The 60948-nt window shown below is 40.3% G+C and overlaps 1 protein-coding gene across 4 annotated transcripts; it reads left to right on the top strand.

The window, feature by feature from the left end:
* Positions 1-12998: 12998 nt before the first annotated feature.
* On the top strand, positions 12999-28357 carry HMGB1 (high mobility group box 1). Of its 4 annotated transcripts, none has more exons than XM_060770871.2 (6): positions 12999-13166; positions 23260-23340; positions 25544-25724; positions 25862-26007; positions 26207-26381; positions 27708-28357. In XM_060770871.2, exons 3-6 carry the CDS (start codon positions 25575-25577, stop codon positions 27876-27878), a joined length of 642 nt encoding a protein of 213 aa, XP_060626854.1. In that variant the 5' UTR covers positions 12999-13166; positions 23260-23340; positions 25544-25574; the 3' UTR covers positions 27879-28357. The 4 variants fall into 4 exon arrangements, with proteins under 4 accessions (XP_060626854.1, XP_060626853.1, XP_067322692.1 ...); XM_060770870.2 differs by having other exon boundaries at positions 13000-13166; positions 25564-25724; XM_067466591.1 differs by having other exon boundaries at positions 13000-13175; positions 25564-25724.
* Positions 28358-60948: the final 32591 nt, after the last annotated feature.

Below are 60948 nucleotides of genomic sequence, written 5' to 3'. Positions count from 1 at the left end.
GCACGAGTGGAGGGTGAAAGAGTGAAACATGCCAGGAGGAAGGCGCGTCAAGCCAACCCCGACCGGGACCACCTTCCACCTGGAAACCATGCCCTCACTGCGGAAGAAGATGCAGAGCAAGAATAGGGCTCCACAGCCACATACGGACCCACAAGGAAATCCATAATGGAAGACCATCTTACTCGTCCAACGAGGGATCGCCTAAGTAAGTAAGTAAAATCACATTCAAAGTGCCCCCAGCAGATGGCCATCCATCCTCTGTTTAAAAGCCTCCAAAGAAAGAGCCTCCACCACACTCCAGGGCAGAGAGTTCCACTGCTGAACAGCTCTCACAGTTAGGAAGTTCTTCCTTATGTTCAAGTGGAATCTCCTTTCCTGTAGATTGAAGCCATTGTTCTATTGCGTCCTAGTCTCCAGGGCACCAGAAAACAAGCTTGCTCCCTCCTCCCTATGACTTTCCCTCCCATATTTATACATGGATATAATGTCTCCTCTCAGCCTTCTCTTCTGCAGGCTAAACATGCCCAGCTTTTGAAGCCGCTCCTCATAGGGCTTGTTCTTCAGATCCTTGATCATTTTAGTTGCCCGCCTCTGGACACATTCCAGCTTGACAACATCTCCCTTAAATTGTGGTGCTCAGAACTGGGCACAGTATTCCAAGTGTGGTCTGACCAAGGTAGAAAACAGGGGTAGCATGACTTCCCTGGATCTAGACACTATACTCCTATTGATGCAGGCCAAAATCCCATTGGCTTTTTAAGCTGCCGCATGAGATTGTTGGTTGTCCACAAGGACTTCAAGATCTTTTTTACATGTACTGCTGTTGAGCCAGGCGTCCCTCATTTTGTATCTTTGCATTTCATTTTTTTTCTGCCTAAGTGTAGTATCTTGCATTTGTCCCCGTGGAACTTAATTTTGTTAGTTTTGGCCCATCTCTCTAATCTGTTAAGATCACTTTGAATTCTGCTCTGGTCTTCTGGAATATTGGCTATCTCTCCTAATTTGATGTTGTCTGCAAACTTGATGACCATGCCTTCTAACCCTTCATCTAAGTCATTAATGGTGTGTGATTCTCCCTATTTCACTTCCAATGGTTTACTGGAATACTTTTCCAGTAACATGCTAAATTAGAATAAATTGCACAATGTGCAAATTAGATGCCTGGATTTAAGGAACTAGAATGCAGCAACCCAATTCCAAATAGTTGTAATTGAACACAAGATAGTGTTAGAATAAAGAAAAATATGCAGGCATAAAATACAAATCTTATTGTTGCTTCGTTTCAAAATTTTTCTCCTAATCATGGATATTATTGATTGACCTGCCTGTACCTCTGAAATAACAAACACAAACTTCAAAATGTTAAGGTTGGAAAGCTACTTTTAAGAAGAATGAGTAGAATAACACGGTGAAACCATTAGTTAACTGATCAAATATAAGAGACTCAAAGCATCATCCCATCCTTGACCAGTTATGCATGGCTTCAGTATATTGTTTTATTCATTCCTCTTCAAAGAAATCTTCCAAACTATGCTTCCACAATAGATCTTGAAAAAGTTACTTTTTTAAAAAATACGTACAAACCCATACCCCTAGCTAGTGTAGCTTCCAGCTGAAGTATTCTGGATATAGTCCAAATAAGTAACATTTCAAACTTTTGCTGTACATTTGCCCTAGCAGTGGAAGGAAAGGATCAATCATTGTGGTCATGATTGCAGTTGATTGCAGGGAAGAAGCATGTCCTTATGTATTACCGTCTTTATGTTTCAGTTTTGAGGACGAAAGGCCGGCTTTTAGATCTATAACCTCCCTCTTTCATTTGATTTCTATGCCACTTCTTCATTATTCATAGTATATAGATTCACAGAACAGCCACAACTATAAACACATCAAGCAAATAAAACATCAAAAATTCTTGGCCATAAATATTACCATGTTTTATTTGCTTTATGTGATTATTTTAAATACGTTGATTCAGATAAATGGAGTAAAAAAAATGGTAATATAAAAGCCTAAAAACATGGAACCAGGTACCGCTTTCTAGCCCAGGTCTTAGGAAAAAGTATTTCTTCAGCCCTAGAAGTGTTTCCCTGCTCCACAATTGGATTGATGTTTAAAAGATGCTATTAGTTGGGGACCAGATTTAAATTATGTATTTACTAGTACAAAAAGTGTGGTCAGATTTGAGACTAACAAAAAAATGAATATTTCGGTTTACCCTACCGAACTACTTACACAACTGTCATAGAAATGTAAGCATTTTCATCTGTCAAATCATCTTTCTTTCTGGCCCCTCCTACACTGACTATTTAATGCAGCTTCAAAGCGGTATTGAAGAAAGTGGTTTCGCTGTGCAGATGATTACACAGGAAATCCTGGTACTGGTTTGAGGTCTGGATGGTGACTACACAAACCACAGAGCAATGATGCATATCAAAGACTTTTATTCATAGGAGTTTGTTGCCTGGTTACCACAGTTTGAAGCTAGATTCGAACTGCACTAAATGGTCAGTGTAGATGGTGCCTCTCTCTCATCCCTACTTTTTATTGCTGTCAGCACTGGGCTGCATGGGGCTCATAAACAGAAGCTGAGCCCAGCTTTAAAAGGATGCTCTCAACCTATGGTTTATTGGATTGTGGAAGTAGTATTTGGTTTGAACTGGATGGGGTTACATTATACAGACAAACCTGTGTTCTGAAAAAGTAGCTCTTTTTTACTCAGCCTTGCTCCATTTACCTCCTCATCCTCTAATCAGCTGGATTTTTAAAATAGCATTAGAAGAATGGTGAAGAAAGACTGGGAAGACAGGTAATATTAGTGTTTGTTTGCAGCAGCATGTCTGCAATATGTAGTCAAACTTGGTCTGGGAGAAAACATCATTTTAATTTAGCAATTTGACTGTAGATGTTTGTGCCCCACTAGCATAGGTAAGGTCAGTAGCAGCTGCCCCGAGAATCCCTGAGTGAGTAACCTGCAGTTTCTCAAGTAGCTCCTGACACACACACACAAAAAGAAAAAGTATGAATGAACAGCAAAAAAGTGAGAAAACAGAAAACCTGCCTCTCCAGATTTATGAGCTTGGCCACCAAAATTAAAATCATAAGAAAGGTGAAGTCTAATGGGGAAAAATCATTTTAATGTATTTTGGAAGAAGCTTCCAAACAGTCTCCAGAAGGCTTGTAATGTTTTTGTGTAGTTATGCAAGGCTTACCAGACTTGGCTGTTTCATTTCCCATGTGCAGATTTCTAGTTTTGGATTTTAAAAATTGTTGGAACACATTGAACTGCTGTTCTTTTTAAAGGCATAGGAACCGATCCCTATGGTTCTTGTTATTTCTGCCTCCAGTACCAATATTTCTGTTAAAGAAGTAATAATGCCCCTGAACATATTTACCCCATTAACTGAGGCAGACCTGCAATTGAAACTTGGCTGTATTAAGTTGGTGGAGAGGAACAACTTTCACCCCGCACAATCTGGAAAACAACTAAAAATTAATGGTTTCATTTCTGGAATTTTTTTGTAGAGTTAAGAATGTTTGACGGCTATCCATTACTTAGGTTGACAAACCTGGGGTAACATCTTCCTCTTAAACTTGGGGTATATAATGTGGAGGATGGGGGTCATTATGATGAAAGAGGGAATAAGGAGGGGGGGGGGGAAGGCCCAATGACTACAAATCCCCTCATTCTGATCCAAAATAAAGCTTTCCCTATAGCAAGTAGTGACTCTGGTGCATGGACACCTATGCTGTTTGGGAAGATGTTGTCTTGCCACAGTTCCCACTGTTTTCACAAATCTAATGATGAGTTTCTCAACCAACCTCTGAGGATGCTTGCCAGCTTAAAAAGGATGCTCTCGACCTATGGCGAAACGTCAGGAGAGAATGCTTCTAGAACATGGCCATATAGCCCGAAAAACCTACAACAACCCGGTTTCTCAACCTTATGTTCTCAGATTCCATTAGACTGCAACTTCTTTCTTTTCAGCCTTTGGATGTGATGGCAGGGAATAGTGAGAGTTATATAGTGACTCTGCCACATTCCCTGAGGTTACAGGCATAGGATCCTCACAAATGCAGAAAAGTCACAAAATCAAAACAAAACAAAACAAAAAACACTTTTAGTATCAATTTGAGTTTGGTTCCAGGGCCCTCACGGATACCAAAATCTGTGGATGCTAAAGCTCCATTATATCCCATGGTGTTAAAAATGTCCCTTATATAAGATGGCAAAATTAAGGTTTGCTTTTAGGAATTTATTTGGGAGGGAGGTTGAATCTATGGATACAGAATCTGTGGATAAAGAGGGTTGGGTGTGTGCACTTCTATAAAATGAGGGTACATATCTAAATCAAAATTCTGACTAATTCTGGCACATTGTTCCTATTTGAGGTATACATCAGTTGCAAATATTAATTTATGCAGGTTGTATAGTCAGATCGTGTGTAGAAATAATTGTCTTTGTTCTGTTCATAAAGTCTGGTATAATTAAATACAGACCTAGTATGAATGGAAGGTCTTTCCTAATCTTGATTCTGATTTAATGAGAAAGCTCAACTTGGAAATGTTGATGTTAGATGTTTCTTAAACATAACTGATAAATTCTAGGAGTTACTCAGTATTAACATGCTAAGAGAACTTTAGATGCTTCTACGCTGCAGAATTAATGCAGTTTGACACCATCTTAGCTGCTATGGCTTATTGCCAAGGAATCATGGGAATTATAGTTTTATAAGACCTTTAGCCTCCTCTGCCAAGGAGTGCCAGTGTCTCACCAAACTTCAAACCCCAAATTTCAAAGCATTGCACCATGACAGCCACAGTGGTGTCAAACTGTATTAATTTTACAGTGTAGATGCACCCTTTGAAGACTTTGAAGCACTTAGAAATAACCTAATTCAATCTGAGGTTGCTGAAAATCATTTTGAAAGATCCAGCTGTTACTTTCAGTATGTGTTGACTAAAAAGATTGAAGCTCAGAGCAAAATGGTAGATAAGTTTCCCAGGTTTTGCTGCAAATCTCATCCTTTGCAGAGATGCAAAGATTATGGCATAATTCAAAATATATTACTATTACTAACATGCCATTTTGTGAAACAGTGGCATGTTTCATGAAATATAACATGCAAAGAATCTTGTAGCACCTTTGAGATTGAGAGAAAGACCTTGGTAGCATCAGCTTGTATAAATTTAAGTCTCCTACACAGATACATGGAAAGAAATGTCTACGAATGGTCTATGAATGAGCATGTGTATTCAAAATACAAAACTTGTGGGTATGTTGATGATGTGACCAGTTTTAACTATGGTCATTGGGGGACAACGGCAGGAGAGAAAAAATTGCATTAAGCACAATATGAATGTTGGTGGGAGGTATTGCAATGTAGTGTGATGCTGGCTGGGAACCAAAAAGGAGATGTATTAAACCAGGACTTCTTAAACTTTTTCCACTCACAACCCCTTTTGACCCAGGTATATAAAATAGGTATAAAAACCAACATTTAGTGATAATATGTAAATCTGCATATGTATGGTTTGCTAAACAAGCTAATTTTCCTTTTTGTGGAGTACAGCTGAAGTTTTTCTACACATTTTTGCTAACAGACTCGTGCAAATGACTTAAACAGTCACTAGGTGGCATTCAGAAACCTTTTACTGTTTCCTAATTTTTCATGGAAGGAAGAGGGGCCGACCAAGGGCAAGATGGATGGATAGCATCCTTGAAGTGACTGGACTGACCTTGAAGGAGTTGGGGGTGGTGACGGCTGACAGGGAGCTCTGGCGTGGGCTGGTCCATGAGGTCACGAAGAGTCGGAGACAACTGAACGAATGAACAACAACAATTTTTCATGATTCCAACATTGAGCTAAGGTACCCCCCCCCTCCCAGTTTGAAGAAACAGTGTGTTAAACGAATAACACTATGTAACAAAAAATTTGAAAAGTTTATTTTCCCGGTTTGAAAGTGCTATTTCCTGTTTAATTGTGCGGTACTTGAAAGTAGTTGTTCTATTCCTGAAACTTTGTTTTTGTGGCTGCCACAAACTATGTTGAATTGGTTGAGATGCTATTAGATAGTCATTGAAAAACTGTAGCAAAATGTGCTGCAGGAAGTCCTGGAAAAAAACAGTTTCTTTACAGTTTAATAAACTTTTTCCATGTTTTTATGATAGAACCAATTAGGAAATGATATTAATAACTAGAGACAAAAATCATGTTACATAGTGTAACATATTTTCTATTGTGGAAATTTGGGATTGGTGTCCAAGATGACACCAACCTCGGGCAACAGTTGACTAACATGTTAGATTTGATGGCTGGCATCCAGTTAGTAAGTTGAAATGTGTAAATCTGCAGCATGACACCACAACGTACTTTTTTGGCTATTGCATAGCTCAGAATTCTATTCTGACTACACAACATCCTAAAGCCCTCTCTGGTCCACCTTATAAGCGGCAGACCCCCTCTGTAACACAGGTTGCCGTAGAGTAGACACATCCAGCGATTTTTCTTTGGCTACATGTGCTGCAAGAACATAATGTACAGACATGTCCCAATGATCCCAGAGAGCCTGCTGGGTGTGCTTGTCATAGTGCATAAAGCAAAGGAATGTGTTGAATGTGTTCCCTCTGAACGCCCCACTCTTCAACAACATGGAAATCACTGTGTTGGGTAGACTTCATAGTTTAGAGGGCAGCAGGTTTATTATTTTTGTTTTTGAAAGATGACATAGTTACTTGAAATACACCTCTCCTGATAAAGAATCTCAGCCACTGCTTTGTAAATATTATATAGCTTGGATCAGAAGTGGTTTGGACTTTGGATTATAAGATTTTAGAACATTTGTACAATATTTGCCTAAACATATGGGATGAGATATCTTGGAGATGGGACCCAAATCTAAACACCCCAGTGATTCATGCTGTGAAAGCCTTTGACAATGTTGTGCCTGAAACAACATTGATGTACGCTGAACCACCAAGAAAGCCAATATATCACTATCTCAGCAACGCCAAATTTGGGAATTAGGAGCATTTTGGATTTCAGAATTCTGAATGAGGTGTACTCAACCTGTAAACAACAGGGGAATTTGAAACAGTAGTATTGTACTAATGTACAGTACTAGAACTGGGATTTTGCTTTAGTTCCAGTGAATATTATATTCATACTTCAGAAGAAAGGAAGAAACAGCATGGTAAAGGAGGTTTATGGTAATGCTTAAGTATTTCAGTCATTAGGGGACAAAACCAGAATTGTGTGGCTCTTAATTCCTCTTAATGTAAAATGTACATTTTCACTTTGCTTGGTGCCTGCCCTCATGCTGCCGCCACTTGTGTTGGGGACTGACACAAAGATGATGGTGACTGAATTATAAACAGAGATTTATTCTGAAAAACTGTATTGAGTTTTGCTGAGAAGCATGAATAAGCTGAAGTGGAAATAGTTAAGGACTTAAAAGTGTTTGTGCTGGATATTCAGTATTGACATGAGCACAGCCCACCCACCCCCCTGCCTTGCAATCTTAAGAGGATACATCATAAAGGTATGTTAGGGGGGGATGCTAAAGAACATGGTATGAATGGTCCCGTATGTTTTAACTTGTTTGTGTATTAACATTAATTAAAATAAATTGAAATTGCTCATTATACTTTGAGTCTATTTTTTAAACACCTTATAACTTCTTTGCATTTTGACAGCCCTAGAAGACAGAAGAAATTTTGCTACTCATTCAGTAATTGGATCAGATGCTATATGTGAAGTTTCACTTTAAATGATATGTAGGTTTGTGCTATTTTGAGAAAGAAGGCTGAAAGTTCAACAAGCAAAGCAGGGATAGTCTGTGCTTACAGCAATAAAACAACATGTTTATGGGTTGCTGTGAGTTTTCCGAGCTGTATGGCCATGTTCCAGAAGCATTCTTTCCTGACATTTCACCCACATATATGGCAGTCATCCTCAGAAGTTGTGAGGTCTGTTGGAAACTCGGCAAGTGGGGTTTATATATCTGTGGAATGTCCAGGTTGGGAGAAAGAACTCTTGCCTTTTTGAGGCAAATATTAATGTTGCAATTGGCCACCTTGATTAGCATTTAATGGCCTTGTAGCTTGACTGGTTGGTGCCTGGGGATCCTTTGTGTTAGCTGGCCCTAATTTATTCTTGTCTGGATTTCCCCTGTTTTTTTAACCAATCGGCCAGCTAACACCTCCCAACAAAGGATTCAACCAGGAAGCAATCAGCCAGGCTTTGAAGCTGCAGGGCCATTCAATGCTAATCAAGGTGGCCAATTGCAACATCCACACTTTCCTCAGACAAGAATTCTTTCTCCCACCTTGGACTTTTCACAGATATATAAACCTCACTTGACTAGTTTCCAACAGACCTCACAACCTTCGAGGATGCCTTTCACAGATTTTATTTATTTAGTATATTTATATACTACCTTTCTCACCCCTGGGGGAACTCAAAGTGGTTTATAACATTAATGCCAAGAATTCAATGCCAACATACATATAACAAAATAAAATCACAATAACAACACTTACATAAATTAAAACCATTAAACATGGGCATATACAACATGTAAACACTAAGACAAAGTATTAAAAACATCCAAATATAAATGTTAAAATCACATTCAAAAAATCGAACACTGTGGCCATTCTGATTGTCATAGCGTGTATTTCCTGATTATTCTTTGCATTGCATTACTGGCCAAAAGCCTGGTCCCATAACCATTTCTTTGTTTTCTTTCTAAAGGTCAGGAGGGAGTGTGCTGATCTAATTTCACTGGGGAGAGAGTTCCATAGCTGAGGAGCAGCCACAGAGAAAGCCCTGTCTCCTGTCCCCACTACATGCAGCTGCAGGCGGGACCGAGAGCAGGGCCTCTTAGGTGGAGATGTGGGTGAAACATCAGGAGAGAATACTTCTGGAATATGGCCATACAGGCCGGAAAACCTACAGCATCCCGGTGATTCTGCCATGAAAGCTTTCGACAACACATTCAACATGTTAATGTTATTTAAAAAACAATGGTCTATGCTATATTTAAATAGAAGCTCTATCCTCACACTCCAAATAACATCAGTTTCAGAAAAACATACCAGACCTGCAGGCAAGAGGGCAGATTCCCAAACCCCTAAAATGTAGATAATATATTAAAAGAGAACACAGGAATGCTGGACCACTCTAACAACCACCATGTCAGACTACACAGAGAAGTCATTGAAATCCACAAGCATGTGGACAATTTCAACAGAAAGGAAGACACCATGAAAATGAACAAAATCTGGCTGCTATTTTTTTTTAAAAAAATCCTCTAAAATCCTAACAGTAAATAAAGAACAACACTCAAAATCAGGGGAATTCCAGACAAGAAATGATCAGGGCCAGCTAATTACCTCCCAACAAAAGATTCCCCCAGGCAGTAAGAAGCCAGACCTTGAAACTGCTAGGCCATTAAATACTAATCAAGGTGGTCAATTGCTACAGTCACACTTGCCTCAAACAGACAAGAGTTCTTTCTCCCACCCTAGACATTCTACAGATATATAAATCCAATTTTTCTTAATTTCCAAAAGACCCCTCAACTTCTGAGGATGCCTGCCATAGATGCAGGTGAAATGTCAGGAGAGGATGCTTCTGGAACATGGCCATACAGTCCAGAAAACTCACAACAACCCAGTGATTCCGACCATGAAAGCTTTTATAATAATAATAATAATAATAATAATAATAATAATAATGTGGCCCATATGATTCACTGGAACTTATGTCACAAGTACCACCTGCCAGCAGTAAAGAATTGGTGGGATCATAAACCCGCAAACGTTGTGAAAAATGAACATGCAAAAATACTGTGGGACTTTCGAATCCAGACTGACAAAGTTTTGAAACACAATACACCAGACATCACGATTGTGGAAAAGAAAAAAGTCTGGATTATTGATGTCGCCATACTAGGTGACAGTTGCATTGAGGAAAAACAACAGGAAAACTCAGCCGCTATCAAGACCTCAAAATCAAACTGCAAAGGCTCTAGCGTAAACCAGTACAGGTGGTCCCAGTGGTCATTGGCGCACTGGGTGCAATGCCAAAAGATCTCAGCCGGCATTTGGAAACAATAAACATCAACAAAATCACGATCTTTTAACTGCGAAAGGCAACCTTACTTGGGTCTGTGCGCATCATTCGAAAATACATCACACAGTCCTAGATGCTTGGGAAGTGTTTGACTTGTGATTTTGTGCTACAAAATCCAGCAAAATCCAGTTGTGACACACTGTGCTTTTGTGTCAATAATAATAAACATTATTTATAACCTGCCAGCATCTCCCCAAAGGGGATTTGGGGCGGCTAACATGAGGCCAAGCCCAAAAATAATATAGCATAATTAGACACAAAACAACAGAGAAATACATCATAACAAAATATATAAAATAACAAATAAACAGTATAAAATAGGATAGTAAAATCAAACACAAAGGTTGGGCCAAATGTATGAGATAAAATGTTAAAAAGGCGCGTTTGGTGGGGACGCGAGACAGGGCCTTTTCTGTGGTGGCTCCCCGACTCTGGAACACCCTCCCAAAAGATCTTAGACAGGCCCCTACATTGGCAGTCTTTAGAAAGAACTTGAAGACCTGGTTGTTCCAATGTGCCTTTCCAGAGTAGGAATCTCCAATAACAAGTCCCATAAGCACTTTATTAAAACTAAGACTGCCGCACACTGCACACTGCACTTGCCCTATAATCCTTACATATCACCTGTCACATCAGCACTTTTAATCCTGTACCCATTACTCTGGCCCGGCCCAGTTTTATAGTGTCTTGATGTATTGTTTATTGCTTGTTGTTTAATATTGCTTTAATTGTTTTTAATTTGCTTTAGGTGTTGTACTGTTATGTTGTGTTTTGAGGCCTTGGCCTTTGTAAGCCACATCGAGTCCTTCGGGAGATGCCAGCGGGGTACAAATAAAGATAATAATAATAATAATAATAATAATAATAATACCATTATTTTGTACCCCGCTACCACACCTAGCCCAACTTACAAAAGCCCTTTGTCTCACCCTGGTCATTCCACAGATATATAAACCCCTTTTTTCCCAGTTCCAGCAGACCTCACCTCTGAGGATGCTTGCCATAGATGCAGGCGAAATGTCAGGAGAAATGCCTCTAGAACATGGCCATATAGCCCGAAAAAACCCCACAAGAACTGAATAATAATAATAATAATAATAATAATAATAATAATAAGTTAAAACCCTGGGTGAGATAGGAATAAAAAAGTGTATTTGTGAGAGAGGAGCCCAAAAAGGAGGGGCAGTGGGCAGGCCCGTAGCCATGATTTCGTTTTGGAGGGGGGGGGGGGGCTGAATTTTTTTCAGGGGGGGTTCGGGGGGGCTGAGTTTTGGGGGGGGGCTGAGTCTGAGTGAAAGAGGGTGTAGCCTAGCAAACCTTTTGTATCATTACCCCAATACCCCCATGCATATGGGATATATTGAGTATGGTGATCAGATCACGATATGAATAAACATAACAGTTTAAATAATGCACCAGTAAGGCCTTTTCGCGAACCACCATGAGAATTTCGGGGGGGGGGGGGCTGAAGCCCCTCAAGCCCCCCCCCCCCCCGCTACATGCCTTGTAGTGCGGTTTGGCCTTTATAAAGGACAGGGGAAGGTGTTTTATCATAAGGACAACTGCTGGTGGAAATAAACAAATAGGTTAACAATATATTAAAAGAGCTGGGTTGTTGTAGGTTTTTCCGGGCTACATGGCCATGTTCTGGAGGCAATTTTTCTCCTGACGTTTCGCCTGCATCTATGGCAAGCATCCTCAGAGGTAGTGAGGTCTGTTTGAAGTAGGAAAAATGGGTTTATATATCTGTGGAATGACCAGGGTGAGACAAAGGACTTTTGTCTGCTGGGGCTAATGTGAATGTTTCAGCTGATCACCTTGATTAGCATTCAATGGCTTGGAAGTGCCCGGGGGAATCCCTTGTTGAGAGTGATTTTATGTGCCTGTTTGTTTCCCCCTCTGTTGTTTTGCTGTTGTGATTTTTGAGTCCTTTAATACTGGTAGCCAGATTTTGTTCATTTTCATGGTTTCTTCCTTTCTGTTGAAATTGTCCAAATTGTCCACAAATGCATTTTTTATTCCTATCTCACCCAGGGTTTTAACTTTTTAACATGTGGACAGGGGAAGGCGCTTTATCATGAGGACAACTGTAGGTGGAAACAAACAAATAGGTCGACAAGAGTGTTTCTGCCTATAAATCCCATTAGGAATATAGCTTACTTCATTGTAAGAGCTTGCTGTGGGAGATTCTTGTTAAAATAGTGTGCAAAGGAGCATTACAGCAAGGGGTTGTTAGCAACGAAATGTATTTTGTGTATAGAAACTTCCTAACCGACGAGTGTATAATTGGACCTCAGTTTATCCATATAGGAAATGGGACTAGGACTTGTATGACTGTCCCGTTACTTCTGGAGGCAAATTATCTAACGCAGTGAAGTGGGATATGGTTATGTATTTCACAGACTAAGATGGTTTAATGAAAAATGGGGTCGAAGGGAGTGGGGTTTTTAAAACCCTAATTAATTTTTTCTGCCTGCAGCAAGAGCGTCGGGACTTGCTGTGGTGTGGCTTTAGGGCCTCTGCTACAGCCTCCAAGGAGGCCTATTCCACAGCGGGGCCGGCCGCTTAGCCAAGGCGGCGCGCCTGGTTTGGCCCCTATTGAGATCCGCGCCTTTGCCTAGGAGCCGCTCTCTTCATACATTGCATTGCAGCGGCACTTCCAGCCTCATAGAGCTGTGCATCCCGCTTCAGCCATCTCCCTCTCAGGCAGTTTTATATTTGCGCGCCTTTTCCATCCCCGGTGACGTGTCTCCCTCCGCGGCCAATCGGCGCGCCGCTCTGGTCAGGACAATGGGAGGCGTTCCTCCAATCGGCGCGGCGCCTGCCTCGGAGCCGGCCAATCGGAGCGCCCCTGTGTTGAGAGTAATGTTACCAGCGCTGGAGAGAGTGAGCAGGCTGCGTATCGATCCCGTTCTCAGCCATTGCAGTGCATTGGTCTTACATACGAGATCCAGCGGCCGGCGGCGTGACTTGCGTGGAGTGTGGAGTGGAAGGGAACTGAGTGAGGTTCTGGTGCTGGGAAGAGCGGTGAGTACGGTGAGAAAAGGCTCCAGAAGGAGGGAGAGAAGGAAGGAAGAAGAGAAGAGAAGGAGAAGAAGAAGAAGGGCGGGAAGGAGAAAGAGGAGGAGGAGGGAGGCCACGCAGAAGGGGCCAAATCCACACTCTTTGGAGGCACACAAAGCGGGGAAAGGGTGACAGAGAGGAAGGAGAGGCAATCCAATTTCCACACACATATATCTATATTGCAATATCCATCTTGGATATATTTTCAGCTTGGGAGGATTGTGGGCATGGAAAGCGCCGCTTGGATGGGGCGCCTGATAGAGAAGCCACACGGAAAGGGAGCCCACGGAAGGACCCCCACTTGGCCTCTTTGCTGCTCCCCTCCGGGGCGTTGTTGGCCTCCCGGCGATAAATCACCTCGGGAGCTGCGCTTGCCGTAACATGGCTGACTAGAGCCGTGTGGAGAGAAGAGGGAAAAGGAGGGAGGAGGAGGAGGAGGGAGGGAGGAAAACAAGGCGAGAGGAGGCCGGCTTTCAGGCGGAGAAGAGGAGCGACAGCCACCAGCCAACGGAAGGGGGCGCCTCTTGCTCTCCCTCCCTGTCTACACAACCCTCTGATACGGTTCAGTCCCGCTACACTGCGTTCTAGGACTAGAAGCCACGTCAAAAGCCGTTTCAGATGCATCATGTGGCAGATCCAGCCTTTTAACTGCGAAAGAGAGGGCTTCAAAGCCTCACTGGTCGGGGTTTTAAACATCTATCACAAATATGATATGTGATAGAATAGGTTCTTGTGGGTTTTTTCGGGCTATAGGGCCATGTTCTAGAGGCATTTCTCCTGACGTTTCGCCTGCATTTATTTATTTATTTATTTACTGTGCTTATAGACCGCTGTTCTCAGCCCAGGGGCGACTCACAGCGGTGTACAACATGGAGAGAATAAGGTGCAAATTACAGAACATAATCCAACAACAACCTAGCAATATCAAAACAACATCAACAAGCTATGCATCTATGGCAAGCATCCTCATGGCCCTATAGCCCGAAAAAACGCACAAGAACCTAGTGATTCCAGCCATCAAAGCCTTCAACAATACATTGTGATATAATATATTGTGTATACATATAATATTTAGAACATTATAATGTAATACAATATAATAATATGTGATATAATGCGTATACATATAATTATAATATTATAACGTAATACAATATAATAATATGAAATTATATATTTTATATTCCATGTAATATTACTAATAATATTACAATATAATGGTATAGTAGAATATAGTAATATAATATATTATTATAATATATATTATATATATTAATATAAGTGCGGGGTATAAATATAGGAAATAAAAAATAATATAATGTACATGATATATACAGGGTTAGTCAAAATGCATATGACTAACCCTGTATATTGTGTAAGCTGCTCTGAGTCCCCTTCAGGGTGAGAAGGGTGGCATATAAATGTTGTAAATAATAATACATTATAATTATAATATATATATTATAATATATAAATATAATATAAGGACGGGGTATAAATATAGGAAATAAAAAATAATCTAATGTACACAATATATATCGTGTAAGCCACTCTGAGTCCCCTTCGGGGTGAGAAAGGCAGCATATAAATGTCATAAATAATAATTTATAATTATAATATATATTAATATAAGGGCGGGGTATAAATATAGGAAATAAAAAAATAGTAAAATGTGCAAGATATATATATTGTGTAAGCTGCTCTGAGTCCCCTTCGCGGTGAGAAGAGCGGCATATAAATGTCGTAAATAATAATACATTATTATAATTATAATATATATATTAATATAAGGTCGGGGTATAAATATAGGAAATAAAAAAATAATATAATGTACACAATATATATATTGTGTAAGCCACTCTGAGTCCCCTTCGGGGTGAGAAGGGCAGCATATAAATTTCGTAAATAATAATATTTTGTTATAATATATATAAAAATAATATAAGGGTGGGGTATAATTATAGAAAATAATAATAATATAATGTACACTATATATATATATTGTGTAAGCCGCTCTGAGTCCCCTTCGGGGTGAGAAGGGCGGCATATAAATGCCGTAAATAATAATGTATTATTATTATTATTATTATTATATATATATTATAATATATATAAATATAATATTAGGGCGGGGTATAAATGTAGGAAATAATAATAATATAATGTACACAATATATATATCGTGTAAGCCGCTCTGAGTCCCCTTCGGGATGAGAAGGGTGGCATATAAATGTCATAAATAAATAAATAAATATGAGCCAACTTGGGGCCCTTTAAGTATTTTGGACTGCAGTTGCCACCATTCCTGACAGCCTCGGGCCCCTTCCTTTCCCCCCTCAGCCGCTTAAATAGGGCTGAGGCTGTTAGGAATGGTGGGAGTTGGAGTCTTTGGGTCCTTCCACACAGCCCTATATCCCAGAATATCAAGGCAGAAAATCTCACAATATCTGCCTTATCTGAGTCCACACAGCCATATATTCCAGTTCAAAGCAGATAATGTGGGATTTTATTCAGCTGTGTGGAAGGGGGCTTAGTCCACACAGCCCTATGTCCCAGAATATCAAGGCAAAAAATCCCATGATATCTCTTTTGAACTGGGTTATCTGAGTCCACAATCAGATGATGTGGGATTTTCTGCCTTGATATTCTGGGATATAGGGCTGTGTGGACAAGGACTCCAACTCCCACCATTCCTAACAGCCTCAGTCCCCTTCTTAAGCGGCTGAGAGGGGAAAGGAAGGGGCCCGAGGCTGTCAGGAATGGTGGGAATTGGGGCTGTGTGGACTAAACCCCCTTCCGCACAGCTGAATAAAATCCCACATTATCGGCTTTGAACTGGAATATATGGAAGTGTGGACTCAGATAATAACCCAGTTCAAAGCAGATATTGTGGGATTTTCTGCCTTGATATTCTAGGATATAGGGCTGTGTGGAAGGGCCCCAAAATACCTGGAGAGAGGGTCCAAGTTGGCCATGTCTGATCTATTGGAGTTTAAAACATACACATACATAGATAAATCTCTTATCTATAGATCCACACAGCCATATACCCCAGAATATTAAGGAAGAAAATCATATCTGCTTTGGACTGGGTTATCTTGAGTCCACACTGCCATTTAATCCACTTCAGTGTGGATTTTAATACAGCTGTGTGGAAGTGGCCTCAGACAACCCAGTTCAAAGCAGATATGGTGGGTTAATCTACCTTGATAATTCTGGGTTATATATATGGCTGTGTGGAAGGGCTCTGATATGAGAACCCTTCCACACAGCTAAATAAAATCCCACATCTGATTTCAACTGGAATATATGGCGGTGTGGACTCCGATAACTCAGGGCCCTTCCACACAGACCTATATCCTAGAATTATCAAGGCACAAAAGTCCCACAATATCTGCTTTGAACTGTGTTACTTGCGTCCACACTGCCATATAGTCCAGTTCAAAGCAGATAATGTATTTTATTCAGCTGTGTGGAAGGGAGCTTAGTCCACACTCAGATAATGTGGTATTTCCTGCCTTGATATTATGGGTTATATGGCTCTGTGGAAGGGCTCTGGGTGATCTGAGATCCCCTCTAGACAGGCCCCACGTATATATCCCAGGATCTGATTCCAGATTTGCTGCTTTAAACTGGATTATATATGAGTCCACACTGTCAGATAATCTGGGATAAACAGAAAACTCAGGCTACATCGTCCTGTCTGGGGGACCCTTCAACACAGACATTTAACCCAGAATATCAAGGCAGAAAATCCCACATTATCAGAGGGTGGTCTCAGATAACCCAGTTCAAACCAGATATTGTGGGATTTTCTGCCTTGACATTCTGGGATATAGGGCTATGTGAAAGGGCCCTGTATCTGCTTTGAACTGGGATATCTGAAGCTCCTTCCATACAGCTAAATACAATCCCACATTATCTTTGAAGAGAATATATGGCAGTGTGGATCCAGGGACGTTCCACACGTAACCCAGAATATCATGGCAAAAAATCCCACAATATCTGCTTTGAACTGGGTTATTTGAGTCCACACTGTCATATATCCTAATTCAGAGCAGATAATGTGGGATTTATTCAGCTATGTGGAAGGGGCCCCAGGGCCCTTCCACACAACCCTATATTCCAGAATACCAAGGCAGAAAATCCCACAATATCTGTTGAACTGTGTTATCTGAGTCCACACTCAGATAATGTGGGATTTTCTGCCTTGATATTCTGGGATACAGGGCTGTGTGGAAGGGCCCTGGGTTATATGGCTGTGTTGAAGGGCCCTAAAAGAAATAGAAAACCTGGGTTTATAGGGCCTCCTTCCACACAGCCATATAATCCAGAATATCAAGGCATAAAATCCCACATCTGCTTTGAACTGGGATATATAGCAGTGTGGACTCAACCCAGTTCAAAGGAGATATTGTGGGATTTTCTGCCTTGATATTCTGGGTTATATGGCGGCATTGAAGGGGCCCTTCCACACAGCCCTAGATACCAGAAAATCCCACAGTATCTCCTTTGAACTGGGTTACCTGAGTACATGCTCAGATAATGTGGGATTTTATGCCTTGATATTCTGGGATATAGGGCTGTGTGGAGGGGCCCTGAGATATTTGAGGCCCCTTCCACACAGCTCAACAAAATCCCACATTTTCTACATTGAACTGGGTTATATGGCAGTGTTGACTTTGGACCCTTCCACACAGCCCTATATCCCAGAATATCAAGGCAGAAAATCCCACATCTGCTTTGAACTGGAATATCTGGTAGTGTGGACTCTGATATCCCACTTCAAAGGAGATATTGTGGGATTTTTCTGCCTTGATATTCTGGGATATAGGGCTGTGTGGAAGACCATGAGAACCCTGTATCTCAGAATACCAAGGCCGAAAATCCCACATTATCTGCTTTGAACTGGGATATATGGCAGTGTGGACTCTGATATCCCACTTCAAAGGAGATATTGTGGGATTTTCAAAGTAGATAATGTGGGATTTTCTGCCTTGATATTCTGGGATACAGGGCTGTGTGGAATGGCCCTAGGTTATATGGCTGTGGAAGGGCCCTAAAATAAACATTATCTGCTTTGAACTGGGATATATGCAGTGTGGACTCTGATATCCCAGTTCAAAGTAGGTATTGTGGGATTTTCTGCCTTGATATTCTGAGTTATATGGTTGTGGTAGGGCTTTCAGTCCACACCGCCATATATTCCAGTTCAAAGGAGATGTTTTTTTTCCATCTGTGTGGAAGGGGCGTGAGTCCACACACTGCCTTATAACGCAGTTCAATGCGGGTTTTATACCCCTATGTGGAAGGGAGCTTTAGTATGTATCTATCTGGAACAATGAGAGGCTGTAATGGCTTTTATTTCCAAGTCCCAACCAACCCTGACTGACTAACTGAGGGGGGCACCATTGATAACCCAGTTCAATGCGGGTTTTATACAGCTGTGTGGAAGGGAGCTTTAGTATGTATCTATCTGGAACAATGAGAGGTTGTAATGGCTTTTATTTCTAAGTCCCAACCAAACCTGACTGACTGAGGGGGGCGCCATTGAGGGGACTTTTTCTCCCTCAGAAAAAGCGACGGTTTAAAAAGCCTCTCTCTCTATATATGTATTAAACATTAGGAAACAATAAAGACTTTGGTGGCTTGGATTCAAGAGAAACCACTTTCCCTTCATTCTTCTTCTCCTATTTCTCCTCAGCGCCTCCTGTCATGGCTGAGGGAGGGAGGGAAAAAAGAGGAGGGAGGCAGGCGCGCGCTCCCCTCCCTCTCTCCCTCCACACAAAGGGAAGGCAGCCAGGAGCCATATTCTCCTCCTCCTCCCTCTCCCTTCCTCCTCCTCCTCCTTGTCGTCTCTTCTCAAGAGGAGCGGCCATTCCGAGAAGGCAGCTTGTTTCTCAAGACAGTAATAACATTAAAAAAGGGGGGAAAGCGGGTGCCACAGCCTAGGCTACAGTCGCAATGGAGAAAGAAGAAGAAAAAAGGAACACGCAGGCTGGGGAGCCGCGCCTTCCCCGCCCGAAGAGGAGGGGAGTTTCCTTCTCTCAGCAGCAAAGGCGCCTCTCCCTCTGTCTCTCTTCACACAAAATGGAAGGAGGAGGAGGAGGAAGGGAGGTTGTTTTTGCCCGCGGTGACCTCCTTAGGCAGAACTCCGTCGCCATTGTAGCACCAAATAAAACAAGAAACCTCTGGAATCACTATTCTCTCCAAGGCTTCTCCACCCATAACGTCTACACAGGCAGAAAGAAGCCACAAGCTGCACCACTCATTCTATTTATTGTCGACCTTGCCTTTGCAAGGCAGGATTGCCATAAGGAGCTTAGGCAGAATGGGATTTTCCCCCCACCCTCAGCCAGCTAGCTCTAGGGATTTCTTGTTTCAGGATACAGATTTCAGCATTGCAAGCTGCTATTTTGCTGTTATTTGTATTTTATTTATTATTTATTTTAAAAAATGATATTTTACTCTTTACTCACCAAAACAAAACTTTTCTCCTGAGAAGTGTCCATGATTAAATATTGACAATATTCAAAATATATTGGGTATTTGGCCCTTAGGGTATCTCACAAAAATAAAAACTTTAATCCTCAAAGTGCCACTGATTATTTAAAAATGACATTTTACTCCTTAGATATTTTTTTAAAAATATATATTTTATTCTTTAGAATCCTTCACCAAAACAAAACAAAAAATGTTTCTTCTGAGTAGTGTCCATGATTAATATTAACAATATATTGAGTATTTGGTCCTTTTGGTATCTCACAAAAATAAAAAAAAAACCTTTAAATCCTGAAAGAACCACTGATTATCTAAAAATGTTATTTTACTCTTTAGATTCCCTCACCAAAACAAACTTTTCTCCTGAGAAGTGTCCATGATTAATTAATATTGATAAAATTCAAAATGTATTGGGTATTTGGCACTTTTGGTATCTCACAAAAATAAAAACTTTAATTCTGAAAGTGCCACTGATTATCTTTTAAAAAGTGATATTTTACTCTAGATTTCCTCACCAAAACAAAACAAACTTTTCTCCTGAGAAGTGTCCATGATAAATATTGATAAAATTCAAAATATATTGGCTATTTGGCCCTTAGATTTATTTTTTTTATTAAAAAATGATATTTTACTCTTGAGATTCCCTCACCAAAACAAAACAAACTTTTCTCCTGAGAAGTGTCCATGATTAATTAATATTGATAAAATTCAAAATGTATTGGGTATTTGGCGCTTTTGGTATCTCACAAAAATAAAAACTTTAATCCTGAAAGTGCCACTGAAATGATACTTTACTCTTTAGATTCCCTTTCTCCTGAGAAGTGTCTATGATTAATATAGACAAAATTCAAAATATATTGGGTATTTGGCCCTTTTGGTATCTCATAAAAATAAAAACTTTAAATCCTGAAAGTGCCACTGATTATCTAAAAATGATATTTTACTCTTTAGATTCCCTCACCAAAACAAAACAAAAAAATCATTTCTTCTGAGAAGTGTCCATGATTAATATTGACAAAATTCAAAATATATTGGGTATCTGGCCTTTTTGGTATCTCACAAAAATAAAAACTTAAGTGCCACTGATTATCTAAAAAATGATATTTTACTCCTTAGATTCCCTCACCAAAACAAAAAATAAAACTTTTCTCCTGAGAAGTGTCCATGATAAATATTGACAAAATTCAAAATATATTGGGTATTTGGCCCTTTTGGTATCTCACAAAAATAAAAACTTTAAATCCTGAAAGTGCCACTGATAATTTTTTTAAAAAATGATTTTTTTTAAGATTCCCTCACCAAAAACATAAAAAAAACTTCTCCTGACAGTGTCCATGATTAATTAATATTGACAAAATTCACAATATATTGGATATTCTGCTCTTTTGGTACCTCAGAAGAAGAAGAAAATTTTAACCCTGAAAGTGCCACTGATTAATATAGACAAAATTCAAATTTTCCTTTAAAGATATGTTTGACCCTTTCGATTTTCTCACAGAAAACTTTTCCCCTGACAGTGCTCATGATTAAGATTGACAGAATTATGTGTGTGTGTGTGTCTGTCTATGTGTATATATGTGTGTGTGTGTGTATCTACATGTATATATAGGAGCCCACCGTGACACAGTGGGTTAATAATAAATAATAATAAAAATGTTATTTATATTCTGCCCTATCTCCCTGGAGAGACTCCGGATGGATTCCAAACATAAAAGGCAAACATTAGATGCCCGAACACAACAACAATACACTCATAATAACAAAATTTTTATTTATTTATTTATTTGTTATTCGAACACCACTCCTCTGGGGCTCGGAGCAGCTTACAAGAACAGGCTAAAATTGAACACAATTTAAAAACAGCAATATCAAAAATCAAAGGCCTGTCGAAACATATGTCTTACATGCCCTGCGGAAAGCTGATAAGTCCTGCTAGGCAGAGTATTCCAGAGTGATGGTGCCACTGCTGTAAAGGCTCTGCGTCTGGTTGCTGTTAGATGCAAGGTCTTGACACTGAGAATTTCCAATCTTGGTTTTCAGAACGGAGGGATCTCTGGGGTTGGTAGGGGGTGAGGCGGTCCCTGATTGACAACCCAAATATAAAAACACATTAAACCGCTGGACTTGCTGTCTGAAAGATCAGCGGTTCGAATATGGACAGTGGGGTGAGCTCCCGCTGTTAGCCCCAGCTTCTGCCAACTTAGCAGTTAAAAAACATACAAATGTGAGTAGATCAATAGATACCACTTCTGTGGGAAGATAACAGCACTCCATGCAGCCATGTTGGCTAATTGACCTTGGAGGCGTCTACGGACAACGCCGGCTCTTTGGCTTTGAAATGAAGATGTGCACCACCCCTAGAGTCAGACACGACAAGACTTAATGTCAAGGGGAAAACCTTTACTTTATATGTATGCCACTTGGATATTTTACTCTTTTTGATACTTGTGATTAATACAGATAAAATTCTAAAATATCTTATAGCTGAAATATTGAATATGTTGGGGCATTTTTAAAGCATCCATGGGGCATTTTAAATGAAAATTTGTGAATTGAATTTTAAAAGTAACCTGTCAAATGAATAGGTTTTAAGTCTACAAGTCCCTCAACTTCTTTTTTAATCGTTTTTCCAGTTAGCCTTGTTGCCCACATATCCCCTTTTCATGTGAGAACTCTTTCCTTGACCCCAGTTTCCACTGCAGGCTTTTAAGTGTTGTTTACCTGACTGAAACCTTAGACCAGACTTGTTTAGTCAGAAAGTGCAAATCCTTTTTTTCTCTCAGTCTGCATGCCAAACTGATAGGAAATTCTGCTTTCTGTAGCAATACCAGCTAGAAGTGTGCACATTTCCCTAATGTTGTGCAATGTAAAGGAGAGAAGACCTTTTGTAGACAACTATGAGGAAGCTTGGGGAAATAAAGCAATGTTTCCCTGTCAAAAAAGAGAACTTCAGTATAGATATGAAAAAATGAGTGTTTAAAACTTGAAAATATTTCCTCTGATAAAAACATCTCTTCCAAACCAGACCAAAGTCCTCTCTTCCAAAGTAGCTGAACAGCTGCTGTATAAAAAGACACGTCTGTGCTCCCAACCTTAATCCTATTTTTAAAATTTTAATTTCTATCATCCCTTTCTCCAAAGCAACATTCAGTGTCTTGTTAACAAGCCACAGAATTGTATCTTATTAATTTGCTTTATTTCTACCCTGCCTTCTTATAGGGATTCAATGCGGCTAACAATAACATGACAGAACCCAATAATATGTAAAAAATGTAATAAGTTAATATCCTGCTTCTCGATGGGGGGTTGGACTGAATGGCCCATGAGGTCTTTTCTAACTTTTATGATTCTGTGGAATACTAACATATTTGTCATGGATATAAAAGTTAAAATGCAGTTAACCCCATAGGTGTCAATCAAGACCTTTGATCCTTTTTTCATCATTTCAAGGATCTCTGCAATATTGCACTACATTAACAGTTTAAGATGCCAACAGCTTTATTTTTTTATTCTTTTCTTAATGATTTTCTACCATGGTATTTGCTTTTTTTCACAGCAACTACACATCAGGTCAAGATATTCATCAATCCACAGCTCTAAGATCCTTCTGCGTTCAGTCACGACCAGTTCATATCCAGTTAGTATTTATGTAAAATTTGGGTCTCTTGTATCAGATTGCCTTACGTGATATTTCGTTCCATGGAATTGCAGTTGTCATTTTATTGTTAATCCGGTTTGCAGAGAGCAACCTTTTTTGTTTTGTTTTTATAAATAATTTTGTGTCATTCACATAGTCACCTCAGTTGTCAATCTAGATCATTTATTAACAAGTTGAAAAAAATGATCCTTGAAGTCCTTTTGAGCTAAAAGTTGGTACACAAGGCATCTGCTGGAGAACTTTTCTCCATAACCAGGCTTAACACCTCACTCCATCCTAGCAACATGGTTTGTATTAGCACAAGGGAACCTATATTAATGACTACAGTATGCAAGGCGCCTGGATAATCTGACCAGGCCCTCTGCATTCATATACTCAGTTCCATCCCGTGGTCTAGAACATGGTCTTAGTGCAAAATATATCCACACAGATAGGTTGCCAGAGGATTTGTGACTCATAAAAGGTCAGTTTGGATATAGGATTAGTTTGGCAGATTTATTCATGAGTTGATTGTATATCTTTTTTTAAAAGTCAGGCTATTACATTAGAAGATTGCGGAAATGCTGTGGATGTTACTTATCTAGATACCAGCAAAGCATTTGATAAGATCTCCTTGTGATACTTCGTTTAGCAAACTTACAAAAGATGGAAACACCATTAGATGTTCATCAGTGTTCATCAATGAGTATACTTGAGATTGAAACAAGGTCTTGAATGCTACAGGATTGTGTCCTGGACCCAATGCTCTTCAATATTTCTGAATTACTGATTTAGATGATGAGATGGCAGGAATCCTTAATCAGATTTTCATATGACACAAAATGGGGAGGTCGCTTGCATATTGGAAGATGAACATTATTCAAATGGACCTTGATAAACTAGAAAACCTGGCTGAAATTAATAAAATAGAATTCAACAGAAACAAATGCAAAAAAATTTGTACACAATACCCAAGCTCATGTACCACATGTGGAGAAAGAATAATAGGTTTAGAAAACAAAACATACAAAGTGAGGTTATAGGAGCGAAACATGTTCATGAGTGCAGAAAATAATGAGTGGTGACATAATTGCACTCTTTAAGTATCTGAAGGACTGCCACAAAAAAGAGGATACTAGCTTGTTCCCTGCTGCCACATAGGGCAGGCCTAATGGCTGTACGTTACAGAAGGGTAGATTTTGATTGAACATCAGAAGGATTGTCTTGATGGTAAATGAGGTTCAGCAATAGGACCAATTGACTAGAGAAATTGTGGGATCTTCTCAGGATATATTCATACTGCCTCCAAGGCAGTGGTTCTCAACCTGTGGGTCCCCAGATGTTTTGGCTTTCAACTCCCAGAAATCCTAACAGCTGGTAAACTGGCTGGGATTTCTGGGAAATGGAGGCCAAAACCTTTGGGGACCCACAAGTTGAGAACCATTGCTCTAGCTGGAGATAATGCATTGAGCAGGGGGTTGGACTTTATGGCCCATAGAGCCTTTTCAACCCTATGATTCTGACTGGCCTTTGGTCTAATTTGATGCTAGAATTGAGGGAGAACCCTGAAGGAGATAATGAAAGATGGGTGGATGGAGCATTGCAAGAAGGGAAACTTGGCAGGATGGTTTTAGATGTCAGGCAAGACCAGTCTAAATTTCCCCTGCTAGCCTGTTGGGTGAGGAGCCCATGAAAGACTCAACTTTAGGAGTTTTTCTTTCTAGTTGCAGATTTGCACTACCATTTATATTGAGAAGGCAAATTCCCTATTTTACATACATTTGGAGTTTTTTTTTGTTGCACACTCATTTGTTTGCATAAGTCAGGTGTATGATTATACTTCCCCGTGTTTCCCCCCTTAAAATATGAGAATTGGTGCTTCTGGAGATTTGTAGTATTTCACATTTTTCAATAACAAGTTTTCTCCACCTTGTTCTTGCAAAAGAATACTTTCAGGGATTTTGAACTGGAAGTTTTTGGAATTGGAAGCCACATTTTTACTTCTTCCAGCTTCTCTTGTAACTCCTGGAGAGTTCTGGGGCCAGAAGCTTGCTAGCCTTTGGCCTATATAGCTGTCCATGTAGGTAATTAAAAGTATTACAGAAAAAAATTCTTAATACCAGTTGTACATTCCATTTTTCTTTATTTAAAATTTTATTTTTAAAATAAGAATGGTCTATAGAAACCCAGTGAATCCCCAAAGGTCTGTGTTTTATCTTCCAGAATAATTAAAAATGGGCAAAGGTGATCCTAAAAAGCCAAGAGGTAAAATGTCCTCATATGCCTATTTTGTGCAAACTTGTCGGGAAGAACACAAGAAGAAACATCCAGATGCTTCAGTGAACTTTGCAGAATTCTCAAAAAAATGCTCAGAAAGGTGGAAGGTAAGTATTTTGTTTCTGAAATAGTGATGCAATAGATGCCCAAATAAGTGGTAATATTTGGTAATAAGAAATAAAATTACAGAATACAGCTGGATGCCATGTCATATTGAATGTGCATGTTGCATTTATTTTTATAGACCATGTCTGCTAAGGAGAAAGGAAAGTTTGAAGATATGGCAAGAGCTGATAAAGTTCGCTATGAAAGAGAAATGAAAACTTACATACCACCTAAAGGAGAATCAAAAAAGAAGTTCAAGGACCCCAATGCACCAAAGAGACCTCCGTGAGTAGCTTTATAATTAACATGTAACATTGCACTGATAATACAGTGCAATGAATGGTAAAGTTAGCTGCTTATTTTTATTTTATTTCTATCCTATTTTATTATAAACTTCTTGGGAGAATAGTACTAAAACTTCTAAACTTGCTGTGCATAGTGAAGCAGTTTTTTCTATTCTTAAACTTCATAATTTAATTTTCAGTTCAGCATTTTTCTTGTTCTGCTCTGAGTATCGTCCAAAAATCAAAGGAGAACATCCCGGTCTTTCTATTGGAGATGTTGCAAAGAAACTTGGAGAGATGTGGAATAATACTTCTCAAGATGATAAGATACCCTTTGAGAAAAAGGCTTCCAAACTGAAAGAGAAATATGAAAAGGTACACTTGAATAACTATTTTTTTGGCAGGTATTCACAATGTCATTGTATTTTTGTAATAGTAAAGGATACACCTATATAGCTTGCTTTATCTAAAAGTTTGAACAGAAAGCATTGCATCCCATCAGCAGAATATTCTTCCAAATATATGTTGGAAGATACAGTATTGAAAAGACCTTGTGAGAATATTACTATATGTCACAAGAAATAAAAAAATCTCTGGGAATTGTCTGAATAAACCTCATTTAGGTTTATGCAGACCATTCAGTTTATTCAGACCAAATAACATGCTATTAATACTGTCACATATAACTGCAAGATGGATGGATGGCATCCTTGAAGTGACTGGACTGACCTTGAAGGAGCTGGGGGTAGTGATGGCCGACAGGGAGCTCTGGCGTGGACTGGTCCATGAGGTCACGAAGAGTCGGAGACGACTGAACGAATGAACAACAACAACATATAACTATGTTATAGTAATAGTAATAGCTTCATCTTTTAGCTCACAGGTGAAATTAATTTTTGAGAGTCATGGAATAGTACCACATAAATGCTTTGAGTGAAAGCATATAATAGAATCTCACACCATCATCATATCCATATTTTGTTCTGATACCCATGCTTGAAATAAGTTGTAAGAGATGCAACATTAATGGGATAAAATACATAGAAACTGCTCAGGAAGCGACTGGGTAACCTCTTCGTATTTGAAAAGGGATATCTATTGAATTTGTATGACTTTTACATGGGTGGTGTTAGTGATATTTTCATTATGGTCTCCTTTTAGGAGTGAAAAAGAGATAATACTTGAGGGAGGGTAGATAAAGAAATTAAAGAATTAAACCTTGCCCATCTCATACTGAAAAAAAAAAATGCCAACAGCAGAACACGAGTTACGGCTTTCCATGAATGACATTTCCATTTTTGTCGTATTTTGTAACAGCAGCTGAAATATTGTCCCGTTTGAAACCCATAACTATTCTAACTGAACAATCAAGACAAAACTGTCTTAATAAGTATTGAGATTTTATTTATGAGTTATACATGCAATTCAAAAACAGAGACTTAGTACATGCTGAAGGTGGCACTGTCTGCTGTGTAACTGAAATTCATGAAATCTATGAATAAGCTCTTGGTCAGAATGCTTTGATTTGTAATATGTAAAAATATAAATATTAGACTGTCACCTGAGCAAGTTGTAGATTCTGAATTGTAATTGTGCCAGAATGTGAGTCGAGTACATATCCTTGAAGGAATAGTTACTCAGTCATGGGCTGGGGGAGATATACATTCAGTGCTTCAAATTCTTCTGATTATCTCTTCCAAGGATATTGCTGCATACAGGGCTAAAGGGAAGCCTGAAGTAGCCAAAAAACTAGCTCCAAAGCCTGAGAAAAGCAAGAAAAGGGAGGAAGAAGATGAGGATGACGAGGATGATGAAGAGGAAGAAGAGGACGAGGAGGAAGAAGATGAGGAGGAAGAAGAGGATGATGAATAAGTCTCCTTTTTAGATTATTATTTTTGTCTGAAAAGCATCTAACCCCCCTGTACACAACTCACTCCTTTTAAAGAGAAAAATAAGAAACATAAGGTTGTGCAAGATTTGTTTTTAAACTGTACAGTGTTCCCCCCTTTTTTCTTTCTTTCTTTTTGTATAGTTAACACACTACCAAATGTGTCTTTTGGTAGACCTGTCCTCTAGTGGTATCTCAGTCGCCACTAACTTTGCCTAGTACAGTTTATGGGGGTTATAAATTGGCATGGAAGTTTATGGAGATTTCCTGTTGGTGCACAGCACAGATTAGTTATACATGCGGATGTAGTTCATTATTCATCTTCAGTTGTCTGCATCATAAAAGTAGTAGTTGTTCTGTTTAACTGAATACCACTCTGTAATTGCAAAGAAAAAAAGAGAAGAAAAGTTGTAGCTGTTGACATTCTGATTGCTTCTAAGTAAATACATTTTTTAAAAAATTAGTATTGTTGTCCTTTTAATAGGTGCCCTTGTAAAGACAATATTTTCCACTTTTTTCCTGGAAAGTTCATTTTTATGCTCTTTTGGAATCACATCACAATTACACTTCATATAATGACCTGATGTGAGAGCTTTGTTCTACTTGCCCTACATAATCATGATAGGGTAGGAAATACAATATATACAGGAATATGCAGTGCAGGGCTTTTTCTTGTAACAGGTCGCAATTTAAAAAAAAAAGCAGCACCTGTTCTTAGTTAATCTATACTTGCTCAGTTTTTATTGCATACAATATTCTATGGAGCTGTGTAAATTTACCAGTTTGGGAAATACAGACTTCACTGGCATGGGTACTTCTGGGTGGGAGGAGGGAATAACATCAGATAAGTATCCTTGAGGGACCATTGAAAGAGTATATTCTCATTCTGATTTGCGAGGAAATTACATGTATGATTTCATTGACTGGTAATGAGAGTTGTATTTGCAAATACCTGAATGCAGATGTGAGTGTACCTTACCTAAGTAGGTAATGTTAAATGCTAAATTACTGTAATCCTTTAAGGATACTATGACAAGTGATATTTGTGGATTTTTATACCAAGAAATCTCTTGGCACTAAATATCCCACATGAAAAGATTTTACTTTGCTAATGTTTTCCATGAGTGGTACTCTTGTTTGATCTGTATAAATCTATGTTTTCATAAATACTAGTTTTAGCCCATTTGCAACATTTTACATGGTCTCAAAATGAGATAAGATGTATCATTCTATTAGTCTTATAATGCATTCTTGATGTTTGCCCATTTTGTAAGTTAAAAATAAGGGGAAAGTACTTTTTTGATTTAGGTGTGAGATGTAATGTGCTGTTCTAATGACCTCTGATTTGATAAAAATATAGGTTACTTTGAAAACCAAAGTTAAAAAGTTTTTAGTAAAGTATTCAATAAAAAGTGCTGGCAGTTAACTCTTTTACATTTACCTGCAAACTAATTTGGGGATTGATTGGAAATTCTGTAGTTATAAAATGACGGTTCTCAAATGCCAGTGTTTAAAGATAGCATTCTTGTAATTTACACACATTTTTGATGGGGTATTGTTTTGTTATGCATTTTTGACTTTTAAGATTCTTACTTCAATTTTGCATTTGTTTATGTATAACCTCAGGAAAGTATTGAACATCTGATTTCCTGGTTAATACTAATAAAACAATAATTACAGAGGTTTTATATATTTAGTTAAATGAGTTTACTTTAAACATGTGTTGCTCTTCACCAAAAAGTAAAAAATAATAATACAAAACTCATAGGATAGGATCTTAAAATAGTTCACATGAAAATAGTTTTTTAATACATCTGAACTCTTCCTTTGGGCAAAGGATCTCTTGAACAATGTGTGATTGATCATGGGAGATTGCTGGAAGGGAGGATAGGATAGGAAGCGACTTCCATTAACATTGCAGGGAGTGTAATCCTGGTGTATCTGCTCAGGAGTACATCCAAATACCTTCAGTGAGGTTTACTCCTGATTTCAATGGTTTCTAGTTAGAGCGGACACTGGATTTTGCTCAAAGTAAGAAGGCAAATGACTGCAACTTGTTTTCATGAATTTTATGTGAGCATAGCATCCAAAAAGGACTTTAAAGCTTTTTGTGAAGTTGTTCATATCAGTAAGGCTCACTATTACCCACAGTTTTCCATTTCCACGCTTGCATCCAGGAACATATCCCCCCACAGATATAAGAAGTTAATCTAATTCACACAGTTTTGTCCTCATTTGGATACATCAAGTAAAAAAAGGTAAGTATAGCACAAACAAGATGGTTTTACAGCTGGTATGTGTGTCACAAATCCCTGGCTGAGTACTGGCACTAATCCAGATATTTTGTTCTAGTGGAGGTATACAGTATTTCAACTAACAAATAGATCAGTGGTTCTTAACCTGTGGTCCCCCAAATATTTTGGCCTTCAACTCTCAGAAATCCTAACAGCTGGTAAACTGGCTGTAAAAATATGATGGAAAGATTGGGGGGATAGGTTCCTGCACCACAAAGAATAACAGTTCAACGCATTCAGCTAAACTTTATTGATAGGCTGGAACCAAACTATTGACTCAATCTGGAGAACCCAGAGACACCTACAAACACAGGGGAGAATATTTTTTGGAGCTTGGGTAAGTTAAAATCATGGATATTGTGTCTGGGTAAGGGCATTATACTGTAATGAATAAAATCCTGAATTAAAAGGGTTCATCCACATCTTACAAAAAAAATCTTGTCACAGTTATGTTTCCTATCATTATTAATGCTGTGACTATTGATTCATGTCAGTGACAACATTTACCTCATCGTATTGTCGAAGGCTTTCATGGCTGGAATCACTGGGTTGTAGGTTTTTTCGGGCTATATGGCCATGTTCTAGAGGCATTCTCTCCTGACGTTTTGCCTGCATCTATGGAGAGAATGCCTCTAGAACATGGACATATAGCCCAAAAAAACCTACAACAACCCATTTACCTCATCCTTTACTTGCCCAGTGAACATTGTCAGCCTTCCTTCCATGTTGCTGTTAATTGCCCATTGTTTCGATCTTTGTGGGAGAGAATGCAGTACATTCTTGGTTTAGGCTGCTATTGGTGGTTGAGGTTTTGATCTGAACTTTATAACTGTTTGGTACTGCACCTTATCCACAAAATGAATTCGGCATCTTGAGGCATATCTACACTATCCACTTAAGTCCATTTCAAACAAGTATTGAAGAAAATGGTCTCGCTGTGTAGATTGGTAAAAGGGAAATCCTGGAACTAGTTTAAGGTCTGGATGGTAATTACTCAGCAGTCACACACATTAAGGGCTTGCTTTTGTCGACACTTGCCGTCTATCTGCCGCAGTTTGAAGCTAGCTTTGAACTGCATTAAATAATGTAGATTGGGCCTTGGAGAATTTAAAGCTGGGATCAAAAAACAGAATGGATTCAACAATTCACTGACAAACACTGGCCACCACCAACTTGGAGGGAGTCTGCTCTCTACCTCAGCACCTCTAATTGGGATTATTGATTTTGCACAATCATTACGTTTCAGGACTGGCGAATGAGCAACAAAGTTGTTTGTAGACCATGGGCCACACACCACTGAGCAAAAAGTGATAGCAAATGCAAAGCCGGGCTTATATCCATTAGCAGAGCACCTTTGCTGGCACATTGCAGGTGTCAACTCTTGTTACTGAATAGCAGCATATAGGAATCAGCATAATGTAGGAATGTGTAGGGAAAGTTGTACTAAAGTCGACAACACGTCATTGCACATACCTTATAGTTGATATAAACACTCAAGGAAGCACATAATGCATAAAGCATCAACCTCTTTTGATGATGCCAACCTTAAGACATGAAGCACACGCCTAAAACTATTTCAGAGAATGTGATGTTTTATATGCAGTTATGTTTATTGGAGAGCTGAAATTGGCTTTTGCTCCATTGGGCATGTGCTCCATGGCAAATTTGTGTCTGTTGCTGTCTGATGTGTGAAACTGGCGGCACACAGTATGAAAACATGAATGTGAAAGTAGGCATGCTTATTTGAATAATATCTGAAACATTCACACAATTCCTTATTTTTCTGGATGATAAATCGTTACGTGCTGCTTTTGTGCTTTTGAATACCTCACCAAATCTGCATATCAAAACAGATCAATACTGTGCTTGATGTGCCGAAGTATAAAATCTGCTGCTTGTTGGAATAATTGAAAGAATAAAAAATAAGTCTAATTCATCCATTTATCTTCTGCCAAATGTATGCTCAGTATGAGAGCGGAATATTAGTGCTCTAGTCTTTCTGCATGTTCCGTAAAAGGAAATTGTTAATAATTTTGCTGTATGCTTCAGTTGTTTACCTAATTACTTGTGAGAGAAAACAGCTGCAAACTTACCACACCATCTGGATAGCTGAAAATCAGATTTCGTTGACTTTTTCCATAGTATCTCAAGTGAAGTATGGTAACAAAAATCCAAACTGTGAATCTTGGAATTGGATACTTGTTAAAGCGGCTATACACCTGAATTATCAACTGATTAAAGAATTATAAATTTGCATTATTAACTGAGTCTGTTAACCAACTAAAAACATGTGTCCTTCAAGAATACGTTGCAGAATATACTTTTTAATGAGAGCCAAACAAGTATGCCTTCCTTGGAATACTCTACTTCCTGCTTCACCAATTCCTATGTGCATTTTTTGGATTTTTTCTACACTTGACAGCCATGCCATGCCCAATCTCAAGATTTGCTGAAACACGAAACCTTTGAGAAGAGACTGAATGAAAAGCAAGAGCGGATACAATTTAATCCTTATGCATCAGTTTTGTGTTTTTTTCGTGCTTTTGAAAGAGAGATATATTTTCTGGCCCCAATGAAAGTTACAATGCATTGAGAGGACTGTGGTTAGGATTAGGGTCACTGGTAAAGCTGAATGTACACTTCCTGCATTTCCTGAAGTCAATGAGTGGCTTTGTCCACCTTCCTGGAACACGATAATCACTATAAACAGAGTCTCATTTCTGCTTCTTAGCTTTCCGTTTAGCTAAAGGACAGCACAAGGTTCTTTATTGTCCCAATATATATTGACTGTTACAAACAGATCCGTGACAAATAAATTCATTGGCATTCATTTTGTCCCAAGTTGAGGTATTTTGTGTAGCCCCCCACCTCAAAAGAAAACCTACAACGAAAGTCCCATCTATACTGATGGAAAAATGCAAGTGCCTGAGAAGCTCTGTTGTGGGGGATGATTTGGTCTTGGCAACGGCAGATCTCAGATAAATGACCCAATAAATAATATTGTACAGAGATACCTAACTGGTAAATTTAGCAAACACACAAGATAGATACATTGTAATTCAAACAGTAATTCAAAGTGCTGGTTTTGACCTATAAAACCCTATTTGGCTCTGGCCCAGCGTACCTGTCCGAACATATCTCCTTCTATGTCCCACCTCGGAGCTTAAGATCTTCTGGGGAGGCCCTGCTCTCAGCCTCCCCTCTATCACAAGTGAGGCTGGTGGGGACGAGGGACAGGGCCTTCTCAGTGGTGGCCCCTCGCCTGTGAAACTCACTCCCCGGGGAAATTAGGTCATCAACATCCCTCCTCTCCTTCAGAAGGAAGCTGAAAACATGGATATGGGACCAGGCCTTTGGATAATCTGGCAGACTGACAAGGTAATGACGACCAGAATTTGGAAAGGACTATGGTAATGCTAAACGGACTTGCGGATTTTAGAACTCGGTGAACGTTGGCCACTAGATTGGCTTTTAGTTATTATATTAATTGAATGTTTTAACTTGTGGTTATTGTTGTTATGTATTTATCTGTTGAATTGTTGGCGTCAAATTGTGCCGGTTGTAAGCCGCCCTGAGTCCCCCCTAGGGGGTTGAGAAGGGCGGGGTAGAAGTGCCTGAAATAATGTATGTTTCACAGAAAACTATGCACTATAGCCACAGGCTGCTGTTTGCCACATTTCCTGAACACATATCCAAATGAGCCGCAGTCCTTCCAAAGAGGTTTGGGTGTGCTTAAGGTATTGAAGGATATTAAATTCCAGAACTGGCCTTTTCATGTTCAAGCTCCAGTCCCGGCTGAACAATTAGACTGTTGCAGCAGAAATACTAGAAAAACAAGCATTCCTGTAGGAGCCAACTGTTTTGCTGTCTGCAAACAACAAGGGTCTTACCAAACCTATCCTTCCAGTTGGATGTTTCTACTGTAATGGGCACATGACAAATCTGTCTCAAAACAAAAAGCAGGGCCATCCTGAGCCAAGTTTTTTCTTAAGTTCCTCACTCATTACAAAGCAGATTTGCAGATGTCGCAAAGAGCCGTTCAGTGCCACCCACTGTTGGCAGCTTGGAAAAAAGGAAGGTTATTTTAGGTTACGACAGCCAGCCATTGCTCAGTTAAGCACAGGAAAAAACACAGATCTTGGCTCTCGCTCAGTGTGTCAGAGGTGATCTCCTCTCTGTCTGAGCGAGCTTTAGGGGAGCATGGAAGTGTAGTTTCCTCAAAGCACCACTGCTCTGAGCAGCTCGGTTTTGGTTTTGCTGGTGCGGTTTTTAAACGGCAATTTCCAAATAACTGATCCTGTTTTGAGCAAAGTGTGCTGCTTTTGCTGTGCATCGGGCTGTTGCAGAAAAAAGGCTTTGCCTCAAATCATCTGGTGTCACTTGTCGTGAGATGCTAGTTTAGAAGAATCTAGATCAGAATTTTTTTGGGAATTGTTAAAAAAAAAAAAGACAAAATCTGGCCAGAGATGAAGACTGAATTTCTGGATTTTGTTGCTTGTTCCTCTTCTGGTTTTCATTTCAAAAATTATATGTATTTTCAATCCACATACACACAGATTCTTTATAGCATATCAGTCTTCCCCAGCCTGCTGCTCCCCAGATGTGTTGGACCACAAACACTATACATTGGCTGGGAGTTAAGGGCTTGTACCCCACATCTGAAGGATACTGGGTAGGGAAAATACTCCCCCTTACTATGATGAAAGTTTATGGGAATGTAATAGGATGAAGATGAAATGACATCATCTCTTTCCTCTGAGGTTGAGAGATTGAGAGGGTGTGACTTGCCCAAGGTCACCTGGCGGGTTTACATGACCATGTGGGGATTCAACCTCTGGTCCCCAGAGTTGTAGTCTGAGCTCAAACCACTACACCAAGATGGAAGAAGTCATACCTATGCTTATTTGTGAATCTCATATGAATTACATCCAACAATTCCTGGATCCCTCTACACTTCCATATCATAGAGATTATCAAAGCGGATAATCCACATTATATGCTTTTAACTGGATTATAGAAGTCTACACTGCCATATAATCCAGTTCAGAGCAGATAATCTGGATTTTATATGGCAGTGTAGAAGGGGACAGAGGTGGCAGATTTTCCAATACTGTGATTTTTTTGAAAAAAGAGTGATTTGTACAATACATTCCCCTGAACAAATGCAGCACCTGGAGTTCAAGACATGGCTCTACTGTACTATTCCACAGGTTGTGACATTAACTTTCTCTTGTCACATCAAACAATGAATTTGAGAGACAGAACTGGAGTCTAGCATCAACATTCAGAACACTGGGAGGTTTTTTTTGAAACCACATTAAACATGCGGCTGTCTGTTAAAAACACAATAGCCTCAAGAGTCAAAACCACAAGTGTGTTGGGAATGTCATTGGGTCATCTGTCTGGGAGCAGTTGGCTTGGCTTGATCACAATTCTCCAAGGTCCCAAACAAATGTTTTTGCCAGCAATGCTACCTGAGAGATGATTTTTCTTTTTAAAAAACCCACCATAAAGAGCTTTTCTGTAATCAAAAACATGGGCTCCATACCAAAAATATATATTCCTTTCTTAGGCAATCCCTCGTCCAAGTATGATGGCCTTCCAAGTGTAGTGTCTTGGTGGTGAATATGTAGGTGACTATAGAGCCCTATTCTTGACCCACATGTTCTTCCACAGTGAGGACATTGGTTTCCAGGTGGAAGGTGGTCCCGGTCAGGGTTGGCTTGACACAACTTCCTCTTGCACATTTCTCTCTTTCGCCCTCCATTTGTGCCTCTTCAAATTTCACAGCACTGCTGGTCACAGCTGACCTCCAGTTAGAGCACTTGAGGGCCAGGGCACTAGATTTTCTTTAAACAGGGATGTAAGTGGAGCATGTAACTGCTGCCTATTGGCAGGTGTGTGTGCATGTGTATTTAGATAAGTAAGCATTTTAATGATTTTTAAAATAAATTTCATGAATAGTTCATATTATACTTCTTTTGTTTATGATAGAAAAAAGCAAAAGATGTGGGGAGGCTATAGAACAGGGGCGGAGACTGTGCAGTTCTCCAGATGTTGTTAGACTGCAACTTCCAGCAATTTTAATCAGCAATGCCACAAGTGGAGAAAACTGCAAGTTAACAACATTTGGAAAGCCATTTCTCTCTATCTGCATTGTAAAGGACTCCCATGGAAATGAAAAACCACAACTAAAGAAATTATGGTTTTTAAAAAACCCAGAAATAACACCTTTCTAGCAATTTCTAAGTCTTTCAATATGACTTTATGGTTGACTTTTGCTGGAAGTTCACAATAGAATTGCATCAGAAGACTTAGAGATTCCTAGAAAGGTGTTCTCTCCAGAAATCTCTAGGTTCTCTGGCACTGTTGGAAGAAGTTGACCATGAAGTCACACTGGAGGACTCAAGGATTCCTACACAGAATATTATAATCAAACCCATGGATAATCAAATCTGCGAAAGTTTTAATGGCATAAGTGGAAGGACGACTATAATGGTTGATTGCTCCTGATGCCCTTGGATATTTGCAAATTACTATTCTGATTGCCAGCCTTTATGTAAGATTCAATTGCCACTTGGTTTCTGTATGCAATATACAGAAGGAAATTGTGTTTCTCCTTAGATCACAAAATACCTTGACTCAGCCTAGTTTTCCTGTCTTTTAACAGGGTCCAAAGCTTGCTATTTGGTGTGACTCCCTCATATTCCATATCATGTGTGGCTGTCTGATTCACTTAATTTTTTGGCCTCAAAAAGAGGGAGATACTCCTCTGTCCTCCAAGTCCTGCTAAGCTGTGAACAGAGCATCTGAAGTACCTTCTAGGAGAAGAATGCCTTAGATACAAATGTAGCTGTGAAACATAGAATTGCATGTAATTTCCACAGTTGCTGCCCTTGAAAAAAATCCCTGCAGTTTGAACTTCTGCCTCAGTGCACAGTGTACTGGGCCTCTCCCTTATTCTGCTTCTATGGTGAGTGATATATTTGCTGTATTTGTATTTAAAGGCTGGGTGGTTTCCACCCCTTGCCCTAGTTTGCTGGGGAAGAATCTAGAGGGCGAAGTTTTGCATATCTGCCAGCATCTGCTTGTACTTATTGCACAAGTATTTAGCACAGAACAGCACATACTTGCCTGAAGCTTGAAGGCAAAAGTGAAGTGCGTACTTTAAAAAGCAATCCAGCCGCAGAGCGAATTAAAAGAAAATGACGGCGTGGATGATTCGGCAAACATAGTTGTTCTTAGTGGGTGTAGTTCAGCTGCAGGCCCTTAAAGCATCAAGATTTGAGCAGAAGAGGCAGTAGGTTATTCCTTGGGTATTATGTACAGTACCTGCAAGGAAACAGACACTGCTTTTGAATCCACAATGAAAGAGTTATTTGCATAGCAGAAGACTATGGGTGGATCAGAGTTCTTGGCACAACCACTGCTAGCACAGTGATACGTAAAGACATTGGATTTTAACTCCTGCCAGGCTGGCTGGGGATGAGGGGAGTTATAGTCCAATAGATCGTATTGGTGCAACAGTTTGGAAAATCTAATTTATTTATTTATAGCATTTTTATCCCTCTCTTTCAGCCCGAAGGCGACTCAGATCGGCAACAATTAGATGCCACAACATACATACATATGATGCCTATGTGAGGCCGCTCTGAGTCCCATTGTGGGGAGAAGGGCAGGATAGAAATGTATGAAATAAATAAATACATACATACATACCAATTAAAACTTTTAATTTCACATAATAAAATTTTATTTATTTATTATTTGCTACATTTGTATACCGCCCCTCTCAGCCTGCAGGTGACTTGGGGCAGTTCACAAGGCAACAATTCAATGCCAACAACATCATAAAAACATTTAAAACATTTAAAAGTGATAACATATCAGTTAAAACCATGACAATAATAAAAACAAGTCATTTTGTCTCCTAATTAAAACGTCATCCAAACATATAATCCAATTGTTCCATACAAAACCAATGAAAACTATAATAGTCAATGTCTTCCAGTTCAACTCCTGAACCATTTACATCATCTAAGCTGTTCCGTGTTCGTTATTTCATCACACTGTGCTTATCCTATAACGCCGTGTTTCCGAAAGCTTGCTCGAAGAGCCAGGTTTTTACTCTTTTCCGAAAGGTCAGGAGGGAGGGGGCCGATCTAATATCCCTGGGAAGGAAGTCCCACAGCTGAGGGGCCACCACTGAGAAGGCCCTGTCTCTCGTCCTCTGATTCTGAACATATAGAATAAGACTGCTTCAGGATCTAGTGCAGAGATGGAGAAAGTATGCCTTTCAGAATATATTGACTAGGGCTAATGAGATCTGAAAGCCTTCCTGGCCTAAAATTCAATGTTTGTTAAGTCCTTCAAGAGTAGGTCAGAGGTAGGAATTATGTGACCCTGTAAATCAGTGGTTCCTAAACATTGGTCCTCCAGATGTTTTGAATTTTAGCTCTCAGAATCCCTGACTGTTGGCCAAACTGGCTCAGAGTTCTTGGAATTCAAGTCCAAAACTTCTGAATGACTAAAGTTTAGAAACCACTAAAGTTTAGAAACTATTGTGGTGGACACTGGACATACTTATGATGGAGGTGGGAGCAAGAGAAGGGACTCCCTAGCAGATCTTAGTGCTCATGCCGGTTCATAGAAGAAGATACATTATATTGCTCTATAAAGAGGTTAGGAGGACAAACCATGCAACAAAATGACTGAGATCAATCACCTATTGAGTTAATTTAACACAAAATTATTCATTCCTAACAGAAAAAAGACACAAATTGACCTTGTATCCTTTCATCTCTATTTTAATCCAAAGATCTGTATGTTAACTCCTGCTCAGTAATTGAATTGCTGGGTAAATTTTAACCAGTTGTGATCTCTCAGTATGATATACCTTGTCAAGTTGTTGCAAAAAGGAAATTATGAGTGCTGATCTGAGATCCTTGGTGGAGCAGCATAATAAAAAGTAGTGGTGGAAAATACCATCAAGTAGTAACAATCATTGGAAACATAATAACAATAATTATTATTAATGGTCATTTAGTTTTATTAAGTGCAACTGGAGATAGAAATGAACACGCTTCAGGACCATCTATAAATAAACAACAGCCAAAAAAGAAAAAGGGAAGAAAATCCACAAAGCAATCTCAAAACTGGCAAAGAACCTGGATACCAGATGGCTTCACAGCTGAATGGATAAAACCTTCATTTTTTCTCTCTATCCTTTTATGAATCTCACAGCTCAGTCCCTAAACCAAATAAAGAGCACACTTCATGTGACGAATGCAGAGCCATCTTATGAAGGACTCATGACTATAACATACGTACTTTCAACTTCTGTTTTACTGATTTTTATATAGATTGCTCTGGTAACTTATTTTGACTGCACATAAGTGCTCCAAATAAGAATAAATAATCTTAGATAGAAAGGCAGTGAAAAGTAATTAAGGCTCTAATTAACAACTGTCAGTCTGGTTTACTTAAGAGCCTGTGTGGAAAAGATGAAATTCTCCAGGTGGTTTTTTTTGGCTGTTAACCCCACAATCTTTCACCACCGGCTCTATTGGCCAGGATGCTGGGAGATGCAGTCCCACAACACCTGGAGGACAGTCCTGAAGATCTTCTGATTAGTAAGGAAACTTAAAATGTATAGATCTAGAATGAGTTTCAGAGCAGTTTTAGGTCAGGGGAGGGGGAATACAAGGTAGGTTGTGTAACAAAAGCATGTTGGAACGTGAACGTTTTATAACACGAATCCCACTCTGAATATTTCCAAAAATAGACAGAGAAAGGTAAGGTAGCATTTAGGCAGCATCAAGTGTCAGAGTTTACTGCAGGGAAGCAAACCCATTTCTTCCAGAAAGCAATTGCCTTTTAAATGGCATCTGGCACTCTTTTGGTGTAATGGTTTTAGTGTTTTGGCCAGGACTCTGGATCAAAGGATTCGATGTTTAGCTTGGCCATAGAAACACACTGGGTGACTTTGGGTAAGTCACTGTCTGCCACAGAGGAAGGCAATGGGAAACCCCCTTTGAACAAGTCTTACCAAGAAGACTCCACAATTGGATTGCCTTAGCATCCCTGCAAATTAATTTCCTGCAATGGGAAATTACCTGAACGTGCACAACATCAACAGTATGGCCTCCAAGACAGACTTGGGGTTCTATCCTCATTTATAATACCCTATCCTTGCTTCCTAATGTGCATCGGAAATGTGCTTAACTGGGGGTCAGCTGTGACCAGCAGTGCTGCAGAATTCGAAGAGGCATGAAAGGAGAGCGAAAGGGAGAAATGGGCCAAGTGGAAGGTTAAGCCAACACTGACCGGGACCACCTTCCAGCTGGAAACCGATGTACCCATTGTGGGAGAACATGCAGATCAAGAATAGGGCTCCACAGCCACCTATGAACCCACTGCCAAGACACCAGACTTGGAGGACCATCATGCTTGGGCTACGAGAGATCGCCTAAGTAAGTAAGTAGGGGTCCTATCCTCATTTATAGGTAGAATAGCTGATCCTTGCTTCCTGTCTAATGTGCCATGGAAATGTGCTTAACTTGTTGCATACAGACATCTTAGGCTCCTTCCACATGGCTGTATAAAATCCATATTGAACTGGGTTATATGGCTGCGTGGACTCAGATGACCCAGTTCAAAGCAGATATTGTGGCTTATCTGCCTTGATACTCTGGGTTATATGGCTGTGTGGAAGGGCCCATACATGCTAATGATGTAATCATTGTGTTTGGAAAAAAGGACACAACCTGCATAGCAAGGAACAAGAGCTTGGAAAAGTTAGTTGTTTGGATGGCAACTACAAACAAGTCACTTTTCCAAGCTCTGTTCAGAATAAACAAAAGCAACTTCTCTGTTGGACATTTTGTATCTTGGACATTTTATTTCTATTTCTTTGTTTTCCAAATATTTTTGTGTCCATTTTACTACACACATATCTCAGTTTAAAAAAAGCATCTTCTGAAGCTTCTTTTCCTGAAGGTTTTCAATGCTTGTCTAGTCTTTCCTGTCCTCTTCTTCCTCTATTGAGCTGGAACTTATAAACATGTTAGCATTGGGGAAATGGCGAAAAGGAGAGAAATGCAGAATCTTAGTTATTGGGTTGCAGAAGCGTGTCTTCAACAAACCGTACAATGAACAAAGCTTGAATCAGACACTAGCTGATTCTCAAGCTGTGATGAGGAGAGGTAAGAAATAATAATAATAATAATAATAATAATAATAATAATAATAATTGTGCCGTTTTTCTGGCATTGTATATTTCTGCCGCTTCTATGATTGTTCATTTGTATTTTGATTCTGTAGCCCACTTGTCGATGGATGTTCAGAATCAGCAGCATCCACCACGGTCCTTTTTATCCTGGGCATCGGCCGAGCCAGTATAGACTTCGTTTTGGTTTGCTTCTCCATAGTGCTAATGGGTTAAGGTGCTCTTGGTTCCACTCCTCAACTGAGACCTCTCTGGCTTGGTTGGACCTGCTGGTAGTTACACTACGGCCAGCACAGTTCCCAGCATCCATGGAGCAGTTAAGCCCCCCACCACGACAAGGTGGCACCCATCAGGAGGTGAAAATCATCAGCTGATTTTTCAATCCTGACAAATGCAATTAAGGCTAGGATTGAAAAATCAGCTGATTATTTATTTATTTACTACATTTATATACCACCCCTCACAGCCCAGGGACGACTCAGAGTGGTTAACAATAGGCAACAATTCGATGCCAGAACAGTTACAATTAAAACAATAATAAAATACTATTAAATACTAAAAGCAATATTAAAATGTAGAAAAACATACAAAGCATAAAAACATTACCAAAGCGTCTCCATATCAAATCACTGTCCAGTTGTGTTGTCAGTGGTCCATAATATCGTATATCTATGCCGTATTTGGGAAGGCTTGCTCGAAAAGCCAGGTTTTCACCTTTCTTTGAAAGGTCAGGAGGAAGGGATCCAATCTTATCTCTCTTGGCAGGGCATTCCATAGTCGAGGGGCCACCGCTGAGAAGGCCTTGTCTCTCATCCCCGCCTGACACATCTGTGAGGAAGGTGGGAACGAGAGCAGGGCCTCCCCAGAAGAACTTAGTGGCCTAGATGGTTCATAAGGAGAGATACATTCGGATAGGTAAGTTGGACCGAAACCGTTTAGGGTTTTATAGGCTAAAGCCAGCACTTTGAATTGTGCCCAGAAGCAGATTGGCAGCCAGTGGAGCTGGCACGACAGAGGAGTTGTATGCTCGCTGAGCGTCGCTCCTGTTAACAACCTGGCTGCCGACCGTTGGATCATTTGGAGATTCCAAACAGTCTTCGAAGGCAACCCCACGTAGAGTGCATTGTAGTAGTCTGTATGGGATGTAACTAGAGCGTGGCCTACCGTGGCCAAGTCAGACTTCCCAAGGTACGGGCACAGCTGGCACACAATTTTTAACTGTGCAAATGCTCCCCTGGTCACTGCGTACAAATCTTGTTTTATATCAAATTATCATAATAATTGCTGATGCCTCACACCAGGATGGCATAGCACTGAGCCTGGCCGTGAGATTAGAGATGATATTTCTCAAAAAGGAGTTTAAGGTGCAGCTCCTGAAGCAGCTTCCCCTTTGGCTCAGCACTAAGATTATTGTATTATGTGAATCTAATGTGAAGCTAAGTTTTGGCAAGATAATTTAGCCAAAAAAAAGAGGCGAGTATAAGATTTGAGTGAATAGGGCAGTTCCTATCCTGATAAGTCTTGATTTATTGTGAAATCCTATCAAAGTCTCCATTGCTTTGGTGAGCAGTTAGTCTTTTCCTCTGAGGTTATTCAAACATATTTATTCTCTCTTGCTCTCACTCTCACTCTTCTCTTTAGAAGAGAGAAAGATGTATTCCTTCCCCATTTAGTTAGACTGCCACAGACTATTGAGTGTGGTTCAAGATAAGATACTGTGTATCTGTTGTAATATGGTACTTCCTGAGGTGCTTTGGGGTATATTTATCATGACTAACCTAGGACCTCCCAAGCAGTTCCTGGCACTGTCTTTTAAGATCAGAGTTTGCTAATGGAGAAAGTGACTAATTATTTTAATTATTCCAAGACGCCAAAAATAGCTATATTACATTTTGGAGCTATTGCTTTGCCACTATTTTGTGCAAAATGCTGTACCGTATCTCACTATGTCATACCAATTGAAAATTGCATTTCAAATCTTCCTAAATGGCTCTTAACTGCTTCACATGAAGCAAAATTAGCCTAATCAGCACAGTATTAGCGGAATTATTTATCAACCTGCTTTCAAATTCCTTTTTAAAAATAATATTTCAAAGATTTCAGATGCCTTCACCTCTCCAACACTGGAATACAAATAGCAGAGGGATGTAGAGAAGAGACAAAGTCTCTGGTGTTTGAAAATTTTATTCTTCCAATTAGCCCAATGCATTTTGGCCTATTAATATTTAATGGTTGCCAAAAGGTCATATAAAGAAAAAGGGATCATTCATAAGCAACAAAATGCAATTAAAGACAAGTTACAATTTGCCCTATCATATGTACCTATATCTTACATCAAAATGCATATAGAATGTCTCAACTTTAAAAACTCATGCTATACTTTTGTTTCTTCTCTACATCCATGCTCCTTATTTTTTATACCAATCTGTCATCTTTCCACGTGGTTTTTCTCTTGGTAGGACACACTTTGGCTGCAGCAATGCCACCATCTATGAAATCAGGAACTTGTTCTCTGTGCCTTCCATTCGATTCCACCACCAGCCTCATCCATACATACACACACACACACACACACACACACACACACACTTATTTATCGTGTCAGGAGCAACCAGACAGTTGTATTACATTTTTAACAAAACAAACAAACAAACAGACAAAACACAAAGTCTGCAAGCTTGGTAGTTGATTAAATGTCCTTTGACCAGTATCTGGCCACTTGGAGTGCCTCTGGTGTTGCTGCAAGAAGGTCCTCCATTGTGCATGTAGCAGGGCTCAGGGTGCATTGCAGCAGGTGGTCAGTGGTTTGCTCTTCTCCACACTTGCATGTCATAGATTCCACTTTGTAGCCCCATTTCTTAAGATTGGCTCTGCATCTCGTGGTGCCAGAGTGCAGTCTGTTCAGCGCCTTCCAAGTCGCCCAGTTTTCTGTGTGCCCAGGAGGGAGTCTCATTTGGTATCAGCCATTGATTGAGGTTCTGGGTTTGGGCCTGCCAATTTTGGACTCTCGCTTGCTGGGATGTTCCAGCGAGTGTCTCTGTAGATCTTAAAAAACTATTTCTTGATTTAAGTCATTGACATGCTGGCTGATACCCAAACAAGGGATGAGCTGGAGATGTCACTGCCTTGGTCCTTTCACTATTGGCTGCTACTTCCCGGTGGATGTTAGGTGGTGCAATACCGGCTAAACAGTGTAATTTCTCCAGTGGTGTAGGGCACAGACACCCCGTGATAACGCGGCATGTCTCATTAAGAGCCACATCCACTGTTTTAGCGTGGTGAGATGTGTTCCACACTGGGCATGCGTACTCAGCAGCAGAGTAGCATAGCGCAAGGACACACGTATACATACACATATATACACAAAGCTTCTTCTTTTGTGCAGCTTGAAAGGAGCAATTTCATTCAGGATTGCTGTGGATTCAGCTACACTGTAGAATTAATGCCGTTTGACACTACTTTGACTGACAAAGCAACATCCAAGAAAGCTAAAGGACATCAGCAGCAGGGAGCTTGGAGGAAAAGGCAATGATTGTCTGCTGAAGGCTGCCTTTGACCTCAGCTCCTGGTGACTGGCTCAGGATTCCATGGCGTTGAGCAATGGCAATTAAAGTTGTATCATACTGCATTAATTCTACTGCATTAATTCTACAATGTAGATGCACTCTGAAAGAAGGATAAGGTTAAAGGTGCTATCTCAATTCTGAAGCAGAGAGATCTCTAGACCGGGGGCAAGGTTAAAATTGTCCCATTCTGAGTGTCCCCTCCCATGCATGTGAACAAAAAGGACATGTACACGTGTACCTGCAGCTTGTCTGGTTCTCCATCTGAGACCAAACTCGGCCCTCAGATCTGGAAAGTCTTTACATCTGTCTTCCAACAACCCTTAATGGAATTGAGGTTTAAATGTTCTATGCTGAGAACGGCTCTAATTAAAGAGCCATATATTAATGTAAAATTAATGACTAGATTAATTGTACTCATTAAACTACACGATCTTATTAACTTTCTCTATTTTCTTCACTTAGTATTGATAAGCATCTGCCATGAATTAGCCCTGCAATTATATTTCTTCTCTATTTTTGTTTTATTGCTTTTGCTGTTAGGACCTGTTCTCACAGCATTGCTTTTGTGGTCTGATGGTCTTCTCTCTTCCTGTCGGCTGCACAATACTAGACATTCCAAAGCATCCTGCTTTTCAGGCTTAGCCAAAGACGTGGAAATAAAGGCAAAGGAGTCACTAGGCTAGACGTCATCCTGCTGATGAAAACCAGAACCAAATAAAATCTTGCTTGTTCACGACCAGTTTCAGCTTCGATGTTGTGGAAAACAAACAAAAGGGTCTCAAACGATCTTGTGTAAGGGGAGGGAAACCTCAAGAAAAGAAAAACTATAAATATAAAATTAGCCAAGGAATTAATAAATATAGCTTTGCATTATGCAGAAATAGTCAGCCCCCAAGTTACAAACAAGCTAGGTTTTGTAATGTATTGTTGAAGGCTTTTATGGCAGAAATCACTGGATTGTTGTAGGTTTTTTGGGCTGTATGGCCATGTTCTAGAAGCATTCTCTCCTGACGTTTCATCTGCATCTATGAGGTTGTGCAGGCAAAACGTCACGAGAGAATACTTCTAGAACATCAGGAGAGAATGCTACTAGAACATGGCTATACAGCCTGAAAAACCTACAATAACCTAGGTTTTGTAAGTTTGTTCTTAAGTTGAATTTGTATGTGAATTGGAACAGGAACATTTTTATGTGTAACTCCAGCCATCATATCTATCCGTCCGTCCGTCCGTTGGTCTGTCTGTCATCTATCTATCTATCTATCTATCTATCTATCTATCTATCTATCTATCCATCTATCTATCTATTATTTACAGTATTTATATTCCGCCCTCCTCACCCTGCAGGGGACTCAGGGCAGATTACAGTGTACACATATACGGCAAACATTCAATGCCAATTTGACATACAACGTATACAGACATATACAGAGGCTATTTAACTTTTCTTGGCCGCCAGGGGAGCTATTGCTTTCATTGTCTATCTGCGACACTGATGAAGTACTTCCGCATTCCTCACATGCTTTTGCTGGAGTCTTTTTATGGCCTCATAAATTAGTTAATGATAACATGAATTTCCCTTCCGAGAGGTAGATTTCTCTCTCATTTCCGTCATTTCACCTCATTTCTCAAATATGAATGGTTTGTAAGTCGGATGTTTGTAACCGCCTGTAAGCAACCAAGATCCAAACAATGCTGGTGCTTCTGTGGTTTCCTCTCCCAAGTTCCAATTGCTCTTGCAGAGACTTCTGAAACAATGCTTACAAAAGTTAGTAGAGGGGGGCAAACAGTCCAAGCTCTGCTGCATGTTTCTTGGCATCCTTAGGCCAGAAAGGTGAGCAGAGTAGACAGCCAGGCCTAAGGTAGGACAGAAGGAACAACATCCAGTGAACACATAGGAGCTTGTGATATTTCATTCCATCAAGCTACACAGTACATTTTCCTCTAATACAGGGGTCTCCAAATGAAGTCCTGTGGGCCAGATGTGGCCCTCCAATGTCATTTGCTTTACATTTAGAGTCGCCCTAAGTCTGAAATAACTTGAAGGCACACACAACCACAATTCTAATTAACTTGACTATCTCATCAGCCAAAATTTGGCCCACACTTTCCACTGAAATATTTATTTTATTTTTATTTATTTACGGTATTTGTTGCTTACAGTCGGCAACAATTCGATGCCCCAATAGACATAAAATACAATAAAAAACATTTAGCATATACCGTATTTTCCAGCACACAAGACAGCTGGATGTATAAGACGACCCCCAACTTTTCCAGTTAAAATATAGAGTCTGGGATATACTCGCCATATAAGACTACCCCTCTTTAAAAAGCATCAGATTTGATTTCAATATGGTAATTTTCCTATTACTGTACCTCCTTCTCTGCCTCTCAGATCTCTCACATAAGCATCTGCACCGCTTCACTGCAGTCTTCAGGAAAAAGATCTGAGAGGCAGAGGAAGAGGTACGGTAATAGCATACAAGGGGGGCCAAACAGGTAAAAGAAGCGCCCCTTGACCTCACCATCGGGACTGCATTAAGTCCATGAATCCTGATGAATGGATTTTTTTTCTACTGTACTTGTACAGTGTTGCCCTTATTGCTTTCATACAGTCGCTGCATATGGCAAGGACGCAGCCACTGCAATTTTTGAGCTCCCCCCACCATATGCAGCAACCACAGATTCTCCAATCTGGATTGGAAGTTTCAGCACCCGCTCTATAAGATGACTCCTGCCGTATAAGACGACTCCTGCGTATAAGACGACCCCCACATATAAGGCTACTCCAGCATATAAAACGACTCCTGTGTATAAGACGACCCCTGACTTTTGAGAAGATTGTTTTGGGTTAAAAAGTAGACGTTCCTCCACATGTGGGTTTGACTTTTGCGAATTTTGTTATTCACGGATTTGATGAAAATGCTCTAGGTTTAGATGGAAGACTATGGTAAACCTCGGGTCATGCTGGAGGAGCTGCAGCAGTGGTGTCCAACCTTTTGTCCTCTAGGTGTTTGGATTTCAGCTGCCACAAATCCTGCACATTGGACAAGCTGGCTAGGGCTTCTGGAAGTGGAGTCCCAAACACCTGGAGGACCAAAGATTGGACACCACTGATCTAGAAATTTCTAGAGAGAACACTTCTTTAAGAATCTCTTAGTCAGTGTTTCTCAACCTGGGAGCTGGGACCCTTGGGGGGGGGGGTGTGGATATCAGAGGGGTCACCAAAGACAATCACACATACTTCTGATGGTTTTAGGAACCTTTTTGGCAGAGAAAACTGAAGATCTCTCTGTTTGTCTTTCCTTTATGGAAACAGACGGCAAATCCTCCCACCAAAAGCCCTCCTGCTGCTATGATTGACGAGCCTCTCACCTGGCCTCTCAGTCAAGGAGAGGGCTGTTTTTGAGACTCCAAGCAGGAAGGGGAGGGCAGGCCTGATTGGCTGATAGCAGTGTGGTGTGTGGGCGAGGTAGAGCATGTGAGGTTGGAGGGAGGCTTGTGCCAGCGAGTTCCTTCAAGGCAGCGGTGAAAGCACACATATGACATGGGACTGAGTGTCGCCCAGCAGCATTTACAACACAATTCATAACAGTAGTAAAATTACAGTTATGAAGTAGCAACGAAAATAATTTTATGGTTGGGACTCACCACAACATGAAGAATTGTATTAAGGGATTGTGGCATTAAGAAGTCTGAGAACCACTGCTCTTAGTTCTCCATGCAATTTTGTGGTCAGCAAAAGTTGATCTTTGCATCATGTTGAAGGACCTATACATTCTTAGAGAGGCATTGTCTTTTTTTTAAAAAAAATCTTTACAAATGCTGTTTTACTTTCATTGATGTTTTGTGCCCTAACCCTTGAGCATCAAGGATAGGTGAATAATTTTTTCTACTCTTTTCCCATCAGAATCCAAGGAAGCCCCTTGGGTGCTGAACCAGTGCCTGACTGCTATGATGGTCTGGATGAGGACGAACAGGCTGAGGATCAATCCTGACAAGACAGAGGTCCTCCAGGTCAGTCGTATGTCTGACCGGAGTATTGGGTGGCAACCTGTGCTTGACGGGGTTGCACTCCATCTGAAGACGCAGGACCACAGCTTGGGGGTCCTCCTAGATTCAGCGCTTACACCTGATGCTCAGGTGTCGGCGGTGGCTGGAAGGACCTTTGAACAACTAAAACCCGTGTGCCAGCTGCAACCATATCTTGTGAACTCTGACTTGACCACGGTGGCCCATGGCTTATTTTCTTCTTGACTGGATTATTGCAATGCACTCTCCATAGGGCTTCTTTTGAAAACGACCTGGAAACTTCAATTGGTCCCATGTTCAGATTAATAACTGGTGTTACAGGGAGCGGTCAACCCCCCTGTTTAAGGAGCTCCATTGGTTGCCATTCATCTTCCGGTCCCAATTCAAGGTAGAGGTCATTACCTATAAAGCCCTGAATGGTTTGGAACCCGCCTACCTTCGTGACTGCATCTCCTACCACCAACCTGCACAATCTTTCAGATCCTCCAGGGAAGCCCTCCTTTTGCCTCTTCCTTTATTACAGGCAAGACTTGCAGGAATGAGGGAGAAAGCCTTCTCCGCTGTGGCTTCTCGTCTTTGGAACTCACTACCTGGTGAGATTAGGCAAGCCCCCTCCTTAGCAGACTTTAAGAAACACTTGAAAACCTGGCTTTTCCAATGTGCCTTTGGAGAGTGGCCATTTATTCCACTTCTGTTTGCCCCATCTATAGTGTTTCCCCTATGATGCACTTTCCCCTGCCCTAAACTGAAAGTCTTACCCCTCTGTTTTATCCTTTTTGGGCTCCCCTCACTTACACATGTTCTATTCCTACTTCACCTAGGGTTTTATCATTTTATCTGGCCTGCCCTTCCTGTTTGACTTGATATTGTGTTAATTTGCTTTATTGTTTTGTTTTGCTACTGTAATTATTTTCTGATGTAAGTTCTGGGTTTTTTTTTTTTTTGCACTCTATATTTTATTGTGTTATACTATATTTTTGACGGCCGACAGGGAGCTCTGGCGTGGGCTGGTCCATGAGGTCACGAAGAGTCGGAGACGACTGAACGAATGAACAACAACAAAACTATATTTTTGGGCTTATTATTATTATTGTTATGCATTTGTTGTTTAGTTTTGTTGTTATTTCGAGGGCTGACTGTATTCTTTACCCAGATTTATTATGTGTATTATTTGCCTTTGTAAGTAACATTGTCATATATAACTGTGGGCTGCTACTTCTACCTTGCCCGAAGTAATGTTCTGTGTAATTCATACTGTCTGAATAAACACCTTGCCCAGTAGCAGTTATTAACATGTCCCATCTGAAAAAACCTGGAGCACTGCTCTGTTTGTTTTGCGGAATGACATCCTTTCTTCTAACGTTTGCGTATACACTGACTGACACTTTTGCCCTAAGTCATATTCTGTAATGAGCAAAGTCCAATTGCTTCATAGTTCAGCTCCCTTGCAAAGGGCTCTGCTGTCCAGTATTTTGCTCCGGGGAGATTAGATTGAGCGCCTTGAGGGAAATATGCTGACAACCCCAGAGTGCTTTTCACGTTACTCAAACGCGCTTTCCCCCTCCACCCCATCTTCATTTGAGGCCAATTGAGATAAAAAGAAACAAGGAAGGAAGCTTGAGGCTGGTAGCTTGGCAGGTGCAAGGGCTTTTCAGATAAACATCTGCTTTAGTGGTAACTCTGGACCAGTGAGTGAAACAGTAAGCCTGTTTTCCCTCCTCTCCACTTTTCTTAAAAACAAAAAAACAAACACTGCTTTGCAGACTTTGAGAAATGGGCAGGCTGCTATTTCACTCGAGTGTGTCCATTCAGGCTTTGCACTGTCATATTCAAACAGGAAAGCTACCAGGCTTGATCATTCTTTCCTGTTAGACCAGTAACTGTTTAATGCAGCTGCTCCTCTAGTACACAAGAGCATGGACTTGGAAACTGCAGATGCAGTCGCAAAACAAATCACACACACACCTTGCATGAAGGGGGATTGTGAACATTGTTTGGGCCCTGGAGGAGTTCCAAAAATTAGGATTCCCCCTTTCCTCACATGTGGGATATTCCAGAAAAGGTGGTAGAGAAACGAAATCTATATAAATAAAGATGTAATGTTCGTTTGTGGGATTAACATAACTCAAAAACCACTGGGTGAATTGACATCAAATTTGGACACAATACGCTTGTCAGGCCAACGAGTGACTACAAAACACTGAAAAACACAACAGAAGAGACTTAAAAAGCCAAAAAACAAAAAAATACATTACATCACATGCACAAAACCATATATATATATATATATATATATATATATATATATATATATATATGCAAACACACATATATACACAAATATATACACACACAAAGCACATATACACAGAAAACAACGTGTGGCAGGGGATGGCTAGTGACTAAATAAATGAAATATGGAGCATAATATACATTGGCACCAATGTCTTCATGTGTGATCCTTCTGAACAAGCCTGCAATTTCTGTGAGGTCGCTTCCACACAGCTGTATAAAATCCACATTGAACTGGATTATATGGCAGGGTGGATTCAGGGCCCTTCCACACAGCCCTATATCCCAGAATATCAAGGCAGGAAATACCACATTTTCTGAGTGTGGACTCAGATTACCCAGTTCAAAGGAGATACTGTGGGATTTTCTGCCTTGATATTCTGGGATATAGGGCTGTGTGGAAGGGTCCTCTGATAACCCAGCTCAAGGCAGGTGATGTGGATTATCTGCCTTGATATTCTGGATTATATGGCTGTGTCGAAGGGCTCTGAGACTCACGTAGTGATCTCATGCAGTTTAACTCAATTATTGGCACCCTGCAAGATACTGATGGGAGATTTGGTAAGGAACTAGGGAAGAAAACTGTGAATACTGTGTGCAATTCTGGGCACCACAGTTTAAGGCGGTTATGACAAGCTGGAATGTGTCCAGAAAAGGGCAACTAAAATGATCAAGGATCTGGAGAACAAGCCCTATGAGGAGCATCTTAAAGAGCTGGGCATGTTTTGCCTGCAGAAGAGAAGGCTGAGAGGAGACATGATGGCCATGTATAAATATGTGAGGGGAAGTCATAGGGAGGAGGGAGCAGGCTTGTTTTCTGCTATCCTGGAGACTAGGAGGCAATGGAACAATGGCTTCAAACTACAGGAAAGGAGATTCCACCTGAACATTAGAAAGAACTTCCTAACTGTGAGAGCTCTTCAACAGTGGAACTCTCTTCCCCGGACAGTGGTGGAGGCTCCTTCTTTAGAGGCTTTTAAACAGAGGCTGGATGGTCATCTGTCAGGGGTGTTTTGAATGTGATTTTCCTGCTTCTTGGCAGGGGGTTGGACTGGATGGCGCACAAAGTCTCTTCCAACTCTATGATTCTAAGCAAAGCAAGCAGCACGATCTTTCCCCCCAGGACCATGTCCCCTGGCTAGAGCAATTGCCCCAATTAAACCATTAATGATCTGGCCCTGGCATTTTATCAGAGAAGCTTTGTTTACAAAGGATTTCTCTTATCAAAAGGCCCAGGTGCAAAACAGTGTATCATTGTGGGCTATTAAAATCCTGTTTCCCCTTCCTTCAGGTTGCTCAGCAGATGTTACTAGGACCAAAAAGTTTAACACTGGACTTTGGGTGTTTAGCGTTTTCTGTTGTACAAATGAAGCAGAATCCTATTATAAAGAGTGCTTCGGTAAAGTGCATTTGGGATGCACATGCCTTCCTGATGTTGTCGAATCTCTGTTCACATCACTTCTAATGAGTGTAGCCAACAGTATAGCATAGACTTTCTAAAACATTAAATCATAGAATCACAGACTCGGAAGAGACCACAAAGACCATTTAGTCCAGCCCAACCCAATCCAAATTAAAATATCCAGACTTCTCTTTAAAATAGATCTTAAAAGTTTTATAAACAGCTAGAGCAGGCTCTCCTAACTTTATGACCCAAATGGCAATTGAAACAGTACATTCTTCTCCACCCTCCAGAAGCTCAGATAGGTTGGGACTAGTTTCCCTTGTGAGAGATTTCCACAAACAGAGCACTGCTTCAGAGTGTTAGGTCTGCCTATCAGCCTGGCCTCTTGGAGCTATGGGAGAGGTAAGAGTCCCTCTACTGGAGATTATAGATTTTGGACAGGCTCTTATGAGAGGAGACAGCGTTTCAGATGCTTTTTGCCTCAAGCTGTGTAGAGCTTCCTAGGTCAAGTCTGTGGTGTAATGTAAAATAAACCACGTTTAGTTCACGTTTGATCAGTCCACACACTGTCTTGCCAGGGAAAGAAAATATGCCACGCAGATGAACAGTAAAGAACAAGTAGTTTACTCTTCGTAATACAGAACAACATATATACAATTATGTGATCAGTCACATTGACTCACATACTGTCCTTTTTGAGAGCTTTAAAATGGTCTTTCTTTGTCCATGTAGAAATCTTCCTCCAGCAGCAAATGAAGGAAGAGCACATTCCAAAGCTATCTCTGTATCTGCTTCTCTGCAAGCACCTGATAGCTCAAGCCTGAAAAATGTAACAGTAACCTAAAGTACTAGGCTCAGCCAGCTCCCCAGATGTAGCCCAACTAATCAGCTTTATGCATCTTATTTTACAGTTGTCACACACACACACGCGCTAACTGATTTCTTACATGCTCCAGCTAAGTCTCCTTACAGCAATTTACAATGGTATCATAATCAAAGGTGATTACTCGTGACTGAGTATGATTGTCTTCCAAGGGTGAAGTTTTGGAGGTAGGTCCATAAGTGGCTGCGAAGACCTATTCTGGATCCACATGGTCTTTCTAACTGGGAAGTGACCAAGGGCCCTTCCACACTGCCCTATATCCCAGAATATCAAGGCAGGAAATCCCACATTATCTGAGTGTGGACTCAAATAACCCAGTTCAAAGCAGATAGTGTGGGATTTTCTGCCTTGATATTCTGGGAAATAGGGCTGTGTGGAAGGGCCCTCTGGTAGGGATCTCTGTGGCTAGATTTGCCCTCCCCAGGAAAGGGTGAAAATGGCATACCACCAAACTGGACAAAGGTGCTCCTGGCCACACAGCCAACCACCTAGTTTTCTAGGAACAGTATTGGACCAACAAACCAGATGTCTCAGAAGGAATGTAACCTCATTCAGAACAAGGTATGATCCCAATCCCAGACTGGCTTTCTTGTGGACCAATAGCATTCCCATCATGTCTGGACTGAGACTTAGTTTCTTCATCAACATTCAACCTTCGCTGAATCTAAACAATGATTTGGGACTTCCACACCCACTTTTGCACCAGCTGCAAAAGCAAGATAGAGATATACTGGTGACACTTGATCTCCAAACTCTAGATCAGTGGTTCTCAACCTGTGAGTCCCCAGATGTTTTGGCCTTCAACTCACGGAAATCCTAACAGCTAGTAAACTGGGGTTTCTGGGAGTTGTAGGCCAAAACACCTGGGGACCCACAGGTTGAGAACTACTGCTCTAGATGGTATTTCCCAGTGGCTACAAATAGATGTTAAGAAGCATGTGGAAACAATACTAAGCCCCACAGAAGCCTCCAGATTAATGGTTGGGTCCCAAATAGCAGTCCTCTGGGCCCACCTTCTGAAAATATTAAATTAAAAAAGGCCTGGAATTACTGCAGCCTATTGAACTTGCGTCCCATGTTGCCTGAATGGCTCAGAAGGATTCCGTGAGTGATGGTACTGAATGCCACTGAGAGATTCATTACAATGAACAGAGACACATTCGCCATCCACTTTCTGCCACATGTCATCCAGCAAGGTAGCTGATGCAATTGCAGTCCTATAACCATCAATCCTGAACCCAGACCCAAATGGATCTCATCCAAGAAAGGCTGGAATTGGTCTGCCACCCCACTTGTTCCTTTAAAGGGGGTGGGGAGACCTGAAACTGGTCAACAGTTACCAAGTGAAGGTCTTGGTCTTACAACTGCTTTTTAAAGAGGGGCTGCTATACAGCCTTCTTTCAAAGAAGAATTTACAATCTGCACCATCCAATTGGCTAGCCCTTCTCATGCAGCTTTAAACAGCCAGGCTGGACATGGGTCTAAGGGCCCTTCCACACAGCCCTATGTCCCAGAATATCAAGGCAGAAAATCCCACATTTCCTGCTTTAAACTGGAATATATGGCAGCATGGACTCAGATAACTAGTTCAAAGCAGATATTGTGGGATTTTCTGGGATATAGGGCTATGTGGAACGGCCCACAGAGACTTGCAGTTATAACTTGTAGTTATGTTAACTCAATAAGAAAGAGATAGAAGATGGAGTTTAAATCTTGATCTTTCCTGTAGGTTCAGGCAAAAATAGCCTATTGCAGCCTCCCCTACCCTCCTTGATCTTCCTTATTAATACCTTTTGCAATTTTGGCCAAGGTCTGATGTTGCTTGGCCACGCATGTCCTCATTTTCATCTGCAAAGAGTTGGAGTACAGTTACTCTACCCAGTCTCAGGATTAATGGCAACTGGATTACTTATTATTCTTTATTATTTGTGGTATTTGTATACCGCCCTTCTCAACCCCGAAGGGGACTCAGAGCGGTTCACAGAGTTGGCAACAATTCAATGCCATCGATAAAAAACAGTATAAAACATCAAAATTGTCCCTCCTGATAAAACATTAAACATTATTTAACACTTCACATATAATAACATCACATATCATAAAGACATAGCCGTTGTCTGTAAACAGTCCTGGGTCATTGCACTTTCAACTTTAACTTTAACTTTACATATTCTGTCAAGGGTTGAATGAAAAGTAATGCCTTCAACTTCATAACTCCTCAACAGATGGCAGTACTGGTATGCGGCTTGTTCAGTAGACTCTCCTCTACAGTTCCATTTTAGCGGGAAGCCTTAGCATTGAACAGTTGTGTTGTCAAAGTGCGAAGTATGGAACCCTGCGCAGATGGTCAGCCAATGTGACTTAAGCAACGTATGCAGCAGGTACTGACTTGTTCAGTAGACTCTCCTCTACAGTTCCATTTTGGTGGGAAGTCTTAGCATTGAACAGTTGTGTTGTTAAAGTGCGAAGTATGGAACCCTGCGCAGACGGTCAGTCAATGTGACTTAAACAACGTATGCGGCAGGTACTGGCTTGTTCAGTAGACTCTCCTCTACAGTTCCATTTTGGCAGGAAGTCTTAGCATTGAATTGTTGTGTTGTTAAAGTGCAAAGTATGGAACCCTGCACAGACAGTCGGTCAATGCAACTTAAGTAACGTGCAGTCATTGAATTCTTGACAGCAGAAGGTGTCACCCCAAAGGAGATTCATCAGAGAATTCAAGCTGTTTGTGGTGATTGTGTTGATGCGAGTACTGTGCGTCGTTGGGCAAGAAAGTTTAAAGATTTTGAGGTGGGAACATAAGACTTGTGTGACAAAGAGTTGAACATCCTGTGACAGCAATCAAAAGGTTGACAGATTGATTTAGGACGATTGTCGTATCACTCAAGAGAGAAATTTCAAGTATAATTGGCATTTCACAAGAATGTGTGGGTTACATTATTGCTTTGCTTGGCTATTGGAAGATCTGTGCACAATGGGTACCCAGGATGCTGATGCATGAAATGAAAGCGCACAGACTTGAATATTCAGAGACTGGATCTCACCACCGTATAACATCCTCCATACAGTCCAGATTTAGCACTGTCTGACTTCCATCTGTTACTGATAATGAAAGAAGATCTACGGGGACATCATTATGCTTCTGATGAAGACATTGATAGAACTGTGAGATGCTGGTTGCGGAAACAGAGTGTCGACTTCTTTGGTGACGGCTTCAGAAAACTTGTTCATCATTGTCAGAAATGTATCCAATTGTCTGGTGATTATGTGGAAAAGTGAATAGTGGTAGTTAAAGAGAACATTCTAAGGATTATTTCTGCGTTTGATTTATTAAAATATCCCCATCCAAACCCAAGTAACGAAGGTGAAAGCATTACTTTTCATTCAACCCGCGTATTTTATGTAACTGAACCTTTCTTCACAAACTGTATTTCTGATTTGAGCCAGTAGGTGGCGCTTGATAATACAGTTATGAGTGGTTCTCAAAATGTGCAAGCTCACAAGTCACACTGCCCTTTACCATGGAAATCAGGAAAGCAGATAGCAGCAGTTGGAGAGCAGTCATTTGTTTTAGAAAGGAGGAGAAGGCTTACACTCCTTTTTTGTATCTTTCAGGAATCTGACCTTGTTAGGAATCTATTCATATAATTAAAATATGCTAACTGACTTAATATCTAGATTGGATCTCAGCCAGGGATTTTTTTTTCAAACCACCTATCAAGTATTGTCAAAGACTTTCATGGTTGGAATCACTGGGTTGCTATGAGTTTTCCAGGCTTTCCTCAAACCAGGAAAAGAGAGATGAGATATTGGCTGGCTGGGAGGTTTCCGGGCTGTATGGCCATGCTCCAGAAGCATTCTTTCCTGACGTTTTGCCCACATCTGTGGCAGGCATCCTCAGAGGTTGTGACGTCTGTTGGAAACTAGGCAAGTGAGGTTTATATATCTGTGGAATGTCCAGGGCAGGAGAAATAACTCTTGTCTGCTTGAGGCAAGTGTGAATGTAGCAATTTGCCAACTTGATTAGCACTGATTGGCCTTGCAGTTTCAAAGCCTGGATGCCTCCTGCCTGGAGGAATCCTTTGTTGGGTGATGTTAGCTGACCCTGATTGTTTCCTGTCTGGAATTTCAAGACAGAAAACAATCCTGTCTCTTCATTTACTGCCAATTGCAACATTCACAGCAACCCACCTACCAAGTAATTTGTTTTAGGGGAGACTTCTTGCTGGCCAGGGATAATGGGCAATGCAGTACTGGTTTAGATCATGGGTCCTCAAACTAAGGCCCGGGGGCCAGATATGGCCCTCCAAGGTCATTACCTGGCCCTCGCTCGGGGTCAACCTAAGTCTGAAACAGCTTGAAAGAACACAACAACAACGATCCTATCTCATCAGCCAAAAGCAGGCCCACACTTCCCATTGAAATACCATTAAGTTTATATTTGTGAAAATTGTTCTTCATTTTAATTATTGTATTGTTTTAAAGTGTTTTTTTGCACTACAAATAAGATATGTGCAGTTTGCATAGGAATTCATTCATTTATTTTTTTTGAAATTATAATCCGGCCCTCCAACAGTTTGAGGGACTGTGACCTGGCCCTCTGTTTAAAAAGTTTAAAAGTTTGAGGACCCCTGGTTTAGATTAAGGAATCATTCTCTAATTTGAAAAAAGAAAGAAAGAAAAATGAATGCTAATGTCAGACAATAATAGATATTGGAACTTGGAAGCTGAGGGTGTATCCAGACTGAGTAAAAATACCAAAACATCCTAAATTTTGTTCCTATTTATTCCAATTTTATTTTGCAAATCCAGATACGTTTTGTTAATCACCAAATATTTTCTGTCAGCATGGACTACAATTAGAGACATTTTATACTAGCTCCCCATGTCAATTTATTTTAATTCAGTAAAAAATCAGAAAGAATAGGAATAAAAACTCTGGGATTTTTCACTCAGTCTGGATGTGCTCTGATTCAGATTTTCACAGGAAATTTTGGAATTGGCTGATGTGGGATATACTTTATCCTGACCCATGTTCTTGTCTAAATCATATCCTACTTCCATTGTTTTAGGTTTTGATAATAAACATAGCAAACTGTATAGTGGGCCCTTGTTGTCTGCTGAGGTTTGGTTTCAGAACCACCCCCTCCCGGGGATGGCATGGATTTTCAGCTCCCATTACTGTATGTGTACAGTGGTATCACAAAATAGTATCCCTTATAAAATGGCAAAATTAAGATTTGCCTTTGGGATTTTAAAAAAATACTTCCAAGTAGTAGATGGTTTAATCTGTGGATACAGAATCTGTGCATAAGGAGGTCCCAAGCATGCCCAAACTATAAATAGATATGTATTCTTTTCATTTTTCTACCAGTGCAGATAGTATTTTGCTGACTTAGACTATTAGAATAACTAATATTCCTTTGGGTAGTCAGGGAAAGCCAGAGTAGAAAATGAGTTTGAATCGATACCAACAGAGCCAGGATCCCGAGTAATTTTGTCTCCTCACCATTTTAGCTGCTGAGAAAACTGACTTAATTTATACTTTCCAGGCTGTTATATGCTGAGAGGAACACAGTTATCTTTTCAGTTTTCTGATGTTTACATTGCGGCTCTCAGCTCAAAAGCTGTGAACAGAAATGCATAGTCAGGAAAAGGTGTATGCAGAAAGGCCTAGAAAAATCCACGTTTTGAAGGGGGAAACATAAAATATGTATTTTGGGAAAATTTTGAGGCCTATATTAGTGAAAGATGTATTTTTGTGTAGTTAAAAAGCCTATATTGATAGATTAATGCAGAAGCTAGACACAATGGGCTTGTTGTAGTTTATTTATTCAGTCGCTTCCGACAGTCTGTGACCTCATGGACAAGCTCACACCAGAGCTCCCTGTTGGCCGTCACCACCCCCAGCTCCTTCAGAGTCAAGCCAGTCACTTCAAGGATACCATCCATCCATCTTGCCCTTGGGCAGCCCCTCTTCCTTTTTCCTTCCATTTCCCCCAGCATCATCATCTTCTCCAAGCTTTCCTTTCTTCTCATTATGTGGCGAAAGTACTTCATCTTTGCCTCTAATATCCTTCCCTCCAATGAACAGTCGGGCTTTATCTCCTGGAGTATGAACTTGTTTACTCTTCTCGCAGTCCAAGGCACTCTCAGAATTTTCCTCCAACACCACAGTTCAAAAGCATCTATCTTCCTTCGCTCAGCCTTCCTTATGGTCCAGCTCTCACATCCATAGGTTAGTATAGGGCAGGGGTCCACAAACCTTTTAAACAGAGGCCCAGGTCACAGTCCCTCAAACTCTTGGAGGGCTGGATTATAATTTGAAAAAAAAATGAATGAATTCCTATGCACGCTGCACATATCTTATTTGTAGTGCAAAAACCACTTAAAACAATACAATAATTAAAATGAATAACATTTTTAACAAATATAAATGTATTAGTATTTCAATGGGAAGTGTGGGCCTGTTTTTGGCTGATGAGATAGGATTGCTGTTGTTGTTGTGTGCTTTCAAGTCATTTCAGACTTAGGTTGACCCTAACCGAGGGCCTTGTAAATGACCTTGGAGGGCCGCATTCGCCCCTCGGACCGTAGTTTGAGGACCACTGGTATAGGGAATACAATTGCTTTAACTATGTGGATCTTCGTTGACTGTCTCTACTCTTCACCAATTTATCAAGAAGGGGTGGCTCAGAACAGCTTACAAGATATATATATACATACAATATATTATATTATTAGCATAGTACAATATCACTATTAAATACTATAACATTATATTGTAATATTAGTAATATTACATGTAATATAAATATATAATTATAATATCATATTATTAGTAGTATTATATTGCATGACATTATCTATATATATAAATCTGTTAGGTTGGTTCAACCGGACAGCAAAACTCCACAACCCCCCAACGAAACTGTACCAAAATTGCCATGCCCATAACACAACCCACAAGGTACAAACATATCTACTCAAAATGAAAAACAACACAACAACACACTCACAAAACGGCAAAACAACAAAACTAAAAAAACCAACGAAACTTAACCAAAATTCCCATGCCCATAACACAACCCACAAGGTACAAACATATCTACTCAAAATGAAAAACAACACAACAACACACTCACAAAACGGCAAAACAAAACTCACAAACCCCCCAATGAAACTTAACCAAAATTCCCATGCCCATAACACAACCCATAAGGTACAAACATATCTACTCAAAATGAAAAACAACACAACAACACACTCACAAAACGGCAAAACAACTGAGCATGCGCATTGGTGCCCAGCAGCAAGTTCCCTGGCGTGCGCACACAGTCTTCCGGCCAACG

The sequence above is a fragment of the Anolis sagrei genome, chromosome 3 (assembly GCF_037176765.1).
Source record: "Anolis sagrei isolate rAnoSag1 chromosome 3, rAnoSag1.mat, whole genome shotgun sequence".
Taxonomy (NCBI): domain Eukaryota; kingdom Metazoa; phylum Chordata; class Lepidosauria; order Squamata; family Dactyloidae; genus Anolis; species Anolis sagrei.
This window is presented reverse-complemented; position numbering and strand designations above follow the sequence as displayed.

Bases quoted from the DNA above. Each gene is read 5' to 3' on its own strand.
- HMGB1 (XM_060770871.2), top strand. From the start codon at position 25,575: ATGGGCAAAGGTGATCCTAAAAAGCCAAGAGGTAAAATGTCCTCATAT. The intron at 25,725-25,861 runs GTAAGTATTTTG...TTATTTTTATAG, and splicing joins AATGCTCAGAAAGGTGGAAG to ACCATGTCTGCTAAGGAGAA. The intron at 26,382-27,707 runs GTACACTTGAAT...ATCTCTTCCAAG, and splicing joins TGAAAGAGAAATATGAAAAG to GATATTGCTGCATACAGGGC.